Below are 72,089 nucleotides of genomic sequence, written 5' to 3'. Positions count from 1 at the left end.
GGCTGTGGCCCACCAGGCCTGGTGTCCACCAGGTCCGCTGTAGGATTCTTGGGAGAGAGTCAGGTAAATGGCTCCATTCCTTGCCAAAGAAGGTTTGAACAGTAGCAGAAGGGACCTGGATGCTTGAAGTCACAGGCAGGGAAAGGACAAAGTGGCAAACACACAGGGGCGGTGTGCACCCACTGAGACTGTGGACTCTGGCTGGGAAGAGTTGGGAAGTGATGAAGGCTGACCAAGTCAGTCCCTTCCCTCCAGTTGGTGGGAAGAGGAGACCCACCAATGAAGGAACCACCAACAGATAACAATGGAAGAAGGTGAAGGAGGGAATAGAAGCCACACTAACCTCAAACCAGGACCTATCTGGAAATAAAACTAAATGGTGGAGAAATTACTCAGAACAAACAACTAAAGAAGAGTGAGAGAGAAGCCTCAAAACCTTGTACACACAGAAGAATCAGCTTCACCACAACCTGTCCACACCTACATAAAAGAATACAACTCCTGGTAGATGGAGTGACCCTCACTTAACCAGCTGGAGGGAAAGACCCATCAAAGAAAGACCCAACAACCAAAACCCAAAGACATACACAGAGCCAACATAAACCACAGCCCAAGACCAGACAGCTCAGGAGATCAGGGAGACTGCACCACTGAATCTCACAGGCATTCTACCATAGAAGTTCACACCATAAACTCAGGGAGTCAGAACAGATCAATTTGAGAAGCAGAGGCTAACAAGAAGAGTCTCTCAAACAATGGGAAGACAAAGACACGATCCCCAAAGGAAAGGAAAGGAGGAAGCCCCAGAAAGAAAGCTAACTGAAAAAGAGGCAAGTCAACTATCAGATACTGAGTTCAAAGCAATGGATATCAGGAAGGTCAATGGGCTCACACAGAACTACCAGAAACTACAATGAACTCACTGCAAAATATATGAATATGAAAAAGGAAATAGAAACTATCTGCAAGGGCCAAGACTAAATGAAGAATATAATTTCTGAACTGAAGAACACAGTAAAGGAATCAAAAGCAGGCTCAATGAACCAGAGGATCGGATCAGTGAGTTGGAGGACAGGGTAGAAAAAAAAACAACAACCAGAAATGGAAAGGAAAGGAAAAGAGGCTCAATGAGAATGAAGAGAGGTTGAGAGAACTGCAGGACAACATGAAATGTAATAATATCTGTGTAATAGGGATACCAGAAGGAGAAGAAGAAGAGCAAGGGGTAGAAAACCTGTTTGAAAAAGTAATGATGGAAAATGTCCCTATTTGATGAGAGAAAAGGTCACACAAATCCAGGAAACACAGAGAGTCCCAATCAAGAGGAATCCAAAGAGGCCCACTTTAAGACATATCATAATAAAAGTGGCAAAATTCCAAGACAAAGAGAAAATCTTAAAGGCAGCAAGAGAGAAACAGGAAGTAACATACAAGGAAGACAAGCAGCTGACTTCTCAAGGGAAACACTCCAAACCAGAAAATAATCAAGGAATATTCTAAGTAATGAGAACCAAAGGCCTCCAACCAAGACTAGTTTATCCAGCAGGGCTCTCAATTAAAATGGAGGCCAAATAAGGAGCTTCCAGGAAAAAAGAAGCCTCAGAGAATATACCTCCTCCAAACCAGCTCTGCAAGAGATGCTAAAGGGTCTGCTTTAAGAACAGGGAGAAAAACAGTGAGAGAGAGAGAGAGGAACACAAGTATGAAAAAATGGCAATGAATAACTACCTATCAACAATAACATTAAATGTAAATGGATTAAATGCCCCAATCAAAAGACAAGGGATAGCTGAATGGATAAGAAAGCATGACCCACACACAGGCTGCCTACAAGAGACCCACCTCAGAACAAAAGACTTACTCAGACTGAAAGTGAAGGACTGGAAAAAAAACATTCCAAGCAAATAGACAGGAAAAAAACCTCTAGGGTAGCAATACTCATATCAGACAAAATAGACCTCAAAAAAAGATACATAACAAGAGACCCAGAAGGACACTTCATAGTATTCAAGGGAAGAATCCATCAAGAAGACATAAACATTGTAAATATATATGCACCCAACATAGGAGCACCCAAATACATAAAGAAAATCTTGGAAGACTTCAAGAAAGATATTGACAGCAACACAATTATAGTCAGAATTGCAACACCCCACTGTCAAAAATGGAGAAATCTTCCAAACAAAATATCAACAAAGATATTGTGGCATTGAACAAAGCCTTAAATCAAATGGACTTCACTGATATATATATAGAGCCTTTCATCCCAAAGAAGCAAAATAAGAAAAATGCACATTCTTTTCAAATGCACATGGAACACTTTCAAAGATAGACCACATGATAGGACACAAAGCAAGCCTCAACAAATTCAAGAAAATTGAAATCACATCAAGCATTTTCTCTGACCACAAGGGACTGAAACTAGAAACCAAACTCAAGGACATTAAAACTCATTTAGTTTGAATAGTATGCTATTAAACAATGAAAGGGTCAAGAATGAGATTAGGGAAGAAATCAAAAAGTTTCTGGAAACAAATGAAAATGAACTCACAGCAATCCAAAACTTGTGGGACACAGAGAAGGCAGTCCTGACAGGGAAGTTCATAGCGATACAGGCCTATCTTAAAAAGAGAAACATTTCAGATGAACAACCTAACCCTATACCTACATGAACTCGAGTAACAATAACAAAGACAGCCCAGAGCAAGTAGGAGGAAGGAAATAACGAAGATCAGAACAGAATTAAACAACATAGAGTGTAAAAACACAGTTCTATGGATCAACAAACCCAGGAGCTGGTTCTTTGTAAAGATAAAGAAAATTGACAAGGCTTTAAGCAGACTCATCAAGAAAAAAAGAGAGAGAACCCAAATAAACACAATCAGATATGCGATAAGAGAGATTACAACTGATACCACAGAAACACAAAGGATTGTAAGAAATTACTACAAAGAAATATATGCCAAGAAATGTGAAAACCTAGATGAAATGGACAAATTTCTAGAAAAATATAACCTTCCAAAACTGAATGAAGAAGCACAAAGCCTGAGCAGTCCAATAACAGCTGATGAAATTCAAGAAGTAATCAAAAAATTCCTGACACACAAAAGCTCTTGACCAAATGCTTTCACAGGAGAATTTTACAGAGCATTTAAGGAAGAGCTAACCCCCACATTCACAGATTATTCCAAAAAATTCAAGAATATGGAAGACTCCCAAACTCTTTTTAAAAGCTAGCATCATCCTAATCCCACAACCAGATAAGGACATAACAAAGAAAGAAAACTTCAGGCCAATATCACTGATAAACATAGATGCTGAATTCCTCAACAAAATATTGGCAATCCGCATCCAGCAACATGTTAAAAAGATCATACACCATGATCAAGTGGGATTCATCCCACGGATGCAAGAATGGTATGATATTCACAAATCAATAAACATAATACATTAAATAAACAAAATGAAAGACAAAAATCACATGATCATATCAATAGATGGGGAAAAGCATTTGATAAAGTACAGTGCTGTTTTATGATTAAAACACTTAGCAAAATGGGAATGGAGGGAACATTCCTCAAGATAATAAAGAGTGTATATTAGAGTCCTACAGCCAACATCATACTCAATGGGCACAAACTTAGAGCTTTCCCACGAAGATCATGAACAAGACAAGGATGTCTACTTTCAACACTCCTATTCAACATAGTATTGGAAGTCCTAGCTATAGCAATCAAACAAGAAAAAGAAATAAAAGAAATAAAACTGTCATTGTTTGCAGATAACATGATCATATACATAGAAAATCCTATAGACTCCACCAAAAAGCTGCTTGACCAAATAAATGAATTTGGCAAAACAGCAGCATGCAAATTCAATATTCAGAAATCAATGGCATTTTTTTACACCAGCAATGAAATATCAGAAACAGAAATTAGGTGAAAAATCCCATTTGCTATAGCAACAAGAAAAATAAAGTACCTAGGAATAATCCTAACCAAGTAGGTGAAAGACCTATTCTCAGAACACTATACAACACTGAAGAAAGAAATTAAGGAAGACACAAGCAATTGGAAGCACATACTATGGTCATGGATTGGAAGAATTAATGTCATCAAATATGTCCATACCACCCAGAAATTTATAGTTTCAATCCAATACCCATGAAAGTACCAATTACATATTTAACAGATATAGAACAAACATTTCAGAAATTTATATGGAACCATAAATGACCCTGAATAGCTGAAGCAATTTTGAGAAAGTAGAACAAAGTAGGAGGTATCACAACACCTGATATCAAACTGTATGACAAGGCCACTGTAATCAAAACAGCCTGCTACTGGCATAAGAACAGGCACATAGACCAATGGAACAGAAGAGAGAGCCCAGAAATAAACCCAAGTCTCTATGGTCAATTAATATTTGACAAAGGGGGAAGAAGCATAAAAGGGAGTAAAAATAGCCTTTTCCACAAATGGTATTGGGAAATCTGGACAGCTACATGCCAAAAAACAAAACTCAATCACCAACTTACACCATACACAAAAATGAATTCAAGGTGGATAAAAGACTTAAATATAAGTTGTGACACCATGAAAGTCCTAGAGGAAAACATTGGCAGGAAAATCTCAGACAGTTTATGCAGGAACATCTTCACTGACATGTTCCCTAAAGCAAGGGACAGAGAGGAAAGAATAAACAAATGAGACCTAATCGAATTAAAAAGCTTCTGCATGGCTAAAGAAAACAGCATTAAAATGAAAACAGAACCAACTACATGGGAAAGCATATTTGCCAATGATACCTCAGACAAGGGTTTGATATCCAAAATATATAAAGAACTCACATGATTCCACTCCAGGAAGACAAAAAACCAATTAAAAAATAGGCAAAAGACTTGAACATACACTTTTCCAAGGAGGACATACAGAGGGCCCAGAGGCACATGAAGTCATTATCAGCATCACTATCCATCAGAGATATAGAAATTAAAACCACAATGTGATACCACTTCAGAGTGGTCAGAATAGCCATCATAAACAAATCAATAAAAAAGTGTTGGAGAGGATGTAGCGAAAAGGGAACCCTAGTGCACTGTTGGTGGGAATACAGACTGGTGAAGCCACTGTTGCAAACAGTATGGAATTACCTCAGAAAACTAAAAATGGATCTGCCTTTTGACCCAGCAATTCCACTGCTGGGACTATATCCTAATAGCCCTGAAACACCAATTCAAAAGAACCTATGCACCCAATATTAATAGCAGCACAATTTACAAGAGTCAAGTGCTGGAAGCAACCTAAGTGCCTATCAGTAAATGAGTGGATCAAGAAATCATGGTACATTTACTCAAAGGAATACTACACTGCAGAGAGAAAGAAGGAGCTGCTACCCATTCTGACAGCGTGGATGGAACTGGAGAGCATCATGCTACATGTAATAAGCCAGGTGGTGAGGGACAAATACCATATGATCTCACCTTTCCTGGAAACATAATCAACAAAAGAAAAAAGCAAACAAAATTAAACCAGAGACATTGAATTTAAGAACAATCTAACTACAGCCAGAAGACAAGGGAGAAGGGACAATGGGGAGAAGGGTTTTCAGGAACAACTATAAAGGACACATGGACAAAACCCAGGGGGAGGGTGGCAGCAAGGGAGGGAGATGGGTTTGACTGGGCTGGGGGTGAGTGGTAGGGAGAAAATGCAGAGAACTGTAACTGGTCTACAATAAAATAATTTGAAAAAATAATTAAACCAAACAAATTTAATCTTTATGGTATTTCCTTTCCATTACCGTTTAGTCCTCTTATACTCCACTCCTCTAGCAATCACCACACTATTTTCCATATCCATGAGTCCTTTTCTCTTTTTGCTCCATCTCTTCACACCCTTACTTTCCTTCACTCACCTGAGAGCAGACTGTCATCTGCTCTCCATCAATGAGTCAGTCCCCAATTTCATTTTTATTTCAGTTTGTTCATTAGTTTCCACATATGAGTGAAATCATGTGGCATTTGTCTTTCTCTCACTACCTTACTTCAGTTAGTGTAATGTTCTCCAGGTCTATCCATAGCATTGCAAAGGGTCAAATTTTCTTCTTTTTTATAGTCAAGTGTTATTCCATTGCATAAATGTACCATAGTTGTTTTATCCACTCATCTATGAATGGACATCTGGGTTACTTCCATATCTTGATGATTTTAAGTAACACTGCAAGGAACATGGGGTGCTTATGTTCTTCTGAATTAGTGTTTTGTGTTCCTTTGGATATATTGCTAGAAGTGGGATTGCTGGGTCAAAAGGCAGATCCATTTTTAATTTTTTGAGGTATTTCCATACTGCTTTCCACAGTGGCTACACCAATCTGCATTCCCACATACAGTGCAAGAGGTTTCCCCTTTCTCTATATCCTCATCAGCACTTATTGTTTGTTGATTTATTGATGATATACATTTTGATAGGTGTGAGATGGTATCTCATTGTGTTTTTAATTTTCATTTCTCTGATGATTACTGACAATGACCATATTTTCACATGTCTATCAGCCATCTCTATGTCTTCTGTGGAGCAGTGTCTATTCAGGTCTTTTGCCAATTTTTTAAGTGGGTTGTTCATTTTTTGGTGTTGAGTTTTGTACGTACTTTGTAAATATTGGATATTAATCCCTTTTCAGATGTATCAATGGATATGTTCTCCCATTCTCTGGGTTGTATTTATATTTTGTTGATGATTTCCTTTGTTGTGCAAAATCTTTTTTGTTGGATGTAGTCCCATTTGTTTGCTTTTTCTTTTGTTTCCCTTGCCTGGGGAGATATATATGATAAAAAATCGCTATGAGCAATGTCCGAGATTTTGCTGCCTATGTTGTCTTCTAGAATTTTATCGTTTGGGGTCTAACACTTTAGTCTTTGATCCATTTTGAATATATTCTTGTGTGTTGTGTTAAAGGTGGTCTAGTTTCATTTTTATGCACATATCTTTCCAATTTTCCCAACACCATTTATTGAATAAACTATGTTTAGACCATTGTATGTGCTTGCTTCCTCTGTCAAATATTATTTGACTATAAAGGTGTGGGTATACTTCTCAGATCTCTCTTCTTTTCCATTGATCTATGTGTCTGTTTTTATGCTAGTACCATGCTGTTTTGATTACTATGGCTTATAGTATAGTTTTATATTAGGTAGTGTAATACCTCCAACTTTGTTCTTCTTTCTTAGGATTGCTGTTCCTATGCAGGGCCTTTTGTGGTTCCATATAAATTTTTGAAATATTTGTTCTAGTTCTGTGAAATACGTCATTGGAATCTTGATAGGAATTGCATTGAATCTATGGATTGCTTTAGTTAGTATTGACATTTTAATGTTAATTTTCCCTATCCATGAACATGGTATGTGCTTGCACTTAATTATATCTGCTTCAATTTTTTTCTTCAGTGTCTCATAATTTTCTGAGTACAGGTCTTTATATCCTTGGTTAGGTTTCTTCCTAGGTATTTTATTCCTTTTGAAGCAATTGTGACTGGGATTATTTTCTTAATTTCCCTTTCTGACAGTTCATTATTGGTATATAAAATGCAACTGATTTCTGGATATTTATTTTGTATCCCGGTACTTTGCTGAATTTATTTATCCATTACAATTGTTTCTTGGTGGAATCTTTGGGGTTTTCTGTGTACAGTATCATGTCATTTGCAAATAAAGACCATTTTACTTCTTCCTTTCCAATATGAATGCCTTTTATTTTCTTGTCTGATTGCAGTGGCTAGGGCTTCCAGTACAACGTTGAATAAGAGAAGTGAAAGTGGACATCACTTCCTTGTTCCCAATCTTAAGGGGAATGCTTGTAGTTTTTGCCCATTGAGTATGTATGATGCTGGCAGTAGGTTTGTCATCTATGGTCTTTATTATGTTTAGGTATGTTCCCTCTATTCCCACTCTGCTGAGAGATTTTATCATACATGGGTGCTAAATTTTATCAAATGCTTTTTCTGTACCTATTGATATGATCATGTGGTTTTTATCTTTCGTTTTGTTTATGTGGTGAATCACATTTATTGATTTGCTAATATTGTACCAACCTTGCATTCCTGGAATAAATCCCACTAGATCATGGTGTGTGATTGTTTTGATGCATTGCTCTATTCACTTTGATAATATTTTGTCAACGATTTTAGCATCTATGTTCATCAGGGAATTGGCCTATAATTTTCTTTTTTTTGTAGTGTCCTTGGCTGATTTTGGAATTAGGATAATGCTGGCCTTGTAAAATGAGTTTAGGAGTATTCTCTCCTCTTGAATTTTATGAAATAGTTTGACAAAGAGAGATGTTAGTTCTTCTCAGAATATTTGGTAAAATTCACCTGTGAAGACCTCAGGTCCCATGCTTTGGTTTGTTGGGAATATTTTGATTAGTGCCTAAAATTTACTGGGTGTAATCTGTCTATTTAGATTCTGTGATTCTTCCTAATTTGGTTATGGAAGATTGTTTCTAGAAATTTATCCATTTCATCCAGGTTTGTTGGCATATAGTTGTTCATAATATTCACTTATAATCCTTTGTATTTCTTTGGTGCCAGTTGTTATTTCTACTCTTTCATTTCTGATTTTATTTATTTGTGTCCTTTCATTTTTTTTCTTGACAAGTCTGGTTGAAGGTTTGCCAACCCTGTTTATCTTTTCAATGAACCAGCTGTTGGATTCATTGATCTTTTATGTAATTTTTTAGTTTCTATTTTTTTTTTTACTCTGATTTTTATTATTCCCTTCCTTCTACTCACTTTGGGCTTTGTTTGTTGTTCTTCTTTAAGTTCTTTCAAGTGTAAAGTTAAATTGCTTACTTGAGCTTTTTCTTGCTTTTTGAAATAGGCCTGTGATACTATGAATTTCCCTGTTAGGATCGCTTTCCCAGTGTCCCACAGATTTAGGATTGTTGTGTTCTTATTTTCATTTGTTTCAAGGTATCTTTTGATTTCTTCTTGATTTTGCTTTGATCCATTCATTGTTTAATAACATGTTATTTAGCTTCCATGACTTAAAATGTTTTTCAGTGTTCTTCTTGTCATTGATTTCTAGTTTCATAGCATTACAGTAAGAGAAGATGCTTTATATGATTTGAATCTTCTTAAATTAATGAACCTTGTTTTGCATCCTAACATGTGGTCCATACCAGAAAACATTCTATGTGCACTTGAAAAGTATGTATATTCTGCTGCTTTGGGGTGAAATTCTCTGAAGATATCAATTAAATCTATTAGATCTAGTGTGCCATCGAAGGCCATTGTCTCCTTGTTGATTTTCTGCCTGGAAGATCTATCTAATGAAGTCAATTGGGTGTAAAAATTTCCAACTATGACTATATTTCTGTGGATCTTTCTCTTTAAGTCCATTGAGATTTACTGACTCCAATGGCCATTTAAGTGTTCCTATGTGTGTATGTACATGTTTCCTAGGGTTATATTTTCTTTTTGGATTATTCCCTTTATCATTATGTAGTGTCCTTCTTTGTCTCTTCATTTTAAAGTCTATTTTGTTAGATGTAAGTACTACTACCCCAGTTTTCTTTTTGTTTTCCATTTGCATGAAATATCTTTTTCCATCCCTTTACTTTTAGTCTTTGTAGACTTCTGATCTGAGATGGTTCTCTTGGAGGCAACATATATATGGGTCTTGTTTTCTTATTCATTCAGCTACCCTATGTTCTTCTTGTTTGAACATTTAAGCCACTTATATTTAAGGTGATTATTGATTGATATGTAGGTAGTGTCATTTTGTTGTTAGACAATTTCCCCCTGTTTTTATTCTCTGTTTCTTCTTCTTAAAGCAAGTCCTTTAACAATTTTTGCAGTACTTGTTTGGTTTTAACAAACTTCTTTACATTTTTCTTTTCTGGGAAGGTCCCTTTTTCTCCTATTTTAAAGGATAGCCTTGCTGGGTAAATTAGCCTTGATTGTGTGTCCTTGCTTTTCATCGCCTTGAATATTTCCCATCACTCCCTTCTGGCCAGAAGTGTTTCTGTTGAGTAATCAGATGACTGTCTAATTGGTGCATCCATATATGTAACTACCTGCTTTTCTTTTGTGGCTTTTAGGATTCTCTCCTTGTCTTTAAGCCTTGTCATTTTATTTATGATGTGTCTTGGTTGGGTCCAACTTGTATGGGACTCTCTGAGTTCCTCGGACTTGTGTGTCTTTATTTCTTCTTATAGGTCATTATTTCTCCTAATATGTTTTTGATCTCTTGCTTGCTGTCTTCTCCTTCTGGTACTCCCATGATGTAGATGTTGTTATGATTCATGTTGTTTAAAATGTTTCTTGAGCTCTTTTTATTTAAAATTTTTTTTTTCCTACTCTGCCTGGTTGTTTTTTTCCACCTTGTCTTCCAAATCACTGATTCGATCCTCTGCTTCATCTAACCTACTGTTTATTTTTTCCAGTGTATTATTTATTTCAGATATTGCATTGTTAACTTCTGACCGGTCCTTTTTATGGTTTCTATGTCTTTTTTTTCATGCTGTTGAGTATTCTTATAATAATTATTATAAACTCTCTGATAAATTGTTTGCCTCCATTTCATATGGTTCTTTTACTGGAGAATTCTCTTGTTGTTTCATTTGAGATCTGTTTCTTTGTCTTCCCATTGTGACTGCTTTGTATTTTCTGCCTTAGTTGTTAAACTAATCACTTGTCAATCTGATTGGTTTGTTAAACTAATCAATCTGTATTGAGTACCCTGGCTTAAGCCCCATAGGCTGGGGCAGAGTAATTCTTCCGGGTGGGTCTATTGCTTCCCCACAGGGTGATGCCTGTTGGAATGGAGTGGTCTGCCTGAGAAAATGGCTTCTACAATGTGGGGGATGACTCACCACAGGGATCCTGGTGGCTGTTCCTTTAGTTCTCTTCCTGGAGCCACCAATCCCTGACTCTCTTCAAACATCTCTAGTCCACTCTTTCCTTCCTCTGACAGAGCCCAGGGTAAGTGGATGAACACTAAATTTTGTGCATTGACCCTTTAAAAGGCTCTCTGCATCTCTAGCCATCTCTCCTTGGCAGACAGAACTCCTACTGCTTTTCTTTTCTTTTTTTTTTTAATTTTTATTGTTATTCAATTACAGTTGTATGCCTTTTCTCCCCATCCCTCCACCCCACCCCAGCTGAACCCACCTCCCTCCTCCACCTCCACCCTCCCCCTTGATTTTGTCCATGTGTACTCTATACTAGTTCCTGTAATCCCCTCTTCCCACTGTCCCCACCCCACTCCCCCCGGGCTATTGTTAGATTGTTCTTAACTTCAATGTCTCTGGTTATATTTTATTTGCTTTTTTCTTCTATTGATTATGTTCCAGTTAAAGGTGAGATCATATGGTATTTGTCCCTCACCGCCTGGCTTATTTCACTTAGCATAATGCTCTCCAGTTCCATCCATGCTGTTGCAAAGGGTATAAGCTCCTTTCTCTCTGCTGCGTACAATTCCATTGTTTTTCACAGCTGGATGTTATCTGCATTCCTTTCTGGCTCTAGTGCTGTAGGCTGGAAAGCTGAGCTTTGGGTTTAGATCCTACACTTCTCAGGGGTAGCCCCTGCAGCCACTGAAATATCCTTCCATCTCTTTAGTTGCTGCCCATGGGAGCCCAGCCAGCCCTCTTATGCCTTCTCTGCACTCCCTACCAGTCCTGTTGTGGTGAAGTGGTTTCTTCTGCCTGCCCTAGGTTATAAGGCTTCTCTCCAGCTAGTGTTCCATTGGTTATTCAGGATGATTTCTCTACAATTTAGTTGTACTTCTAGATTGATCCTGGGAGGAGGTTAGTGTAGTTTCCACTTACTCCTCCACTATCTTGGATCACCCGTAGATTATCTTTAGATTTACTACTTAGTTGCTACTCTAAATTAGGCCACTATGACATGAGCAATTCAGCATTCAATTTCAGATGTCTGTGTTTTCCTGATTTTTATTTTTATAATAAGGTATAGTGGGTGAAGGAATTTCTGATGTTTAAGAGAGAATTGTCTTGCATTCCACAAATACCAAGTCTCTTTAAAACATACTAGAAAATGTTCAGTGAAGTTGAAAACAATAATGTTTATTGTTAGAATCAAAGCTCATTGTCAAATAGCATTTCTAATATTGTGCAGAGGTTACCTGTGGGCCTGGTCCGCCTCACACTACCTCCTCTCTTCTCTCCTCTATGTTTTTAATTTTTAAATATTTACCCAAGGATTTTTTTCATTGCTTTTAGAGAATGAGGAAAGGTAGGGGAGAGAGAAATTTGAGAGAGGGTCATCAATTGATTGCGTCTTGGAGGATCTCCAACTGGGCATCAAACCTGCAACCCAGGTATATTCCTGACCAGGAATCGAACCAGTGACATTTTGGTGTATGGGATGGTGGTCCAATATACTGAGCCACATTGGCCAGGGCTCTCTGCTACTTCTTGCCAACTTTCTAGTCTACCCTTTAAATATTCCTAACAAGTATTAAATATTGTTGTTTACTTGAGAAAATTTTGAATATATTAAAGGACATGCCTAAGCTATGTAGTAGTTTCAAAACCTGAAAGTATGTATTTCAGAACCCTCTCAAAGAAATATAGAAAAGGAGAAAGAAAAGAAACCTCTCAAAGTTATGTGGAGGGGTAAAGGAATATATGAACTCATTTTGAGAACCAGGGATGTAATAAGCCTAAGACATGAACAAAAGCATTTCTGACCTCTAACTCAGTAATAGAATATTTTCTGAAAACTACCCAAAGGGTGAGTTCCTTGGGGATTCTCTTGTAATGTATTTATTTTTCTTATCTTCAGAATGACTATTTTTTCCAACTTGATTTCTTTGTTTTTTAAAAAAGATTTTATTTATTTATTATTAGAGCGAGGGAAGGCAGGGAGAAAGAGAGGGAGAGAGATAGAGATGTGTGAGAGAAACATTGATTTCACATGCCCCCAGCTGGTGACCTGGCCTGCAACCCAGACATGTGCCTTGACCAGGAATCAAATCAGTGACCTTTTGGCTAGCAGGTTTGTGCTCAGTCCACTGAACCACACCTGCCAGGGCTTTCTTAGTGTTAAAAATTATTTCCAAATGCTTGTCTTTCTTTTAAAAGTTATCTCTCTGATGGTGAGGATAGCATGTAAATATGGCCCAAAGTTTTATGTGTGTTGATCCAACCTCAAAGAAGCAATTCTTTTAAACTGAAGCCCCTGCTCCTGAACAATGCATGGGTTGACATGACTGATGGCTGCTCCTTCATCCACAGCACTGGTGTGCAGGTCCCCTTCCCTCCTGCTTCTCTCTGTGGGACAGTGCCTCTCTACTTTTCTCTGTCTGGCTTCCTCAGCTTTCAGCTTGCACATGGCCCTTCAGTCTCAGCCTTGACTTTTTCTGAGCTCAGTCTCTACATCCCTAAACTCAAAACCTACAGAAAATCCTTATCAGACCAGCTCACCTGTGATGCAGAAAGATGGCAACTGGTCCCTCATAGCCCAAACAACTGTGGCCAGGGACCAAGGCCACAGCAACAGTAGGGACCTGGGATAGGGGTGGGCAAGCAGAAACAGGATTGCTGTATGGGACACACTAACAAGTTCACAGTCTTTTGTATCTTCAAAACTTTCTCCTAGCTCTTTTCCCTAAACATATTTCTATCAGTGGTAACTGTGTTTTAGATGGTAAATGATGGAAACCCTCCTAGAATCTACTTAAGAGGGCAGGGAAATTTTCTCAGCTGTCTCAGAGCTGGTCCTGTCTCATTCACTCTCCTTCCCCTTGTTGCCAATGTGGTTCTTCTAAAACCAACCTTTATCATGTCATTTGCCCAAATCATAACCCCTTTACTGACTGAAGGGTCTAGTCAATTTACCTTAATATTGCATAATATTGCATAAACCTTCAGGAACTAGCCTCTCTCCAGACTCATTTTCATTACCTTCTTCAGATTAAAAAGTTCAGGATTACCAAACTAGTTACAGCTCCCAAGTGAGCCATGCTGTCTCTTTCTTTCACCCTTAGTAGGGGTTGTAAGATTTGAAAATGCACTTTCTATGGGGTGTGCCTCTCTTCCTCTGTTATGTAACAAAATCTCATGTAGCCTCAACACTTTCAGCATGCATCCTCCAGAACTTCTAATAACTCCCTCAATATGCACCAGCCTGAGTTACATCTGTTATGATGCTAAGCACACTACTTCTACATCTGCATATCTGTCTTGAGGGATAAGTTCTCTTTTTATACCTGGAGTTTTATCTTTTCCCTGGCATACTATATGTACTTAATAAAGTGGTAAAATTATTCATTAAGTTAAAAAGATAAAATATAGGGGAATCGATGATCTGTGTACAGCTATATAAGTCTGGAGGCTGAGGACAAGCTCCCCAGAAACAGTACAAGCAAATTGTGGTTGCTTCTTAGTGACTGTGACTCTCTGCCTAGACCCGACTGGACTGCCTTCCCTGTCCCTCTCCACCCCTTATCCTTTGCATTAGCTGATAATCCAAGGGTTTAAATGCTAAATCTGACTGGGCCAATAGGGTATTCCCTCCCCATGTATTTGAAAATGAGTTGAAATATGCAGAAACAGAAGTTCTCAGCTGAGTCAGCTGCCGTAAGTGTCCTGGAGGAGGTTCATAAGCACCAACCCTGTATTCCTGGACCTGCTCTAATTTCTATCCTCTGCACAGTCTGTGTGTCCTACCCTTCCTCTAAATTTATGAGCAGCTTTTCAAACACCCTCTCCTATGGCATTCAGATTTGCTAGTCAATTTCTTTAGCTTGAAAATAAGAGACGCTTAACCAAAGCACCACTTATAAAAGAATAGAAGGATTTCAAACACTGTTGGCAGATTCTCTGTCCTGAGGATTAATGATTAGGCTCTTAGAAACTCACAGAGTGGAACTCTGAACACACAGGTTTTACAGAATGAAGACATTGGATTTATCAGAAACAATGGTGGACAGATATACAGTAATCTTTTTTACAAACCACATCAACACAATTTAAATCAGTTTTTTTCTTTTTAGGTGTTCTATTTTCATAAAAAGGATGTATTTTTACCCCCAAAGAAAATGACTTTTTACTTCAAATTTGAAATGCCATGTCTAGCTAGTAAAGGATTTTGGCTTAAATTGTTTCTAGAGATTAGATCTTTCCCTCTATGAAATTAAAATGATGTGGTGTACACAGTATAGTATATGGCATTTCCATGGCAGTGCCAATGAGCAGCTTCCCTTACTAATAGCCTGACATACACTGTGAACTTCCTCCCACTTGAAGATGAGAGCTTATGAGATATGGCCTTTTAATAAACATCACCTTTTATGACAAGAACCCCAAAGAGCAAAATCTATCCAGACAAAACAGAAGGCAAATGTGCCTGCCGGAGTGCTAAATTCCAGCAGAGGGCTGGCAGAGCCCAGGGGAAACAAGCCCTGCTGCCATGTTCTCACAGGGAACTGTAGGCTCAGTTCACACTATACCTGGGCAGTTGGCATCTCCACTACCTGGGTCCTCAAGGATCATCATAAGACATTAGCATGGGTTTATTCAGCTCCAGCACTTTCTATCAACCAGAATGTTAGTATTATCAAAAGTCTTCACTTCTTCACTAAGGTGATTGAACAAAGTAATCTACACTCTCAGAAAATAGGAAAGAATTAATGGAGCCCAAGGGCACACTGATGATTCAAGTCTGCATCCCATGTCCAGGGTCTTATGCAGGGCTCTGTTACTCTTTCACAGCTACTTTCAACCATAGGAAAGTTTGCTTTTATTGCTTCCAGTGGACGAGCAACAAATCAGACTCAGTAGAAGAAAGCTGTAAAACAGTCATAAAAATAACTTCTATTACACCACAGGTGGCAACACGAGGACCATGGGCCAAATCCAGCCCTCCACCTTGTTTTATTTAGCCCGGCACCTTATTTCTGCCTGGTGGCAGTGCTGAGCTCTTGCTTAACTGTTAAGGAGTAGTTACATTTATATAATCCTAAAATTACATTCAGCCCTTTGAAGGCAACTGTGAGGCTGATGTGAAAATGAGTTTGACACCCCTGTATTACACTGACAATGAGAAAAGGGGCAAGAACATTACAGAAAAAGCAACCACAAAACTACAAACCATGTACTTGGCTGCAATCTTTTCAAAGGAGTACAGGTGGGCTTATTCACTTTATTAGCCCCTGAGACAACACTGTATTATTACTATTTTTGCTTTTATGTGCCTTTTTTAATATTTTGAAATGTAAATGAAAGATACTTTCTAATAATAGTGTGTGTGTGTATACACACACATATATACTATACTATATATACATGTATACTATATATACACACATGTGCATATATGCACATATATACTATATAGTATATATAGTATAGTATACACACATACACTATACATTATACTATATATGTATACTATATATACACATAGGTGTATATATTCTATGTACATAGGTGTATATATAGTATATAGTATATTCTATATAGTATACATGTATAGCATATACAGTACATGCATAGTATATGTGCAGTATTTAGTATATATAGTATATAGTATATTTAATATATTCTATATATGCATACACATACACACATGTGTATGTACACATATACGTATACACATATGTGCATATATGCACATGTGTATGTATGTAGACAAACACATATAGTATACATGTATACTATATATATATATATATATATATATAGTATATATATATAGTATATATATATACATGCGGAGAGAATGGCAGCTATAAATTTAACTCCATAAGTATATATTGTGCACTGAATATCTATGTGTATCTCAGGACAACAAGAAGAGTTTGCATCCAATGTAGTGGCTTTTATTTAAGGAAGCAGGGACATATTTATTTAACTATCTATTGAATTTATTTATTTCTTTTAAAATTTCTATTTTATTTTTTAAAAGATTTTATTTATTTATTTTTAGAGAGATGGGAAGGGAGGGAGAAAGAGAGGGACAGAATCATCAAGGTGTGATAGATACATCAATCAGTTGCCTCTCACATACGTCTAACCAGGGACCTAGCCCACAACCCAGGCATGTGCTCTGACTGGGAATCGAACCTGTGACCCAGTGGTTTGCAGGCTGGCACACAATCCATTGTGCCACACCAGCCAGGGCATCTATTGGAATTTATTATAAGACTGAGTTGAGCATGGGAGGGAAGGAGACTCGATAAAGAGTGATGAGTCACAGGAAACTAAGGAGGAGGTAGGACTGGGCTGAGTTAAGCTGCAGACAGACATTATGATGAGGGACTTGGAGAGGGAGAAGCAGGTGAGTTAGGGGGTGGTAACTGGGATCATAGAAATTGCGGATGTGAGGCCTTGGGTTGGAAACAGAAGAAATGATCATACAAAAGAGACCGGACAGTGTTGTGCAGATTGATATGGAAATGACGGGCCTCATTTATTAGAATTAATTAATCTGTGGCCAACTGTTATCTGGGAATAAAGTAAAATTACTTGAGTCATATGTGTATATATGTTAATATCCAGTAATGTAAGTTTCATTTTTTTTAAAAAGCACATGTGACTTATTTTAAGCAAACATTGTGTTCTGAACTGGAGAAACAAAAGCAATTAAGGGATGGTCTTCACTTCCCAGGTGCTTTCAACCTAGTGACTAAGATTGTCACGTGCACAAGTCAATCTAATGTGTTATCCAAAGGAGGTGTGAATAGAACATTTATTAGGCTCTTACTTTGGGTAGCCTGTGTACTAAGCATTTAAACATATTTCATCTAAATCCTATAGCAATCTTATGAAGTAGACATAATTATCTCATTTTCACAGATGGGGAGACAATTTTAAAAGTTCAGTAACTTGTCTAAGACCACAAAGTTCTGGAAATAGAGAAGATGTCTTCTCTATTTATTTATTTATTAGTTGAATAAATAGTGTGTAGCAGTTTGTCTGGCTTGATAATTCAGTATGATTTTTCTCCTTTAATATACTCCACAAACAAGGGAATTAACCAGCTGTTGATGTACTCTAGATTCCTGTGAATTTCCAGGTAGATGTTAACTGATTGGGCAGCAGGCAAATTGGATAGGGAGTCATTATTTAGGTTTATCTTGTTGTCCAGGGGACACTATGGAACAATTTTGGTGAATTTAACTGTCTTTCAGTTCTCTCATTTGTGGATACCTGTGTTTGTGGACCACAGGAGGTAGGCTCCATTTAATTAAGTGGTTCTTGGTTGACTTATATTCCTGCAGTGGATTTGGCCTACCTCTAACCATTAGTACTGAGCTGCATGACTGCAGGCAGAGAACACAATCTGGCTGTCACCCCTCTCTCAGTGGAAGCTATACTGGGTGTGGCCTTACAGTTCCCCTTTGATTCTGAGGGTCAGGTATGGGTGCTGATGCACTCCTTGCCCCACATCTGGGTTTATTCATTCCACAAACATGTTGGAGGCTCATGATGTGCTGATACTATAGGAATGCTGGAGACTCAAGAGCCACAAGCCAGCAGCATCACTACCTACCAGGTGTTTCTGTGTTTTCACTGAGCAAGGTGGTAGCAACTCTTCAGACTAGTTGCTTTGCCTGGGCACTGAAAATGTCTGTGTCCCAGAGGGAATTGATGGATTCCCTGGACTAGTTATGGTTTGGCTTTTACTTCTGTTAAGTATTAAACTAAACAAGGAGGCTATTTGACTGTGGCAGCTCTAATATTTCAGCAGTCTACATAAAGAAGCCCAAACCTCTGGCCTTGTGAAGGCCTTGGGGTCAGGAAATCAAAACTGAAAAACAGCCCATCACCAACAGTCAACTGGTCTTTTCCAAATAAGACAACCACTTAAGCTACAGCCAATTGAATAATTTCCTTGCTTTGCCTCTGCCTTTTCTCTAGAAACATCTTTCTCCCTGGCTCTTGTCTGTGAGGCATTTCTAACTACTTCTGGTTGGAGCTGCCTATCTGGAATAGTTTTTTGCTCCAACGAACTCTTAAATTTTTAAATATGCCTCCGTTTCGCTTTTAGCAATTCTTCAATTTGAATCATAGAATCTTCCAGGTAGAGGATTTGTTCATTCATTCATTAGACAGACATATATTAAATGCTGCAGAATGCCAGGCTCTGGGCCAATACTGAGTACACAGAAATGATCAGAATAATACATCTTGTACTCTCATAGAACTTAGTTAGATGGGGAAAGTCAATGTTTCCAAGCAAACAGACACATGTATGGTTACAAACTGTGGTAAGAATTATGAGCTAAAGAACAGGGTGGTCTAATAGAGACAAGTATAAGGCACCCCCTTAAGCCTGAAGGACCTCTGTGAGGAAGTAAATATGCAGTATTGCTGTGTTCTGGTGGTTTGCACAATTCCAATGATAGGACGGGTGCCCACTGGAGTGGGGCATTGTGGAAATATGACTACATCAAAACCTAAAGGAACGGAGCCAGCCATGTGAAAATCCAGTCCATGTAGAGAAAAGGGCCTGGATGTGGCCCCAGTGGAGCATGTTCTGGGCATTGGAAATGTGAAAAGGTCTAGTGAGAGCAGGGTAGTGACTGGGGCATGTCAGCAGGAGAGAATGGCAAGGCAGGAAAGGGCAGACCATCCTGAGCCTTGTAGGTCATAGTGAAGTTTTGATTTTATTTCGAATACAATGGGATGCCATGGAATATTTTAACAATAGATGTAAGAATGTCTTAGGTTTTAAAAAACCCTCTCGGCTTCAGTTGGGGTAATGACAACATAAAGGCCAGTTAGAGTTGTATGGTCCTAATCTACATGAAAGATGATGAAGGTTTAGGTGGTGGATTAAAGAAATATGTATCTTTGTTAGTACTAGTGAAAGAATTTATTGACAGGTTGTATTGGGTTGGCCAAAAAATCCATTGAGTTTTTTCTGTAAAATAAAAGACACATTTTTCATTTTCACTAAAAACTTTATTGATTTTGATGTGTTGGGTACATCAGCTATCTCCCTCTTTTGGCTTTTAGTGGGTAGAGGCTATGGGTGCTGCTAAACACCTTCTAAAGCATAAGACAGCCCCACAGCAAAGGTTTTTTTGGCCAAAACGTCAATAGTACCAGAAACTTCGCAAACCACTTTTAACACATTTAATCAGTCTCAGCACCTCCATTCACTGCACAAATCTTGTTTTTATGCATTTCAGTTGCGTTTTTACCTTTCTTGAAATAATAAAGCATAATACACTGAAAATGTTGTATATTTTCTTCCATCTTCAATATTAAATTTATTGCACATAAATTTACCAATTTGATGTCTTATTTATTTATTATTAAATATTTTTGAATTTTATTGTTTTCCAAGTACAGTTTTCTGCCTTTTTCCCCCACCTCTCTCCACAATCCCAGCTATCTCCACCTCCCTCCCCTGTTTCCACTCCCCTTGTTTTTGTTCATGTGTCCTTTATAGTTGTTCCTATAAACCCTTCACCCTTTCCTCCCCATTATCATCTCCCCTCCACCCTCTGGTTACTGTCAGTTTGTCCTTAATTTCAATATCATTGGTTATATTTTGCTTGTTTGTTTGTTTTGTTGATTGGGTTCCAGTTAAAGGTGAGATCATATGGTATTTTTATTTCACTGCCTGGCTTATTTCACTTAGCATAATGCTCTCCAGTTCCATCCATGCTGTCACAATGGGTAGGAGCTCCTTCTTTCTCTATGCAGCATAGTATTCCTTTGTGTAAATGTACCACAATTTTTTGATCCACTCATTTATTGATGGACACTTAGGTTGCCTCCAGCATTTGGCTATTATAAATCGTGCTGCTATGAACATTGGGGTGCATAGGTTCTTTTGGATTGTTGTTTCAGGGTTCTTAGGATATAATCCTAGCAGTAGAATTGCTAGGTCAAAAGGCAGTTCCATTTTTAGTAACAGCAGCATTGAAAAAGAGGCTGATGTTTTTTTAAAATGCACGCTGAAATGATAGCTGTCACAATAAAATTTAGCAAAATTGTTTTGAATGAAGTTAAAGACAACTAAGCACTACTATAGCCATCATACGGAAAAAACTAAAGGACTTTTTTGTCAACAAAATATATCATGGGCATTAAGATGTCATGATAGAACTTGGCTACTACTGTTTTAAATTTAAAACCTTAATGAACTAAAGCTTTGATAACTGACATTCCAAATAATTTTACGTGTTTGGCACTAAGGACTGAACACTGGCAAATGTATTTCCAACTTGAAATTTCAGTTACACTAATCATGATATGCCTGGTATCCAGCAAATGCTCAGGTACATATTAACTCATTAAATAAAGTAGGTAGTGTTTCTACTATTCTAATAACTTATAAAAGTAAATTGTTAGTGGTGGGGGCCAGGGACTAGAGCCAGGGTGACAGAGACTGGTGGGAGGCCAGACAGAATAATGAAGATGTAACTGAGAGGAAAGAGGGAAAGAAATTGCTGAAGGCAGGTGGTTTGGGCTGTATTGTAGTTTCTATGCTCTGTTTTTATTTTATTTTTATTTAAAAAAATTTAAAGATTTTATTTATTTATTTTCAGAGAGAAGGGGAAGGAGAGAGAAAGGGAGGGAGGGAAACATCAATGTGTGGTTGCCCCTCACACGCCCCCTACCGGGGACCTGGCCCACAATCCAGGCATGTGCCCTGACTGGGAATGAAACCAGTGACGCTTTGCTTCACAGTCTGGCACTCAGTCCACTAAGCCAGACCAACCAGGGCAACTATACCCTGTTTTTATATTTATAGTTTGTACACTATATAACCACATAGCCCTCCAAAATGACACCAAAACTCCTAGCCTCTGCTCTCAGGAGATGTCAGGGCTGAAAGCACTAAGATCGATGCCCTCTCCTTATGTCACACACATCTCTCAGCAGCTCTCTAGTTGGTACACAGAAGAGTTAATGCTTCCATTTGCTGAAGTGAAAATAACTCAAAATGAATGAGATGAATCCAACAAAGAGAGGCAGGTCACAAGCATATGTTTGTGATATAGTCTTTCCTATAAGTCAGCCAGGCAACTGGTCAGCTAGCTGCCTGCTGAGCAGCCCAGCACCAAGGAATAGAGAAGAGTCATACACGGTAACTATGCTATCCACTCAGCTTTTATTGAATGCAAGTTCACCCAAAGTAAAACATCAGCACACATTAATACCCTATTCACACTGTAACAATTTAAGAGAAATATACTGTATTTTTGGACTATAAGACGCACCTTTCCCCCCAAATTTGGGAGGAAATGGAGGTGTGTCTTATAATCCGAATGTAGCTTACCTGGCTTGCTGGGGGCAGGGGTGGGAGTGGGGAGGTGTGGGGGGGTGGGGAAGCCAGTCAGACAGGAGTAGGGCAATGCTTCGGGACCTGGGCTGGGAGGAGGGGGTGTCGCGGCAACAGTGTGAAGCAAGGGAGGCAGGAGCGGAGTCCCACTGTGGCATACTATAGTGCTAGGGAGGAGGGTAGAGGCGGTGCAAGCACATTAGGAGAAGAAAGCATGCGGCGCCCCAACGTGCCTCCATCATGTGACTGGTGTGTCCCCCATTAACATTAACAAAGGCAAATTCCACTGCAGGGTCACCTGTCAATGTGGTCCTGAAGCTGTTGCAAAACTACAACTCCCATCATGTTTGGACAGGTTGGGATTATGGGAGCTGTAATTTGGCAACAGCTGCAGAGCCACACATGTTGTGCAAAACTGCTGTCCCCATACAAGAGTGTTGTACAACCTGTGGCCCTCCAGCAGCAAATCTCCCCCATAACAGTGTCAGGAATACCTTAGACAGCTCTGAAGATGACATCCTCTATGAACAGGGTGAAGACAGTGATATTAGTGATTCTGAGGAACTGAGCTTCATAAATGTGGACAGTAGTGATGAGGAGTTCTTGGGGTTTCCTGATGATTAGAGGAGTTTCTGTACTTAAAGCTTAAAGTCAGTAATAATGGTTGTTAATGCTGCTGTTGAGTTCTGTTTACATTTACATTGGTGAAATAGTATGTTATTTATGTTATTAAATATTTTACCACATTTTTTGCTTCAAAAATTTTTTTCCTATATTCCTCCTCTAAAACCTAGGTGCATCTTATGGTCCCGTGCATCTTATAGTCTGAAAAATACAGTAACACACACAGCAATCAGTGGGGCATAATAAACCTGAGTCTCAGAGTCTCCATGTGAGGTTCAGGAGACAGCACAGTGGGCAAGGGAGTTGTCAGCATCTTGCAAGGAAGGATCTCCAGAGCCAGGTGGGCAGCAGGGCAGGCAAAATCCTGAGATCAGCAGGGTAGAGCCTCTGGTGGCCGATGCCCAAGGGAGATCAGTGTGGTGTGGAGCAACACTTTGGTGTGTGGACTTTGGCTATTTCAGCAGTGGTCTGAAGCCTATCTCAGTTATACCTTGACAGTGGTGTACTCCATAGTTCTGGGTCGTTTTGCTAAATGCTTTGGCACCTCTGATGGCAAGTGTGGAATTTGCCCAGGAGATCATCTATGGGTGGTCCCGCTCTGCAGATATGGCTGCTCTGACCACTGGTGCAGATGTTTTAAGTGCGTCTCCTTGCCAGATGTCTCTGCTCTGACCATATGGGCAGATATGTCTCCTTGCCAGATGTGTTTACTGACTTAGGTAATTTTCCTCTTAAACCAAAGTGTCATTGCTGACTGACAGCCATTTTAGTTGACATAAGTGACTCCACTTTGTTTTATATACTTTATCCTATCGCGATCAGACCAATGCCATTTTATTGGTCCTGCTCTCTATAGGACTGTTGTACCAAACATTTCAGTCTTTGTTATGATGTCATCTTCTACTCCACCAGGTCCGGCACATCTGACATTGTTGACAGTATCTTTTAAGTGGTAGACTTGAGAGTTATTACTAATGAAACTCCTTGTGGGGGTTCAGAATGAACCACCCCAAGATGTGCCCCTATGGTATAAGGGTTGTTTCAAGCTAAAGACAATTTTAGCTTCAGGCTCAAGAGAAACTTATGATCCCACCACCCCTTAACTAGTTAGAACTTGAATTAGGAGCCTTGCCCATAATAGATTATCAATGATAATCTCTTTTTGATCTACCTATAATGGCAGGGCAAACTTATATTTACTAAACATCTGTTATTATCATCTTGCAATGACCCTTTGGAGCTCTCAAGGTGACTTACCTCATCCCCAGCTCAGGATGTCTTTTATACCTAGATCCCTCTTTGTCTCTGATTCTCTCATTTATGCAGGGTCCTCATATGCACATATGTATTAAATTTGGTTATTTTCTCTTGCTAATCTATCTCATGTCTATGTAATTATTAAAATAGCCAGCAGAACCTTGAGGTAGAGGAGAGTTTCTTCCTCCCCCACAACAGGAAGAATGAATTTTCTATTTAGGAACCTCTTTTATTTTGAAAGAAAGGACTTGAGCAGTGTGTATTGCTTTTCTTTCTTTGGGCAGCTCTGTGCACCATTTCCACTGAAGTTTTGTAGAGAATCCATGAAGTACAAATTGACCCTCTGATTTATGCTTCTCAGTATATAAAATACAGTTAGTGAGGTTATTTTTTCTTCAGGCAAAGCATGAAAGAACCATAAGAAAGAGCCATATCTTTTGTTTAGAGAAAACTATATAAGTTATTAGTTGTAGCCTTAATAACAAATTTAACATTACTTGCATCCAGGGAATCTGATTCAAAACTGGCAGCTCTTCTGAGCCTACCAGAACAAAGTGTATTAGAAAAAAGGAAATCTTTCCTATCACATGTGGTCCAAGTGGACTACATACAGCTCTGAATTTTTGTGGACTAACACTTAAAAAGTAAAACAAACACTTAGTATTTGGGCCCATCGAGAAGAATGAAGAGCTGGAGTAAAACACTTTTATTAGATTTGATTTTTAACACAACAAAATAAAAGTAGGGGAAGTACCAAAGGGTTAATTAAAATTAATGCCTAAAGCCTGGTGAAGAGTGATACACAAATGTGGAAACAAGATTTAAGGCTGCAGGAGGAAAAATGAGAACTTTGTTTCAGGGCTGGTTTACTGTGTTGCCAGTGGGCCTGCAATTCCTAAAGGGGCCAAGAGGCTTCCTTCTGTGTAACCTAGATTATCTGACACAATTCTTCTCATTTTCCTCAATAGCTTCCTCCTTACATTTATGATTTTTCTGCATCTGAGGCCCTGTGCTGGGTTACAGAGTTGGAATGTAGCTATTAATTTTAGTCTGATGTCTTTGTGAGATGCATTCTGCGATCCACACGATGTTCCTCATTTCTTGTTCCTTCAATTTAATGTAAGCATAAAACACACCACAGTGGAACTGCCTGTTGAATGCCAGCACATTCATTTTCACCTGAGTGAGGAAAAAAATAATGCAGACCATTAGCTCATTTAAAGCTTACATTGTTTGTGAAGCAATAAAGTACAGACTGGCTTGTGCTTGAGCCTATTAAATGCAGACAATAGCAGTTTAAAAAGTAAGCTTGTAGAACCACAAGGCAATCTCCAAATCTTAGCAGTGTTGTGAGCACAAATTCTTAGGACCTTGGTTGTGTGTGCGTGTGCATGTGTGTGTGTGTGACTTTGGTGTTACATTTACTTGGCTTCTAGTGAGTGGGCTTATTTCATTTAGGGAAAGTAATTTTCTTTGGTCACATCTTTTAAAAATTTAAAAAGGTTTTTAGGCCATCTAACTACTCTCTAGGGCAAGATCCCAGACCCCTGGATTTTAGTCTCAGAGATATTATGAGATTTTCTAGTATGCTCTGCAGCAACCTGACTTACAGTTCAGTTGTTTTGACAGACACAGAGAGCAGTGGAAAAGGTTCAGAGTAGGACTGACAGGAACCCCATTCCTCTTTCTGTTTGCTAGGGCTCGTGTGGCCTCATGGCTCGTGTTAATGTCTGGGTTCTCTTTCGGTTCCAATCAATTGAATTAGAAGGGCCAGTGGTCTGGAGAAATGAATAGAATATACTAGAAAAATTTTCTAGTTTGGGGGGACCTTACTTGGTACAAAAAAATATAAGACAATGCAATAAAAAAAGTCCTTTTGTTGACCAGCTTACTACCCAGAAGTTGACTGTAGATGAATTAAATACCTTTCTTCCTTTTTAGGAAAAGAATGATTTGGACTCTATGGATTTCCTTAAGAACAATTCCTAACTGTTATAACTGTGCCTTGAATTGTATCATAACCTTAGTTAAATCCATGAAGGGATAGACTAGGCTCCTGCCAGGTTGTACACCATGAGGACAATCTCCGATCACAACTATGCCTGGTACTGTTTCTCTTGATCATTACGGAAGCACCACATTCTTCCCAGAGTGTCACTCTGCATATTTGTCTGGACCAGACAATTCCACAAGAAGCTACCATATATGAACCACAGGGCCTATCAAAGCAGAGATCTGACACTCAAAGTAAGAAGATATTTAAAACACAGAGCAAGAAAAAAGTATGTATAAGCTGATAGCATTTCCATGACTAGCATACCTCATGCTCATAAAACACATCTTCCAAAGACTTTCCCCCACTGCTGTCACCCATAGTCTCAAACAAAGGCTTGTATACCTTAAAAAGAAAATTTTAAATATTTAAAAATAAATTTTGACTATTTTAAATGTTTTCATTTCTTATAAATGTATATGATGATAGTTTCCTACCAATACAGATATTGTGCATCTATTTTAAAAACCTATCCAGAACACTATAAAATCAAGGATTCTGAATGAAAGTGGCGGTATTGCAGCCCATTGCGGGATGTAGACTTCAAGGCTGGAGGGCAAAACATCCTCCTCAGTGTGCAGCATGTGATCTCAGCTCCACAGTCAGGCTCAGGGTTCGTTAGCCACATTCCAGGGCTAAATGAATACTCCATCAGTATGAGTTCATGGGCTCTTTGGGAGGACAACTAATAAAATTCACATGATAGTTCAAGTGTAGAAGAGGTGAAAATTGGGGAGAAGCTCACATTTTAATATTATGCTATAAAGCCTCTCACAGTGACATAAGATGTTATAGAGATCTGAATGCTGACTTTAATATTCCCCAGAGGGCTTTGGGAATCCATAGGGAAAGATGAGAGGAGGGTCCTTCCAGCTCTGGAAAGTTACCTGCTGGATCTGCGTGTTGCATGGGTAACTTAGAAGGAATGGGGTGGGAGAAGGAGTGTAACTTGAGTAGAGAAGGTTCAGGCTCCATATCTCTTTCCATTCCCTGTTCCTGGCCACTGAGCCCAGGGTGTACACAGACTGACATACCCATACCCTCCCTCATATTTTAAGTAGAAATTTGCTACCTGACCCTGTTTACCCAGTGGGTGCTTCCAAGAACTGCTGGGCCAGGCTATCTTACATAACACTGATGTGCACTCACATTTCCGGAACACCAGTCTCTTGGGGAATTTGCTTTATCAAGCACATCAAAAGAAGTACTCCAAGGACTGCTCCTTGGAGAATTAAACAGTACTTGCATGGCAGGAACCTTAAAGAGCACCCACTTGGGTTAGAATCACAAGTATTTCTCTGGGAGAGACATCACAGCAAGAGATATGGCTTTCTACCTTACAAATATTACAAGTGCTGTAGATGAGAAGTGTCAATGTGACATATGCCTTCTAAGGCACATGTGATGAAGTCACACAGATGTCTGGGGAACCCTGGAATCACATACTCCATAGTGGTCTGCTACCCTCTTCATCTGTTCGAAGTCATCTGCTTGGGCCAGCAGACGCAGCCCCTCGGGGTAGAGCTTGCCACAGGTCGGGTAGAGGGCCTGCCGGTCATCTTTGCTTAATTCCGTGCCAAAGGAGTTAAGAGTGATGATAAAAGCACGTCTGTCGGCCTCAAACTGAATTAGCGAGAGAGAAAATCAGTGAGATCAAACCATCCATCTACCCAATGCCATAAACAGAGCCCTAAAGAGATAAAACCATTTTCAAAGTGATTTGCTTTCCTTTTGGATCTATGTCTAATTATAATACAGACATGTTATTAACATTCCCTTGGTCTCTTCTCATAATGGAGTAATCTGTTAGAGAAGGATCACACAGCAATGCTAATGGCCTGTATTGCTCTTGAAACCCTAATCTTTAGTTCCCAGGCACTCAATTACTCACCACCAGTCTCAAATGTCTCTTCCATAAAAATGGGAGTAATACTGACTTGTTGGGGTCCATTTAGGGACAGAACAAGATAGTGTAAGTGGAAGTCCCTAGAGGGATGTTTGGAAGAAAAAGTGTATGCCATACATGTTCGTATTCTTTCCTGACCATTGGCGCCAGTAGGAATTTTTTTACATGATGAAAATTTGTGCTACTACCATTTGGATTCACATGGCTTTGGTTTTTTTTTTCTTTTTTTAAGTCCTCAGTTAAATATCAATAACTCTAACTCTTATAAGTAACACAAGAATTATGTGGCTTGGGGCAACTTATCTTCCTTTCAGGGTCTCTGTTTCCTTGTTTGTAAGGTGATAGGGTTTGGCACTTCAGCAAAGAGCCCCATGTCAGGCCTTTCCAGTTCATCTAACCAGTTTTTCTTGAAATTTCTTTCTATTGCTTTGATCTCCATGTTTCTTTGATCTCCATGTTTCTTCGGTCTCCTGGTTCTACTCTGACCATCCCATCTCAGCCTGGCCTTTGTGGGCTCTTCCACTTACTTGGCTGTTTGTTGTGGTGCCCTTGGGCTATGAAACTCTTTTCTATACCTGAGGCACCCTGCACTTAATATATTTTTTAAAAATCTGCATGGATTTTTCTCCCTACTATACTCTAAAATCTTTGTGGGATCATTTGTTCATTGTTGAATTTTAAATATCCAGTGCCTGACATGAAGGAAGATCTTAAGTGTTTACTGAATGCAACAAAATGGTCTATGATTCTGCTACTTTAGATGTCCTTTGATTAGCTTCCTTTTGACTAATTGATAACAGAGGCAGACTTGCCACAGATTTTACTGGAATTCTTACATGAGAACAGGTGTTTCCTTTTCCAAGTGAATTAGTTCCTTCTGATCCTTCTGAGTACTATCATGGAAATTAGGAGTAAACTAGAGGCAGGGGTTGCCTTATTTGGAAGCAAAGGCAGCTGCCCCTGGCCCCTGAATAGAACTAGTCCTGTTGGTAATTTTAGACCTTGCACGGGTAAGAGAAGATGGGCAAGAGGGAGATTCATGACAAAAGAAACCTTGAAGTAAAAATCAGGGCAGGGGAGAAATCATGGAGTTAATTGTTCCAGAGTTCTTCAGTGTGCTTTCTCATGGTCAGATGTTATAATTTTCTGGAGAGAATCAGTGTGGGTTGGGGGTAGGGAGTGGGGGTGGAAGCTTTCTTCAGGTCCATGAAGCACAGTCACAGCTCCCGACTGGGGAAGTAGGGAGTCAAGGGAGGGACAAGGAAGTAGGCATTGAGTATGATGGGCTTCACAGGCCATTGCCAAGAGGACAGGACCATGACTTAGGCAGTGGGCTACTGAATAGCCTATGAACTAAGTTCTAGCTTTGAGAACATGTTTTCCCTTTGTCTAAAATGCACGTACTCCATTTCATAACAACTTGTTGAAATCCTACCTGCTTTTGAGGGTCCCATAAAAAACCACCTTTTTCATAAAAAGCCCTTCTATTTCCTCCCTAACTGATTATGACTTCCTTTGACCTTTATTATACTGCAATTTCCCTTTTCTTCTGTTGTATATTGACCTTACTGAATTCCTCTAGTTTAGAGGCTCCACCTGTGTGTTTATATCTGTACTCTTAATGAAAAGAACTATAATTTGGAATTATAAAAAGGCTGCACTGTTCTTGCCATCCCTAAGCAGACATTTGACACACATTATGGATCTGATTATGCAGGAGATGAAATGGGGCAGGATTCATTTCTCTGAAGCCCTGTATCTTCTACAAAGGGTTGGCATCTGTGAGAACAGGGTATGTCAGATGTCCTGTCTTCTCCTTCATGCTTGCCTACAAATGCTCATTCATTATGAGTATACCACTTTTTTGTTGTTCAAGGAGACAACAGTGTACAGTTGACTTACTCAAAATTACTGTCAGTTGTACCCAACGGAGCTGGGCTGTCTGGTCACCTATTATTGCCATTTCACACCTCGAAGGAGAAGTGGGTGGGAGGGTGGGTGGCCATGGAGGTGGAGGACAGTGACATGAGACATATATTCTGACCCATTTTAATACTATGCTGTCCATTTTACAGAGACATCATTCTTATTGAGTTCTGATGTTTTATAGCACATGCAGTGTGATCTTGCTTATAACTTAGCACTTACTTTTATGTAAGAATTGTGAATTTAATGTAGAGATAATATAATATAGTGGGTAAACATGTAGGAATGGGAGCCAGGGGCCAGGATGCTTGAGTTCAAATTTTGAGACTACCACTAACTGTGTGACATCAAGAAAGTTATAGCCTTCTCTGTGCCTCAGTTGCTCCTTTTGAAAAATAGATACTAAGCTACTCATCTCTTTGTGCTAGTTTGAAGTCCAAGTGAATTCAGGCATAGATAGCACTTAGGACAGTATCTGGCACATAATAAGTGTTAACTAGTTAGTAATAGTGCCACTGTATACCTTTTGTTAGTTTTAACATAATTCCTATTTCACTTATTTTGTTGGTATGAAGTATATGAAGCATTTCTAAACCACAGGAATTATGTCATGTGGAGACTATATTTTGATCCATGAATAATGTGGCTTCTTCTAGTGTGACTAGTACTTAAATTTATGAAAACAAAAGGACGGACCTCCATGGGGTCACCAGGTTATTCATGTGACCAGAACATCTAAAAGAGACTTACGTACTTTCTGAGATTGAGTATACCATGAAAAAAGTGTTATTTATCAATGTCTACATTCTCTGTGATATAAATAAGAACAAAAAATATCTTTTGGAGTTCTCCACTGATAAACTTTTTACTTTAAGAACTACTTTGGCTTTAAGAGTTTCAACAGGTGGCAGCAAAGTGTATTTAACTAAAATTTAAATGATTAGCTGTTTTGAGGGGAACTAATTTTCCCATATGCATTTTCAGAACATTAGTTTATAATACATGTAGATGAAGTTATTCAGGTTCCCCCCCCCTCTTTTTTCCCCTAAAGGGTAGCTCTTGTCAGGCTTTTCTTGAAATCAGAAGTCATTGAAATATTTAAGGATCTACCCACCAATGAAGTTACTGTAACAGGTAATCTAATGATTAAAGATATTCTTTGGACAAAACTTGGTTTCACAGGGCTTTTGTAAGCCTAGAAATAATGTATGTATGTATGTATGTATGTATATACATATATATTATTCAATATTATTTTAAACTATACATTATTTTTTAAATCTAAACAGCTGAGGAAATCAGCGAGAGATCTACAGATACAGACACTGTGGAATGCCAGCTATGCCCGGATGCCCAAGATCCTTCTGATGCCTGAATTTCCTGTGCATTTGCAGATAACAACAGAGACAAGAGACCTCTGGGCACAGATAAAATCTATAATGATAAAAAGGATTTAAGTGTATAACAACATCAGTTCAAGGGATAGCAGCCAGTGGTGAACTCCTAACCATAGACTTTCTACCCAGTGTTGGGGTGCTTGATGGCTGATTGGGGCGGACTCTATGTTAGGATTTCCATAGGGGACAATGCCCATTATAGACTTTGATGGCAGCTTGTGAGGTCTCAGCGGGCCCATGTTCTCTCCCTGGAGGGAAGCTGGGTGATCTTATGAGTTCTGACCATGCAGTAATTACCACAGTTTATTAATTTTTATTGTATTTTTTTCCATTAAGATTTAGTCCCCTTACAACACCCTTCACATCATCACCAGCATTTGTTGTTTGTAGATTTATTGATGATAGCCTTTCTGATAGGTGTGAGACGATTTCTTATTGTGGTTTTAATCTGTATTTGTCTGATAATTGGTGATGTTGATCATCTTTTAATATGCCTATTGGACATCTGTATGTTCCCTTTGAATAAGTGTCTATTCAGGTCCTTTGCCCATTTTTTTAACTGGGTTGTTTGTTTTTTTTGGTGTTGAGTTTTGTAAGTTCTTTATAAATGTTGAATACTAACCCCTTATCAGATGTATTGGTGAATATGTCCTCCAATTCCATGGGTTGTCTTTTTATTTTATTGATTATTTCCTTTGCTGTGCAAAAACTTTTTAGTTTAATGTAGTCCCATTTGTTTATTGTTTTTCTTTTGTTTACCTTGTCTGGGGAGGTATATCTGATAAAATATTGCTATGAACTATGTTCAAGATTTTGCTATGTTTTCTTCTAGGATTATTATGGTTTCTGGTCCAACATTTAAGTCTTTAATCCATTTTGAATTTATTCTTGTTTGTGGTATAAGAAGGTGGTCTAGTTTCATTTTTCTGCACATATCTATTTTTCCAACACCATTTATTGAATAAACTATGTTTAGCCCATTGTATGTGCTTGCTTCCTCTCTCAAACACAAGGAAACATTTGTTTCAAGGTATCTTTTGATTTCTTCTTGATTTTGTTGTTGACCCATTCACTGTTTAATAACATGTTATTTAGCTTTCATGTCTTTGTGTATTTTTCAATGTTCTTCTTGTGACTGATTTCTAGTTTCATAGCATTGTGGTTAGAGAAGGTGCTTTACATATTTGAATCTTCTTAAATTTATTGAGACTTGTTTTGTGTCCTGACATGTGTTCTATCCTAGAAAATGTTCCATGTGTATATTCTGCTCCTTTGGGGTGAAATGCTCTGAAGATACCAATTAAATCCATTTAATATAGTGTGTCACTTAAGGCCACTGTCTGCCTGAAAAATCTACCCATTGAAGTCAAAGGGGTGTTCAAAACCTCAGCTGTGACTGTATTTCTGTGGATCTCTCCCTTCATGTCCATCGAGATTTGCTTTACATATTTAGGTGCTCCTATGTTAGGTATGTAAATGTTTGCTAGGGTTATGTCCTCTTTGATCATTCCCTTTATCATTATGTAGTATCTTTCTTTGTCTCTTATTATAACCTTGGTTTTAAAATCTACTTTGTTAGATATAAGTATTGTTACCCCAGCTTCTATTTCCTCTCCATTTGCATGAAATATCTTTTTCCATCCCTTTACTTTTAGTCTGTGTCGATCTTTTGATCTGAGACGGTTCTCTTGGAAGCAGCATATATATGGGTCTTGTTTTCTCATTCATTCAGCTACCCTCTTTCTTTTGGTTGGAGCATTCAAGCCATTAAAATTTAAGGTGATTATTGATAGATACATATGTAGTGCCATTTTATTGTTAGACTGTTTTCCTCTCTTTTTTTTCTTTCTGGTTTTCTTCTTCATCCTCTTAAAGCAAGCCCTTTAACGTTTGTTACAGTACTACTGATTTGTTGTTAACAATCTCCTTTACCTTTTTCTTTTCTGGGAAGCTCCTTATTTCACCTTTGATTTTAAATTATTGCCTTGATGGGTAAAGTAGCCTTGGTTGTAGGCCCTTTCTTTTCATTACCTTGAATATTTCACGCCACTCCCTTCTGGCCTGAAATGCTTCTGTTGAGTAATCCGATGACTGTCTAATTGGTGCTCCTTGTATGTAATGTCTGCTTTTCTCTTGCAGCTTTTAGGATTTTCTCCTTGTCTTTAAGCCCTGTCAATTTAATTATGATGTGTCTTGGTGTAAGCTTCATTGGGTCCAACTTGTTTTGGACTCTCTGAGATTCCTGGAATTTTGTGTCTTGTCCCTTCATCAGATTAGGGAATTTTTCCATCAATATATCTTCTAACAGGTTTTCAACCTCTGCTCGCTCACTTCTCTGTCTGGTATACCCATGATGCAGATATTGTTATACTTCATGTTGTCCAAAATGTTTCTTAAGCTCTCCTCATTTTTATTTAAATTATTTTTTCTTTTTATACTTGCTCTGCCTGATTTTTTTTTCTATCTTGCCTTCCAAATCACTGATTTGATCCTCTGCTTCATCTTACCTACTCTTTATTCCTTCCAGTGTATTATTTATTTCAGATATTGCATTCTTTATTTCTGACTGGTCTTTTTTTATGTTTTCTATGTCTTTTTTCATGCTGTTGAGTATCCTTATAATCATTACTCCAAACTATCTGATAAATTGCTTGCCTCTATGTCATCTAGTTCTTCTGGAGATATCTCTTTTCCTTTCTTGGGGCCTGTTTCTTCATTTACCCATTTTGGCTGCCTCTTTGTGTCTTTTTCTATGCAAGACTGTGTTGCAGGACAAAGTCAACCCCTGCCTGTGACTGGCCCTGAGCACCCTGTTTGGAGCTATCAGTGATCCACAATGTGTGGCTCTCTCTGCTGGGCATATTTGTGTACAGAAAGTACCAGGCTGCATATCAAGCTAGGTTTTATCAGCACCATGCCCAGGGAAGGGTCAGCTGAAGTCCCAGAGGTTCCAGAAATCTGCCTCTGCCTGCAGGCTTTCTGTAGGATTAATCAGTGAATGTCTTCCAGCTACACTCCTCAGCAGCAGGACTTTAGCACCAGAAGGTGGAGCAGAGAAATTCCTGTGGGCAGGGCTATTGCTTCCCCTCAGGCTGATGCCATCTGGAGAAGAGTGCTCTGCCTTATCAAGATGGCCTATGCAGTATGGGCGATGACTCAAGACATGGATTCTGGTGGCTGTTCCTTCAGTTCTTTCCCCACAGCCACCAGTCCCAGACTCTCCTCACACATCTCTAGTCCACTCTGCCCTCCTTCTGCCATAGCCCAGGGTAAGAGACTGCAAGTGGAATTTTGTATACTGGCCCTTTAAAAGACTCTCCGCATCTCCATCCATCTCTTCCTGGCAGACAGAAACCCCACTGCTTTTCACAGCCTTATGTTATTTGGGTTCTTTTTACAGTTCTGTTGCTGTAGGCTGGGCAGCTCAGTTTGAGGTCTAGACCCCACCCTTTTCAGGGGGTCCCCCCTGGCTGCCGAAATATATCTCCAGCACTTCAGCTTCTCTCTTGCCCACGGGAGCCCAGCCAATCTTCTCATGCCTCCTCTGTACTCCCTACCAGTCTCATTGTGTTGATATGTCTTCTCTCATCTGTCCATGATTATAAGGCTTCTCTCCAGCTAGTGTTCAGTTGGTTATTTAGGATGATTTTTCTGTAATTTAGTTGTAATTCCAGTTTGGGCCTGGTAGGAGGTTAGTGTAGCTTCCACTTACTCCTCAGCCAACTTGGATATCTCAGCACAGTTTACTAAACTTTTAACTAATTATGATTTTTCTTCATACTATACAGCAAAATGAATCATGTTCAAACTTTCATAAGCATTATTCTTTTCTAATTCCAAATAACTCTCTTATGTAGTAAACTTGGAAAATATTACTCATAACTGAAGGCATCAAATGACATACACATTATAAAATATATAGCTTATTTTATTTTAGCTAAAGGAGCTTCTAAGATAAAGAAATATTAGTAGGATTATATAAATGAAACATGTGTAAACACATTATTTGACATAAAAACTTCAAGGACTCTTTCTTACCTCAAGAATGGGACACATAATTTCTGCTGTGACATCACCATAATTCTTACAGAATTTATAGAATGCCTCCAGGTAAGACTTAAAAAGAAGAAAGATCATAAAACAATAAGATGAATATATGCTCCTTTTGGAAATTTCCAGGTCAGTTTTTCATGGCTTATTAAATGCTTTTAAGGAAGTTGAATCACTTCTCCCATCGACCCACATTTTAGAATAAATTTGGAAGAAATTTTCTTATTAAAGTACATTGCACAATATGAAAAAAGAACTCCATGAAAGAACAAAATTGTATTTATCATATCTTATAATTACTTACGAGCACTTTTTTGAATGGATCATGAAATCTCATAGGGTTAGTTGTTGCTATTCTAGCAAGAGTGCCAAATTCTTTTACGAGCTCAATAAATAACACTCTATTTGGCCCAGTATATACATTTCATCTTTCAGGAGATGCATTTGAGGTCACTTTGAGCATGGAGGATATGATGGGAAGGCAGTATCTGGGCTGCTATCAGCCTCTCTGTGCTTGAGTCCCAATACTACTACTCACTAGTGAACTGACTTCAACCAAGTCTCTTCACCTTCATGCTTCCATTTTCTCATCTGAGGAATGGAGATAGCACAGTTTTGCTGGATGGATAGAGTGAGTTAATGCATACAAATTACTTTGAATGGTGCCTTCTGTTAGCTATATTTGGGATGCTTCTTGTAAGTCCATACATCTCTTTAACATTCAGTGCTTTTAAGAGGACCATGTTTCAGCATACCGTGCTATATTTATGGCATGGCTGTCTATATATATTCAGCTACTCTGTGAGAATGAGCAAAGACTATGGTGTACAAGTGAAAAGACAGAGTTCACTCAGCCTTTATTATAGAGATCCTCAGATAATGGCAGTACAGTTCAGACAGACAGTTGGCCAGTCCATGAAAAGCGGTACAGATGATGTCATGTGCAGTTTGTCATCTTGATATGCTGTCCACTCTCAGTAGATTACCATTGTATGGACAGGGACTCTTTCACAGTGTGAAAGAGAGTGTGAACTCTATACAACAGGAGGTTTACTATAAATGCTGGTTGTTCTCAAATTCATCAATTGACACCTTTTATGTTCTAGGCAAAGAGGTGGGAACACAGAGAAAAATAAGGTGTTACTTCCTCTCAACAATCTTCTGGTTGGGAAAGCTGACATGTATGTACACTCCAAATATGCCTCACTTCATATTTGCAGGACTTGGCTAATGGGTAAAGTCACTTCTAATAAAAAACTCTGGTTATAAAATGTTATGTAATAAAGAAAAACATACTATATAGGAAACAGTTACCTTGTACAGTTTATTGCGCAGTATTTCAATATTCAGTTCATCTAATGTATTTTCAGACATGCAGTCTTGAAAGAATGGAGCTGAGAAGAGAAGTCATTGTATAAAATAAGTTAATCAGAAGCATGATTACAAACAGTAGGAAATGTCTCCTGAATGCACTGCCTCATGCTCACTAGTGAACATTGGACAGTGGAGTTTCAATCCATAGATGCAAGCAACCTAATAGTACTAATGGCAATAGGAGTGACTGTTTATGAAGCATTTACTATGTGTGAGCCTTACACTACACACAAGATACACTTTAACTGAGTTAATCTCCACAATGCTTGGAATTGTTCACTTCAAGGCTCACTTTCTGAAGTCTCCTCATTATCAAATAGAAATACTTAACATTTGTGACGTTACTATGTGCCAAACTTTGAGTTGTACTTATTTAGTGTCTTCTTTTCTTTTCAAAACTCTAAAATGGGGGAAATAAGGGAAACTGAACTGCCCCATGTCATTTTGTTGGGACGAGGCAGAGCCCAGCTTCATGCTTACAGATATCTGATTCCAGACCCATCTTCCTTCCTCTGTGACCTGCACCCTTAGCATTTGACACTTGATGACACTTTTTTCTATTTTTATTGTCCAAAATGGCAAGTATTTTGACAAATGATCAACAGTGTGTTGCTACTATCCAAAATTTCCTAATGATAATGCTTACAATATTGTCCCATTAGCATTTTGAATGCTACTTCAGGTCATTTGACAGACGTTCCTGAGCATCTCAGAAAAATGGCATTCCTACACTTTCCAAAACAAAATGTTTCCTATAATTTAAAATAAAAGGAGAAGGCATTAATCCTAAAAAACAGGTACAAAATTAATGTTTTGAAAAATTACAAGTTCTATCATTTATTTGCTGTGGTGTAGTACAAAGTACAAAGGTTTGGAGTTTGGGAGATGAGTCTCAGCTCCTTCTTAGCTACAAATGGTTTGTAGAAGACCCTTGCAGATATTGGCTTGACCAAAAAGTTTATTTGTCTTTTTCATAAGGAGGCTCTGGTAGTGCATAGCTGTCTTCAACTTCATTAGAAAACAATTTTGTTAGACTCTATTGTGACAGCTGTCATAACAGCATGGATTTAAAAAAAATCAAAATTTGTGAATTTTTGTGTACTATTTTAATATTGAAGATGGAAGAAAATACATGTTTTATCCATATTATGCTTTATTATTTCAAGAAAGGTAAAAATAGAACTGAAATGCAAACAACAACAACAACAAAGATTTGTGCACTGTAGGGAGGAGGTGCTGTGACTGACTGAATGTGTCAAAAGTGGTTTGTGAAGTTTTGTGCTGGACATTTTTTGCTGTATGATGCTCCACAGTTGAGTCGACCAGTTGAAGTTGATAATGATTAATTCAGACGTTAATTGAGAACAACCAGTGTTATACCATGTGGGAGATAGCCGACATAGTCAAAATATCCAAATCAATAAAGTTATTGGTGAAAGTGAAAAACGTGTCTTTTATTTTATGGAAAAAACACCAAAGGACTTTTTGGCTAACCCAATAACTTCATTTGTCTTGATCTGAGAAATTAGGGGGCTGGCCTAGATGTTTCCTTTATGTTCCTTCCACTTTTGGCAATCCCTATAGAATGACACTTGAGTACATGGGAAAAACTGTGATTTGGGTATATACTTCTTAATGACAGTGACAGCACTCAAAGGAAGCTATAGCATCACGTCCACATTCATACCTAAGGGCGTTTCCACCAGGACTGCATTGAAGAGATCAGAAGGTGTCTCTGCGATGTTGACTGCTTCCATTTCTGTGAACTGGCCCAGCGGGTGGCACTTCCTTAGAATTTCCTTCACAGACTTTTTCTGCAAGGTGCCATTCATCAGTAGAATCACATTGTCGATCATGTAACTGCACCTGGTGTAGAAGAAGGTTTGGTCGTTAGGAAAATAACTGCATCCTGAAAACCCTTCTCCATTTTCCCCACCATTATCGTCTCACACCTCCCCTCTGGTTACTGTCAGTTTGTTCTTAATTTCAATGTCTCTGGTTATATTTTGCTTACCTGTTTGTTTTGTTGATTAGGTATAAAGGATACCTAATCAACAATGGACAAAACCAAAGGGGGGTAGGATCAAGGGTGAGAAGTGGGGATGGCTTGGGTAGGGGGTAGTGGTGGGGGGAAAATGGAGACAACTGTACTTGAACAACAATTAAAAAATGTGAAAAAAAAGCCATAACAGGAAACTCTGAAAAAAAAAACTGCATCCAAGTAAGATGCACCTCACTCACTGGTAAAACCAACCATCAGGCCTTATTGCTTTGGTTAGGGAAATATGTGAGTCTCTTCATTTTGAACTCTGGGATGTGAGAGATGTGGGTGAGTAAATATCTGACTGCCTAGGGTGCCAGAGTTACAAAAACCATATCCAGTGTTATAATAACTGATTAACAGTATAAGAAGATGACCCCTGCAGGTAACTGTCACATGGGTGGTGTGGGGGTGAGGGTATAAGGTGTCTGCTTTGTCAAGATGGGTGGAAAATGGGCTAAATAAGTTGAGAAATACAGATCCAGGGTGTTTTATTTGACTTTGAAAACTGAACATTTAAATCTGTGATGAAGCCCAGCGTTAAGGATTCAAAGTTTAAAATATTTAAAAATAATTTTAAAAAGTTAAATATATTTTATTAAATACTTAATATTTATTTATTGAAAAGATTCTGTATTATTCTCTTCCTGTGAGACCAGATGGTGAACTTTGTAACTGTGTCACCCCACCCACCCCGCCCTTTCCCTAGGACTTCTGATTCATATTTTATTGATTCCTTACTCATGTGAGCCCTGCTGGGATCCCAATGCTTGCTCACTCATGGGCTTAGCACCACCCTTTCCCTAGGACTTCTGATTCATATTTTATTGATTCCTTACTCATGTGAGCCCTGCTGGGATCCCAATGCTTGTTCACTCATGGGCTTAGCACCTGGGACAGTCTAAGCACTGAGGTCGAGAAATGACAGAGACACAGACCTTTCTTCACAGAGGGTCCAGTTTGAGGGAGGTATTTGGTACAGAATCCACTAGAATAAATTGCAATGATGTTCACACACTCTGCCAAAGAAATGACAGGGTAGTTTGGGGGTGCAGAGCCAGCTGTCAACTTGTCTGGGACCAAACTTCCCAAGGAAGCATGGTCAAGCTGAAACCTGTAGGATGAGTAGCCACCCAGGCAGACAACTGGGCAGTGGGAAGTGTTTCCAGGCAGGAGGACATTTGTCTAGGCCTGCGTACAGGTGTCAGGCCAAGGTTGGGCACACAGTCCTGACAATGAAGACGTTGGAGTATGGCAGTTAGGGTTGACAGGAGATGCAAATGCCTGTAAACAGAAGGGGCATTGTGGTCTATGTGGAATATGGATTACACAGAAGGAGAGGTAAATGCTTACATAGTAAGGTGCTTTACACAAGTTATTTTATTTAATCATGACAACACCACCATGGTGACAATAGGTAATATCTTCCCCATGACATGGCTACCAAATGAGGGACCTGAGAAGCAAACTCTGGATTTTCCCTCTGAGCCCTAACCTGTGCTGCTTAGTGGTTGAGGGTGACAGAAGTCTCAGGCTGTGGAACCGTTAGCTGGGAGAGAGCATTGGTGGGGGAGCAGTGCTGTCGGGGCAGGTTTGAGATAGGATGAGTTCAGCGTGTCTGGGAGCTATCCAGAGGTGATGCCTAGTAGCCCACCAAGCCCCAGTCCTGAGCCAACAGTGGACACAGACACCAGTAGGGGTGTCAGGAGGTGTGGTTTCAGGTGAAGGCATCATCATTGGAAATTATAGCCTAGTGTGAGTAGAGTTCTTTCCTGAGAACTCTGGGGAATCCCAACATTTAAGGACCTTGATGGAACCTGAGAAGGGCTGATAGTAATAGGAGAAAAGCCAGAGCAGAGAATTCTGGGAAGTTCTAGAGTTCTAGGAAGAAGGCACCGGAGCATCAGAGGCCAAGGGGAAGTACAGGCAGACAATGAAGTGTCCACAGGATACAGCCACTAAAACGTCACCTGAGAATGCAGGAAGGACACCTTCTCTGGACTTTGTGGAATGGGGAGGAAAGAGACAGAAACCTGGTGCCTGTGTGTTTAAAATGAGTGAGAAGTAGAGTTGAAACAAACAGAGTTCAAACTACAAGCCAGCCTTAAAGGAAGGGGAAGATAATGGTATGAACACTCAGCAGTCAAGGGGATGGTTCACTTTCAGTTTAGGTATTTGTTTTTTTAAGATGAGAGAGAAATGAAGATGTTTAAGTGAAAGGTTGAGGTGTTGGTCTGAAGAGCAAAAGGACAGCCAGTGGGTGAGTCGAGGTCCTCTAGTGAAGTGACAGTGATGGGACTCAATCACTACCATAATCCGGACTTGGAAATAATACCTTTTACTGGCATGTCTTGGAGTCAGGCTGCATGGCTGACTGACTTCCTGTGCAAGGATGTACTCCCTGCTGGGAAAGAGTCTCCTTCATGGTGGGGCTTTGCAGTTTGCCCCAGTGAAAAGTCTAGCTAAGGAAGTTTTGAAGCAGGAATTACCTCTTTACAAGACTATAAAGTTTCTTCACCTCCCGAACAATAGAGCCAAATGTAGACATTATGGAATTTTAGAATCCTTCTCTCTTGAAAATGATATTCCAATGGAAGTGCTTATCTTTAACTGCCTCTGTAGGGCCCAAAAGCTATTACCTTAGAGGGCAGCTGCCAGTACTTAATAATCCTTAGCAGACATTTCATTGTTGTGACATCATCCCTGCAATGTAGACATGAGCTGCCAACATTCCCAATCTGCAGATGACTATTGAGCCAATGTCGATGGCCAACCAATGTCACTCGTGTGTGCGGATGTGCACAAGGGTATACTGAGTATTGTTATCTTATATAGCAAAGAGCTATGGAGATCATATTCTGGTTTATTTCAACTTATTATTTAAGTGGCCTTGTTTCTAAGATGGGACAGTAACACCAGTTCTCATAGTGTTATTCAGGAAATGAAATGAGAACACAGCCTATATCAGGGACAGGAGAGGGTGGTGTTTCTCCTATCCTCCCCCTCATCTCCTTGACACATATGCACCAGGTATTTAATAATCATTGGCTCTCTGGGGTGACAGGAGATATGGCCCAGAAGACAGTTTACTTTCTCCAGACTAATCTTTACAGATCCTCAGGGCCATTCATATGATGGTTAGCAATGAAATCAATGCTAATAGTGCCTGAGTAATTTTTGAGCTTAAAACCAGCTGGGAATTCACCTAGTTCGAAGCACTGATGTTTTGGGTACCTGTGCTCCTAAGTGGTGTCAGACCCAGGATTAGTGCCTCTTCAACCAGATGAATTTCTTTCCTACTCATGCTGCAGAGTCTACAATATAGACAAGCATCCTCATTTATAGCCTCTCCTAAATATTATATTCTATAACTGATATGGTACCTGAAGGAATCATGAAGTCACCTAAAATTATGATGGAGAAGGTGACTCAATTTCAAAAATATCAGGTTGTAAAATAATTTTTTTAAATGGCAACTCTTGAGGTTTTTACTATGTGACAGGCATATGTACATGTTCTCACCCAACTTCACAATTCAGTGCTGTACATACCATGATAATCACCACTTCACAGGTGGGAACCTGAGGCTGAGAGGTGTTTACAACTTGTTCCAGGTTCCTGTGTGAAAGAGGCAATGTCGGACCTTAAAGCCAAACCCTGGCTCCCTGTTAGGTTCAGATAAAACAGCTCAGGCCAGAAAACACTTTGACATTTCCTTTTTGGTCTTAGAGCTACTCTTTCTCCTTTGCACCCAATATTGTTTGAAGATCTTGAGAGGAGCTATAATACCTTTCCTGTTGATAAACTTTCAAATTGTGGGCTAATGGAACAGTTGTGAAAAGGCCAGATGATGGAGAGCCATAGACTTGGAGTGTTAAAAGAACTGTTCTATGGTTAAAACATTGAGTACTTAAGTGTCATTAAGTAGCTTGGAGAAATGCCTGTCTTGCATGAGACAGAATAGAAATGTCTTCTAAGAGCACAGTTTGGTAAAGCTCAAATAAGTCCAGAAGAAATGTGTCAGGTTCTTTATGAAGACACAGTTACCAAGGGCAGGAGTCAAAGCTGGAGGGTTTTGCACATCCTTTCAGGCTTCTGTAGTCAGACCTTGGGCTGAGTTTGACCCTGCAATACCTGCCCTCCCCAAACCATAGAGATATTCAAGGTATACAAAAAGGAAGACATTCATCCATGGAAGGTCACAAGGGAAACGGAGATTTCAATACATTTGTAGAACATTTGAAACAGATAGAATCTTATTGGTGGGTGAGAACAAAGAACAGCCATGGATCAGAATGTACATATGACAAAGCAGCTGCAGTGTTGGGAAATTTCCAGGGAAGTGTCAAGCTTGGCAGGCAGGGTTGGGTTGTAAGGCAAGGGGTTGGGGTAGTTAAGTGGAAAGGGCTGACTATCACTGTCTTTTCATGGTCACATTCAAATGAAACCATGCACATAACAATGGTGTGTAAATCCTAGTTGTCAATGTAGAAGAAACCCAGGCTTTGAAGCAGATACACCTAACTCTGAACCCAGCAATGACTTACAAATGAGAGCTCCATCTCCGCAATCTTAAAATGGAAATATTTCTTCACCTGCAAGTGGTGGCATCAGGTTTGCAATACGTATGAGTGCCTTGGTAGAGTGACTTGATCAAGGAGGCTCATACACTCTCAGAGGAGGATGTTTTCCTATAAACTGGACTTTGGAGGAACACGAGCAGAAAACTATAAGCCATATAACCTCTCATGTAAAACTTTGCCATATTTATACCCTTATTAAGCCCAAGATTTCTATATCTCTGCAGATTTACACTTAGTTCTACGCAACAGAATCCTTTCTAAATTTACCTGTTGCTCTTAGAAGATAAGGGGTTATTATTAATTCCGGTGTGGTATGGAAGACTGGACTGTCCACGAGAGCATAAATCATGTTACCTGTTGCAATATTAGTCCAAAGTCTCACTTATATGTATTTTATAAAACTTGTTACCATCCTGTTTTACATATTGTAGCCTTAGAGTTACCCTTGTGTGGTGGTGGTTGTTGTTGTTGCTGTTATTTTTATTATTATTATTATTATTATTTTAATCCTTATCTTAGGATATGTTTATTGATTTTTAGAAAGAGAAGAAGAGAGAGAAACATTGGTGTGAGAGAAATATTGATTGGCTACCTCCCACACACATCCTGACCAAAGATTGAACCCACAATTTAGGCATGTGCTATATGATGTTTCCTTTAAGATTTCTGAGCATTAAAAGTTTTAATGTTATCATTTTGGGAATGTAATTATTAATCTCAGAACAACGCTTGTTAATTAGTCATAATTCATGTTAATTGCTTTCAGATATAAAAAAGCCTGACCCCTGTGTCAGATGGAGGTTTTTCAAGACATAGCCTGAACATCTCCCTTTGGGTGTGACTGTTTAGCAAGTAATTTGGTAAACTTAGTGATTATAACAGATTCATTTCTAAAAGCATTGTGACTTGCCCTGGCTGGTATGGCTCAGTTGGCTGGAGCATCGTCCTGTTACTGAAAGGTCGCCCATTTCAATTCTCAGTCAGGCCATATGCTCAAGTTTCAGGCTTGATTCTGACTTGATCCCAGTTGGGGCAGCCTATTAGTATTACTCTCTCGAATAGATGTTTCACTTTTTCCCCTCCCATTTCTCTTGAATTATAATAAAATAAACCTTCAAAAAAAATAAAAGGATTGTGACTACATCACAGGGGCCATCAGGTTTCTTTCCACCTGAGAGGCTGGGTCTGTAACACATTATGCAGTGTTCTCAGTGCTGACTCTGTGCCAGGTGACCAGAATGATGTGCTGTTTGCCACGCCATACTTGTCCATGTGGAAAATGCAGTTATAGGGACAGGGACATAAAATGCATAATCCGGAGTCATTGTTCATGGAAAGGATTGGGGTGTGTGTGAAGTATATCTGGTGCATGTTAAATAATTTCATTCCTCAGTGAAATTCCATAAAATGTGCTGATCTAGTCCTGACTGGTGTGGCTTAGTTGGTTGAGCATTGTCCCACAAGGTGAAGGTGGTTGGTTTGATTCCTGGTTTGGGCACATGCCTAGGCTGTGAGTTTGGTCTCCAGTGGGGGTGCATGTGAGAGGCAGCTGATGGATGCTTCTTTCTCACATCAGTGTTTCCCTCTCTGTCTTAATCCCTCCCTTCCCTTCTTTCTAAAAAAATAAATAAATAAAATCTTTAACAAAATTAAAAAAATAAAATGTGCTAATCTACCCATAACAACCCCTACAGTTCCTCCTTGTGACCTGGACAGTAGGGTTGGAAGTCTTTTCCAATGTGTTCATTTTCAAATGAAAGCTTTCCTTGATTACATTGGTGAACGTGTGTTGTATTCCAGGTTCTTTCAATCTAACACTAACTCCATGGGCTCACCTGGGACAGCCCAACCATTTGGTCTGATTTGCTAAATAGGTTATTGAGATTTAGAGAATATCCCCATAAACCTTCTGCTTCCTCCTGAAATTTGACATTTCGAGTAACATTTCTTACTTATCTGAAATTTTCCTTTTTTAGATAGAGAAAAGTGAAAAACAAAATAATTGTAAAAAGTAACTAATTTTGTTCTCAGACTCATTTTTTCTTCTCACAAAATAAAATACTGAAAAATTACTTGGAAGTCAGCACTCCTTATAACAGCATGTTTTAGAACAAGAATGCCAACCACTAGGCACTTCCCAGACTCTTGGAACCTTTAGAAAATTTTCTTCTAGTACTTCAGATTCTCTACAATCTTGCTCTAACCTGAAAGGTCACATTAAACATTCCTCCAATTTATTCATCCTTTTCTACATCAGTTTCTTTGTTTCTACTTTCTCTAAATATAGGAGCTTCTCTTCCCTGTTGATTACTAAAAGTTGAGATCTTTCCCATCCTTTAAGACTATAATCAAATGCCACATTTTTATTAAACTTTTAAAATGTCTCCAGCTAGAAGTGATTTATTCCCTGTAAATTTTTGTGTTTATATTTATCCTGGGTTGGAATCAATTCTCAATATATCATGATGAACATGAAGTATAGTTAGCTTTCATTCATTCACCAACGTTTGTTACATACCTAAGGAGATAAGACCTGGATTCTAAAACTAATTCTGCTACTGTTCAGTCATGTGCTTTTGGGTAAGTCATTTCACATGTTCATCTCAAATACAGATTTAGAGATAAATCCTACCCATCTTTACTAGCTATAATATCCTTAAAGACAAGGACTTTGTTCAGTACATTTTTATGTTCTCCAAGAGGTCTGAACCATGTGTGCACATTACTCAAACATAATGGTGATATTTTTCAATCAATAGATTTTCTTCTCTGTTTGTACAATCATGTTAACTCTGATGTTCCCCAGGGTAAATGGAAGTGAAGCTCGGGGAATTTTACCCCTTTTTAGAGTCATAGATGCCTAGTCCTTGCTTTTTCTGTCCTTTTCTATTGAGGAGAATTATAAATTTAGAGAGATTGCTCCAATGTTGTGCCTCCTCTAGCCATGTTTGTGAATATTACGTAACTCATAGGAAAACACCAATGAGGGATTCTTCTTGTCAGTTCCATGAGCAAACATGTTGAGTGTTTATCGTTACATGTTTTACACCCTGTTGAGAAAAGTGGTGAGCAGATCTCACCTTTATCATACACAAAATACTAGTCATAACAGGTTTGAGAAAATCTTATTTCTTATGGCAAGGAAAGAAAAAAAACACAGTTGAAAGGATAGGAGATAAATAAGTATGAGAGCAATCTGCTAATATCTATCAAATCTAAAATCTGCGTATCTGTTGACAAAGCAGTTTCATTCCTGGGAATCCATCCTAAAGAAGTTCAGGCATGAGAAAGCCCAGATCCATGTACAGTGAAGTCTGTGGCAGCATTAAATGAAATAGCAAAGAAATGAAACCACCTAAGTGGACAAAGTGGGAATGGTTAAATAAATTATGGCATGTGGAAAATAATGGAATATAATACTTGCTTTAAATAAGGTAGATGTATATGTACTATGTAGAAAATTCTTAATAGATTGGGTGAAAAAAGACAAATTGTATGTGATACATATAATATGATCTCCGTGTTCTAAAACAAACAATAAAATCAAATATGTATGTATAATTGTACACATATACAAATATATATTTTTTGTTTACACACATATATAACTTTTCTTACAGGAAAAATTTGGAAAGATAATGCAACAAACTTATGAGTGGTTACCTCTGGTCTTTGGGGAACAGGTACTGAAGTACAGTCTTTATCTGTTTCCTTATTTCTAAAATACCAATAATATTAATGCCATCTGGTAGGATCATTGTACATATTAAATAAATTTAATACACATAATGTGATTATAAGAGTGCTGGCTTATAGTGAATACTACATAAATTAAGGTATTAAGCAAAACCCCCATCCCCACCAATACCCCAAAACAAACAATCTCAGACACAGACAACAGGCGATTACAAGAGGGAAAGGGGTAGGGGTGGCATGGAAAAAGGTAAAGAGGGATAAATGGTGATGGAAGGAGACTTGACTTGGGATGGTGAACACACAATACAATATACACATGATGTATTATAGAATTGTACACCTGAAACCTATATAATTTTATTAACCAATGTCACCCCAATAAAAACAATAAAGAAAAAACAAACCTCTTGCAAATACAGACGGGATCACACACAAGAATAGGTGGAAGCTGAAAACATCAGTATACCTGCTGGAGGAGAAAAACCACCAACAAAGGAACCACCAAAACATAAAAACCCAAGTATAACAAGAGACCCCACACAAACAGAACAAAGGGCAAACATAGAGCATCCAGGCAAGGAGATCAGAGACCACCCACTGAACCTCATAGAATTCCTACAATAGAAGATCACCCTACAAAAACAGCTAGCAAGGTGAAACATCAGGAAGCACAGAAATGAACAAAAAGAGTCACCTAAAATGGGAGACAAAAAAAAGAACATGTAATCAAAAGGAATGGATAAGAGTACCCACTAAAAGAGCTAAATGAAATGGGGAAACCAAACTATCAGATATAGAATTCGAATTAATGGTTATAAAGATGTTCAAGGAACTCACAGATAACTACAAGGAACTGAGTAAGAACTACATCAGCATGAAAAAGGAAATAGAAACTATAAACAAAAACCAGGAAGAAATGAACAATAAAATCTCAGAAATAAAAAACACATTAGAAGGAATGACAAGCAGGGTGGATGAAGCAGAGGGTCAAATCAGCGACTGGAGGACAAGGTAGAAAAAAACACCCAGATAGAGCAAGAAAAAGAAAAGAGGTGCAGAAAGAATGAACAGATGGTAAGGGAGCTGCAAGACAACATGAGACAGAATAATATCCGTATAATAGAGATACAAGAAGGAGAAGAAGAAGAGCAAGGGATAGAAAACCTGTTTGAAAGTAATGATGGAAAACTTCCCTAATTTGATGAGAGAAAAAGTCACACAAATCCAGGAAATACAGAGAGTCCCAATCAAGAAGAACCCAAAGAGGCCCACTTCAAGACACACCATAACTAAAATGGCAAAATTCCAAGACAAAGAGAGAATCTTAAAGGCCGCAAGGGAGAAACAAGAAGAAACGATAAGACTAGCAGCTTAATTCTCAATGGAAATACTCTAAGCCAGAAGAGAATCAAGAAATATTCCAAGTAATGAAAGCCAGAGGCCTGCAACCAAGATTACTCTACCCAGCAAGGCTCTCAATTAAAATAGAAGGCCAAATAAAGAGCTTCCCAGACAAAAGAAGTCTAAAAGCACACAGCTCCACCAAACCAGCTCTGCAAGAGATGCTAAAGGGACTGCTTTAAGAAAAGGAAGGAAAAGAATGAGGGAGAGAAAGGAACACAGGTACTCTGCTGAAAAATGGCAATGAATAAGTACCTATCAATAATAACCTTAAACATAAATGGATTAAATGCCCCAATCAAAAGACACAGAATAGGCAAATGGATAAGAAAACATGACCCACACATATGCTGCCTCCAAGAGACTCACCTCAGAACAAAACACCTATACAGACTGAAAGTGAAGGGCTGGAAACAAATATTCTAAGCAAACAGAAAGGAAAAAAAGCTGGGTAGCAATACTGATATCAGACAAAATAGACTTCAAAAAAAGAGCCATAAAAATAGACCCAGAAGATCACTTCATAATACTCAAGGGAAGAATCCATCCAGGAGACATAAACATTGTAAATATATATGCACTCAACATAAGAGAACCAAATACATAAAGAAAATGGAGGACTTAAAGAAAGATATTGAGAGCAAAATAATTATAATAGGGGATTTCAACACCCCACTTTCTTTTTTAATTTTTTTTTTATTGTTATTCAATTACAGTTGTCTGCATTTTCTCCCCATCCTTCCACCCCACCCCATCCAAACCCACCTCCCTCCCTTGCTTCCACCCTCCCCCTTGATTTTGTCCATGTGTCCTTTATAGTAGCTCCTGTAAACCCCTTTCCCCATTGTCCCCTCCCCACTCCCCTCCGGCTATTGTTAGATTGTTCTTAACTTCAATGTCTCTGGTTATATTTTGTTTGCTTTTTTCTTTTGTTGATTATGTTCCAGTTAAAGGTGAGATCATATGGTATTTGTCCCTCACCACCTGGCTTATTTCACTTAGCAAAATGCTCTCTAGTTCCATCCATGCTGTTGCAAAGGGTATAAGCTCCTTCTTTCTCTCTGCTGCATAGAATTCCATTGTGTAAATGTACCATAGTTTTTGGATCCACTCATTTGCTGGTGGGCACTTAGGTTGCTTTCAGTACTTGGCTATTGTAAATTGTGCTGCTATGAACATTGGGGTGCATAGGTTTTTTGGATTGGTGTTTCAGTGTTCTTAGGGAATAATCCCATCAGCAGAATTGCTGGGTCAAAGGGCAGTTCCATTTTTAGTTTTCTGAGGAAATTCCATAGTGGTTTCCACAGTGGCCTCACCAGTCTGCACTCCCACCAACAGTGCACTAGGGTCCCCTTTTCTCCACATCCTCTCCAACATTTGTTTTCAACACCCCACTTTCAAAAATGGATAGGTCTTCCAAACAAAATATCAACAAGGATATTGTGGCATTGAACCATGTCCTAGATCAAATGGACTTAATTGATATAGAGCCTTTCATCCCAAAGAAGCAAAATACACATTCCGTTCAAATGCACATGGAACATGTGCAAAGAAAACTACAGGCCAATAATGCTGATGAACATAGATACTAAAATGCTCAACAAAATATTGGCAAACCACATCCAGCAATATATTAAAAAGATCATATACCATCACCTAGTGGGATTCTTCCCACGGATGCAAGGATGGTACCATATATTCAAATCAATAAACTTAATACATCACACAAATGAAAGCAAAGACAAAACTCACATGATCATATCAGTACATGCAGAAAAAGCATTTGATAAGGTACAGCACCCATTTATGAAAACACTTAGTGAAGTGGGAATAGAAGGAGCGTTCCTAAACATAATAAAGGCCATATATGAGTGACCTAGAGCCAATATCATACTCAATGGGCAAAAAGTAAAAACTTTCTCACTAAGATCAGGAACAAGACAAGGTTGTTCACTTTCACCACTTCTATTCAACATAGTATTGGAAGTCCTAGCCACAGCAATCAGACAAGAAGAAGAAATAAAAGCCATCCAAATTGGAAAAGAGGAAATAAAACTGTTATTGTTTGCAGATTACATGGTCATAGACATAGAAAATCCTATAGTCTCCATTGAAAAACTGCTTGACCTAGTAAATGAATTGGCAAAACAGTGGGATAAAAAGTCAATATCCAGAAATCAAAGGCATTTTTGTATACCAGCAATGAAACATAGGAAACAGAAATCAGGAAAAAAAGATCCCATTTGATATAGCAACAACAACAAAAAAAACCTAGGAATAAACCTAATCAAGGAGGGAAAAGATTGAATAATAAGTCGTAACACCATGAAAGTCAGAGAGGAGAATATAGGCAGGAAAATCTCAGAATTCCATGCAGCAATATTTCCACTGATATGTCCCCCAGAGCAAGGGACATAAAGGAAAGAATAAACAAATGGGACATCGTCAAAATAAAAAGCTTCTGCATGGCTAAAGAAAACAGCATTAAAATGAAAAGGGAACCAATGGTATGGGAAAACATATTTGCCAATCATACCTCAGACAAGGGTTTGATCTCCAAAATATATAAGGAACTCACATGAATCCACTCTAAGAAGACAAGCAACGCAATTAAAAAATGGGCATAGGACTTGAACAGAGACTTCTCCAAGGAGGACATACAGAGGGTCCAGAGACATCGGAAAAGATGCTCAGTATTACTAGCCATCAGAGAGATGCAAATTAAAACCACAATTAGTTACCACTTCACACCGATCAGAATGGCCATCATAAACAAAGTAACAAACAACAAATGTTGGAGAGGTTATGGAGAAAAGAGAATCCTAGTTCACTGTTGGTGGGATTGCAGATTGGCGTATCCACTGTGGATAACAGTGTGGAATTTTCACAAAAAATTAAAAATGGAACTGCCTTTTGACCTGGCAATTCCACTGCTAGGATTATATTCTAAGAGCTCTGAAACACCAATGCAAAAGAACCTATGCACCCCAATGTTCATAGCAGAATTATTTACAATAGCCAAGTGCTGGAAGCACCTTAAGTGCCCATCAGTAAATGACTGGATCAAAAAACTATTCTACATTTACACAATGGAATTCTACACAGCAGAAAGAAAAAAGGAAGTCCTACCCTTTGAGACAGCATGGATGGAACTGGAGAGCATTATGCTAAATGAATAAGCCCGGCGGTGAAAGAGAAATACCATATGATCTCACCACTAACAGGAACCTAATCAACAAAAGGAACAAGAAAGCAAAGCATAGCCAAAGACGTTGAAATTGAGAACAGGCTGACAGTGATCAGAGGAGAGAAGGGAGGGGATAATGGGGGAAAAGGTTGAAGGGTTACAGGAACAATTATAAAGGACATATGGACAGTAACAATCGGGGGTGGAAACAGGTAAGGGAGGTGGGGATAGCTTGGGTGGTGGGGAGGGTTGGAGGGAAAGGCAGAAAACTGCACTTGAACAACAATAAAAAAAAATACACACGTTCTTCTTTTCCATTAAAAAAAAAATAAAGCAGGACTTCCGGCCAAGATGCGGGTGTAGGCAGACACACTGTGCCTCTTTCCACACCAGAAGAAGGACAACAACAATTTAAAAACAAAACAACCAGAACTGACAGAAAATCGAACTGTATGAAAGTCCGACAACCAAGGAGTTAAAGAAGAAACATTCATCCAGACTTGTAGAAGGGGTGAAGATGCACAGCTAGGTGGAGAGGACATGTGGCAAGGAAGTGGCTGGAGGATCCAGCAAGGCAGTGGATTGTGGAATGGGTGGGCAAGGCTGCAGCTGGCCCTCAGGGAGCAGCTGGTGGATCCTGAGAGGTGATGGCTTGTGCACTGGGCTGTCCCACATTCTCGGGCAGATAAACTGGGAGGAAAAAAGGGAGCGCAAAATAGTCCACACAACTCCCAGGGCTCTAGCTCAGGGAAATAAAGCCTCAAACCACTGATTGAAAACCCCTTGTGGATTGAGGTGGCAGTGGGAGAAACTACCAGCCTCACAGGAGAGTTTGTTGGAGAGAACCACAGGGTCTCAGAACGTACACAAACCCATCCACATGGTAATCAGCACCAGAAGGGCTCACTTTGCTCGTGGGTAGCAGGGGAAGTGACTGAAATCTGGCAGAGAGCGGATCAAGGGCCATTGTTCCCTTTCGTACCCCTTCCCCACATACAATGTCATAGCATTACTTTGTGGGTTGCCCCGTCCAGGTGAATACCTAAGGCTCTGCCCCTTATATGTAACAGGCATGCAAAGACAAAAAAAAAAAAAAAGGCCCAAATGAAAGAACAGATCAAAGCTCCAGAATTAATACCACTAAGTGATGAAGAGACAGCCAACCTATCAGATGCACAGTTCAAGACACTGGCAATCAGGAAGCTCACAGAATTGGTTGAATTTGGTTGCAAATTAGATGAAAAAAATGAAGGCTATGCTAAGTGAAATAAAGGAAAATGTACAGGGAACCAACCAGTAGTGATGGGAAGGAAACTGGGACTCAAATCAATGGTGTGGACCAGAAGGAAGAAACAAACATCCAACCAGAAAAGAATGAAGCAACAAGAATTCAAAAAAAAACGAGGAGAGGCTTAGGAACCTCCAGGACATCTTGAAACGTTCCAACATCCGAATTATAGGGGTGCCAGAAGGAGAAGAGGAAGAACAAAAAATTGAAAACTTATTTGAACAAATAATGAGGAGAACTTCCTCAGTCTGGCAAAGGAAATAGACTTCCGTGAAGTCCAGGAAGCTCAGAGAGTCCCAAAGAAGCTGGACCCAAGGAGGAACACACCAAGGCACACCATAATTAAATTTTCCAAGATTAAGCAGAAGGACAGAATCTTAGAAGCAGCAAGAGAAAAGGACACAGTTACCTACAAAGGACTTCCCATAAGACTGTCAGCTGATTTCTCAAAAAAGACCTTACAGGCAAGAAGGGGCTGGCAAGAAGTATTCCAAGTCATGAAAGGCAAGGGCCTACATCCAAAATTACTGTATCCAGCAAAGCTATCATTTAGAATGAAAGGGCAGATAAAGTGCTTCTCAGATAAGGTCAAGTTAAAGGAGTTCATCATCACCAAGCCATTATTATATGAAATGTTAAAGGGACTTATCTAAGAAAAAGAAGATCAAAAATATGAACAGTAAAAATGACAGCAAACTCACAGTTAACAACCACACCTAAAACCAAAACAAAAGCAAACTAAGCAAGCAACTAGAACAAGAACAGAATCACAGAAATGGAGATCACATGGAGGGTTATCAACAGGGGAGTGGGAGGGGGAGAGAGGGGGAAAAGGTACAGAGAATAAGTAGCATAAATGGTAGGTAGAAAATAGGCAGGGGGAGGGTAAGAATAGTATAGGTAATGTAGAAACCAAAGAACTTAAATGTATGACCCACAGACATGAACTAAAAGGGGGGAATGTGGGTGGGAGTGGGGTTACAGGGCGGAGGGGAGTGAGGGGGCAAAATGTGACAACTGAAATAGCATAATCAATAAAATATATTTAAAAAAATAAAAAAATAAAGCAAACAAGATAAGATAAAACGAGGGCCATGGCTATCTACCTCAGCAGTAGGATGGATTTTTGTCTCTGCAGACTAGGACGGCCTCAAATCTCTTTCCAGGAACAATTGACAGTGGAGGTGCAGTACTTTGAACTGATTACTTTGATCAGTCATTGCCCCCTGGTGGATGATTGATACCTAACCAGAAAGTTCACAAAGAACAAAGGAAAAGATCTTGTAACTCACTCAGGGGAACTGTTGTAGAGATGGCAACCTAAACACTTCCACATCCATGATCTTGATCTTAAATTAACATCTTTAATCCTCTGACACACATTTTGCTGATGTCATGTGGCATTGGCCACCCAACAGCAGTGCTCGCTGACGGATTTGCCTCTGGTTTTACCCCTAACAAATTGGCTAATAAATCACCAATACTCAAGTGCTATATAAAATATAAAGTTCTGAGTTGTCTGGGAAGATTTTCCTAGCCCTGTGTAAAGTGCTGCTGATTACAGGATCACATATTGATTCAACAAATATTCAGTTGCCATTCTGTACTATTGATTCTAGATAGAGATACGAAAAAAAATAATTCAAAGAGTTTACAACAGTGGAAACTGCTTTCTCATACATATTTCTCTCTTATCCTCTTGGCTGTCAGAAGAAATAAGATTTTTTAAATTAACAACATTAACAACATTAGCATTACACTATTACTACCCAAACTACTTCTCCACTTTAGATTTTCTATTAACATTCTACCCAGGGCTCTGTAACCACCTGTATTATGTACAGTTTTAAAATATAACTATTGACTAGAAATATTTGGGATCTTAAGTACTTTTTTTTTTAGAAACAGTGTATTTTAACTATGCTTGCTTAATTAACACTAAGGCTCCTTCCATGTTTCAGATTCTAAAATTAGGAAACAATAAATCATGGAATCATCACCTAAGAGGAACCATTGACAGAATGAGTCAGAGTCATTCTAAAGACAGCATTTTCCCATACATTTGGAGCAAATTTCCATCTTGTGACACCTGACCTTCAACCCCAAACATAAAATCTGGCAACTTCCTGGCTTAGTTAAAATTAGACTGTCCTTTGTCATTATTATGGTCAGATTTTCTTAATTCATCTAAAATCTGAGCAAATTAATTTTACAAAACCTACTGTTAAGGATTATTTCAAACCATGACACCTCCTCTCATTAGATCTGTGGCCCTGGAAAGTTACTGCATTTAGGATTTAGTTTTTCATCCTTAAAATGGTGATAAGACTCCTTAGGAGGGTTAAATGAGACACTGTGTATAGAGTACAGGGCAGGGCTCGGGCATACTGTAATATTCTGCAAATATTGTTGAGTACTTTGTCATTTCTACTTCCATATAACTAGGGCCACCTGGTCTTGCAGTTCAAGGATCTTCAAGGTCCCTGACATTGACTTCTAATGAGCCATGATAGACATGTATACAGGATGTGTTAGAGGCAACACTGATGACTATATGAGGAGTTGGATGTGACTCAGTCATAAACCCAAACATTATCCACTTTATCCAACCATAATGGGAAGGAAGAATCCTGTGAGCAAATGTGGCCTTTTCTTTTGTCTCTTTATGTTGTGGGTTTCTGCTTAAGATTTTTATATTTAAGGAAGGGTCTTGCAGATAACAATACACACACACTCATGAAAATGCTCTGGGGTGATAAAACCCAACTTCCTTAGCCTGTCATTAGAGACTGTCCATAATCTGGCCTTAATTTACTTCTCTAACTTCCCTTCCCCATATCTCCCCTCCTTTTTGCACCCCTACTCCAGGAAGACTGACTTGTTACTCATCACTCACAAGGCTTCAGTCCAGACACTCAACCTTCTCTGGTCCCCAAACTCTGCCTACCTCTAGGCACGACAGCAAAGTCATCCTGCTAGAAAAGCTTTCCACAATTGTCTCAAAGAAACTGAGTAAAACCCAAGTTCATATCTAGTTTTTCTCCCTGAATAACTGTATATTTGTGGATTCTTGAAAAATGTTGGCAGCTATGTCTTGCCTGTGAGTAAAGTCCTGACCCACAGCACTGACAGCACATACAAGGAACCTGGCACTGAATATGTCTCTGACAACCCAATGCTATTGCCTCCTCAGACTATGGTCATGTCTTCTTGCTTATTTACAGAAATAGCAGAGGAACAACTGGATAGCTTTTGGGGAAAAACCACTTCACCTGCATCCCTAGTCTCATTCCTTACACCAAAATACATTCTAGATGAACCAAAGTTTTAAAGGTAAAAAATGAAACATCAACAATAAGTGAATAGAAGAAGAGACACATGAATTTATGATTTTGGAGTGAAGAAAGCCTTTCTACAAAAGATAAAATAATCAAAAGTGAGCAAATGAAAAGATTGAATATTATAGATAATTAAAAAATTTCAATATTTCTACAACCAAGAAGCATAAACATTAAATTATAACAAACTGAGAAAATAACTTTGCAATATATATTATGAAGGGCTAACTTTCCTAATTTACAAGAAGCTTCCCTTATGTATCAACCAAAAAATGCTGAATACTCCAACAAAAAGAAGGTAAGTTATCTATAATATAGCACATACAAATGACTAATAAATCGAAATGATGTTCAATTTTCTAAATTAAAAGATATAAATTAAAGCAAAGACAACTTTTTAACCTATTGGATGGGCAGTTAAAAGATAATGTCTAATGTTCTTAGTGGTGTACGAACACAGGCTTTCTCATGCAGTGTTGTGAGAGTACAACTCCAAGAGAGCACATTTTCTTTTTTACCAAAAAAAGAAAAATTCTTTTGATTCATTACTTCCACTGCTAGAAATTTAGCTTGGAAATAAATTCAAGCCCTAAACAGTAATAAGCTAAGTGCAAAACTTTCTGTAATGAAAAAAAGTGAAAATAATTTAGTTATTTGTTAATAGATGATGGGTCAATTGAGTCATGATACATACCAAATGCAGAATTCTATGCAGTTATTAAAAAAAATAATAATTTTGACAAGGAACGTTGTTAGAAGTATTAAGTTGGAAAAAACTTCAGAAGGAATATGATTGCATTTGTATAAATTTGAAACTTGAGGGTGGGTTGAGTATGTATCAATATAAATACACAAATGTAAATATTTTTCTGGAAAAGTACATAAGAAACTAAGAAGTGGTTACTTTTGGGGAGGGAACTCAGTGGGAAAGCAGGGAATATGTGGAGTAGAGGTATATTTTCATTTTATGCCTTTCTAAACCAGTCTAAGACCTGGGCCTGGTATTCACAACTTTGTATAATGATTTAAATTGTATGCACATGACACATAGCTCATCTACTGAGGATCTTTGTTCTCAACTTGAGAGCTAGAGGGTCCCAAAATTTCAAGCACTGGGAATAATTCATGAATTGGATTAATAAAAGTACCATTTACTATTGTGTGCAAGTTCAACACTTTTAGAATAAGGGCCTTCACATTGAAAGACTGTAACCACTGGTGATAAAGAAGGATAAACACAGAACATATGTAACCATAACAGGATCTCCCTATCCTGTCCCAAGGGGAACTAGGAAAGGGCAGATATAGCCTGAAGAGCATTTTGTGGAATTTCAGCCCCACACTGACAAGTGATTCCAAAATAATACCTATTGTCAGTCTTAACAGCCCAAACACTTTAACCATAAACACCACTTGTTTTAAAAATGACAACTTGCCCTGATTGGTGCGACTCAGTTGGTTGGGCATCATCCCACAAAGTGAAAAGTCACCTGGTGAAGGCATACTTCTGGGTTGTGCATTTGGTCCCTGGTTGAAGCCCATACGAGAAGCAACTGATTGATGTTTTTCTCTCACATCAATGTCTCGCTTTCTCCCTCTTTCTCCCTCCCTCCTCCTCTCTCTAAAAATAAATAAATCAAACCTTTAAAAAACTTTTTATTATTGTTCAATTATAGTTGTCCTCATTTTCCCCAGATTACTCTCCCCAGTCCTACCTACCCCCCACCTTCCACTTTTAATCCTCCCCCCTGTACTTTTGTTTTTGTCCATGGGTTCTTTATATACATGTCCCTTTCTGACCCTTCCCCTTCTTTGCCCTGCTATCCTCTTCTCCCCTCCCTTCTGTCCACTGTCAGTTTGTTCTTTATTTCTATGTCTCTGGTTCTATATTGCTTGCTTGTTTGTTTTGATTAGATTCCACTTATAGGTGAAATCACATGGTATTTGTCTTTCACTCCCTGGTTTATTTCACTTAGCATAATGCTCTCCAGTTCCATCCATGCTGTCTCAAAGGGTAGGACTTCCTTTTTTCTTTCTGCTGTGTAGAATTCCATTGTGTAAATGTAGAATAGTTTTTTGATCCAGTCATTTACTGATGGGCACTTAAGGTGCTTCCAGCACTTGGCTATTGTAAATAATGCTGCTATGAACATTGGGGTGCATAGGTTCTTTTGAATTGGTGTTTCACTATTCTTAGGGTATAATCCCAGCAGTGGAATTGCCATGTCAAAAGGCAGTTCCATTTTTGGTTTTTTGAGAAAATTCCATACTGTTTTCCACAGTGGCTGCACCAGTCTGCATTCCCACCACCAGTGTACTAGGGTTCTATTTTTCTCCACAACCTGCCCCGCACTTACTGTTTATTGATTTTTTTTATGATGGCCTTTCTGACCAGTGTGAAGTGGAATCTCATGGTTGTTTTAATTTGCATCTTTTTTATGGCTAGTGAGGCCGAACATCCTCTCATATATCCCTGGGCCCTCTGTATGTCCTCCTTGGAGAAGTGTCCATTCAGGTCCTTTGCCCATTTTTAAATTGGATTGTTTTCCTTCCTGGTGTGGAGTCATGTGAATTCTTTATGTATTTTGGAGATCAAACCCTTGTCCGAGGTGTCATTGACAAATATATTTTCCATTATGGTTGGTTCCCTTTACATTTTGATGATGTTTTCTTTAGGCATGGAGAAGCTTTTTAATTTGATGTAATCTCACTTGCTTATTCTTTCCTTTATATTCCTTGCTCTAGCGCACAGGTGGCAAACGCTAGGCTCGTGGGCCGAATCTGGTCCTCCACCTTGTTTTATCTGGCCTGGCACCTTGTTTTATCTGGCCTGGCACCTTGTTTCTACCCATTGGCAGTGCCAAGCTCTCGCTTGACAGTTAAGGAGTAGTTATATTTATACAGTCCTAAAATTACATTTGGCCCTTTGAAGGCAACCATGAGGCTGATGTGGTCCCCGGTGAAAATGAGTTTGATACCCCTGCTCTAGGGGACATATCAGTGAAAACATTAGTGTGTGAAATGTCTGAGATTTTCCTGCCTATATTCTCCTCTAGGACTTCCATGGTGTCGCAACTTATATTTAAGTCTTTTATCCATCTTGAGATTTTTTGTGTGTGTGGTGTAAATTGGTGGTTGAGTTTCATTTTTTTGCATGTAGCTATCCAGATCTCCCAACACCATTTGTTGAAGAGGCTATTTTTACTCCATTTTATGCTTTTGCGCCCTTTGTCAAATATTAATTAACCATAGAGACTTGGGTTTATTTCTGGGCTCTCTATTTTTTTCCATTGATCTATGTGTCTGTTCTTATGCCAGTACCAGACTGTTTTGATTACAGTGGCCTTGTAATATAGTTTGATATTAAATATCAAACTATCCCTCCTACTTTGTTCTTCTTTCTCAAAATTGCTGAGTTTATTTGGGATCATTTATGGTTCCATATAAATTTTTGAAATGTTTGTTCTATATTTGTGAAATATGTCATTGGCATTTTAATAGAATTGCATTGAATCTATAAATTAAAATCTTATTTTTTAAGAAAAAGAACACTGAATTAATGGAAAGAACAGCACTTTATCCAGAGGCCACCACCACCACCTACATTATCTTGTCAATAAATAAGCAAAATGTGTTTTCTAACAGTGGAAACACAGCTCCTAGGCTTATCAGTTGCTGGGGTTTGAGTGTATTTAAACCTACAAACACTAGAAAAGATCTTAAGGCAAAAACCTCACCCAAGATCCCACCTGTAACTGTTGATAGGATCTCACACCAGGAGTTCCTAACACCACTTACGTCATGTAGGTGAAAAATGTGCTCAGGGGCTCCAGGGAATGATTCCGGAAATGCTCAAATTCTGTGCACAACTTTTTCTTCATCTCAGTGTCAATTTTGGAAACAGTGAGAGGGTTCATTTGATTGGCCAAGAAGTTGCCATAATCAGTGGTCTGGAGATGAACTTTCAGATCTGAAATCGAATGAAATCCAAAGTAGATTAAATTTTGAACATGCATGAATAGACTTTACAACATTAATGGAATTTATATTAACTTTATGATAAATGCATATTTAATTATTTTAACTTTATTAGACCTTAACATGAGATCTGTATATCCTTTAGATGAGTGTATTATTTCTCCTAAGCAAGAAATAATTCAATATTAATTCAGTACAATATACACATTTTCATTATCTAAAAAGTCTAGACTTATTTAGCACAGCTGGAAAGAATATTAACAACCACCCAGTGCAGAGATAGCAAGTAGGTTTTACTGGAGCCAGTTTTAGTTGTTGGAAATAGCTACTCAGAAAACTGTTGAAAAGGAAACTAAGGCCCAGCTCAATGGGAAACAGACATTTATCAGTAATGTTTGCCAGCAGTGCAAGAGGTGGCATGGGTAGCTGTCAGTCCCCTTCTATTATAGATGAAGAAACTGAGTCTCAGGGGCTAAAAGGTGGAGTTAGTAGCAGAGCTTGAACTAGGAGATGGGTCTCCTTACTCTTGAAATCTAACACCATTTCCACAGGGCCATGCCAACATCCTTTAAACAACAATGTTTTTGGCTACCAGATAATTGAATTAAATTCCAACTTCATTTACTGTGGCTTTACTCCTGAGCAAACCATGTGTTTTCTAGCATCCATACTTTTGTTAATACTGACCCTACCATACTCTCCAGGAGTCCCTCCGCCTTTTTCTAAAGGTGCCCACTATAATGAGTCAACATTAGAACAATAGTTACCAGTGACTAAGTGCTTATTATGTACCAGGCATTGTAGTAAGCATGTATTATTTCATCTAATACTCACCGCAGTTCTATGAGGTGGGAATGATGTTTATCCCTTTTTACAGATAAGAGCTCTGATGCTCAGAAAGGTAAATAACTTGCTCAACATCACAATGATAAACAAATTCAAAGCCAGATTTATCTCATTCTGAAGCCACTTAAAATCTACATTTTCTTGCCAATCAATTAAATTAGGTTATTAATTGCTCTGTATGTGGTAGCTTGAATTCTGTCAGCAGAATTATTCCCTCTCACACATTTGAATTTCAAAGTTCTTTGATGATACTTCTAGCATAGCACCTGTCACAAGACTTTATATAGTCTTAAGTATGTTAACTCCAAATAGGCTGTTACACTAGCTTAGTTATCTCCTTTTCTGTGGTTTCTCATGAAGCACCCAACATTTAAGTGTTATTAAGTATCTGAATATCAAAAATGTCTTTGGCACCATCTAGCACACAACTGAGAGCCAATATAGCATCTTGGAGCTAATTGGATTCTTCATTCAAATGTTGATTAAGCATCTACTATATGCTGTTACCACAGGAGACCCAAAGACGGACCAGATGTATTCCTCATCTCCAAGAAAATGCAATCTGATTGGGAAGGAAGCACCACAAACAGATAGGTTCAACCACCAGCTAAGTTCAGTGATTGAGATCAAGACCTTGACTGATGGGAATGCAGACAGTGAGAGCCAGGTCCACAGAGATAGGAGCAACAGAGCTGAGGAAAGTTTCTTGGAGGATGCTAAATCAGAGATGAGCCTTAGGTGCCAGGTAGGAGCCAGAGGAAGGCATCTCATGAATTAGTGCAGGTACAGCAGGTGCCACAACTCACAGCAGCTCCATGTTGTTGAAGCTGCAAGGGAGAAAGGGAGGTAAGAAATAAATCCAGAGAAGTAAGCAGGGGCATCCCAAAGAGGTCTAGGTAGGACATCCTTTACCCTGAAGGCAACAGGGAGCTGCTGTGGGCTGTAGGCTGTGTGTGTGTGTGTCAGGGGGCAAGGTGGTTGCAAGGAGACATCTGTGATTCTTCAACATCTGAGATTCAGTGGTAGGTCTTCCTCGTCAGGATCTGGAGTAGATTATACATCAGAAAAGCCATTTGTCTGCAGCATGTTCTTACTCAATTACCTACTTAATTAACTGATTAAAAAATTACACCTTTTTTGTCAGGTGGGTCTTTTGGCAGTTCAGATTTTTATGTTATTCAATAGTTATGTTCTCCATATTGAAGACTGTTTCTCAAAAGAAGGGATACAAATGGCATTTTTTTCAAAACCATGATATGTTGCTCATATGACATATATTTTTTTAAGCAGAAAACTTCCAAACCTTTCAACTGGCCAGGACATCCTGCATTAGATGTGTCCAGTGGCTCTGAACTCATGGGAACACTGGACTGCTGTATGTGATGGGCAGGCAGATGCATTGGAAGGGACCTTCTGGTCCAGCACCAAAAGACCCAAGGAACACTTACATTCAGAGTCTAAGAAAATCTTAGAATTTGGAAATGTTTGTTCTCAGACAACAGTAGACCACCAATAATAACAGCAATGCTTATATGTATAGACTTATAATTTTCAAAATGGATTTCAGTCATTTTCCCCTGCATTTTCTCAAGTGCTTTTCTAAATAAGTATCTCCATGGTCAAATGCATTTGGAATAAACAGGCTCTTAAATGCAAGAATTGAAAGCTTATGTGGTGTTCATTTGAGTGATATTTGGCACAGAACCTCCCCAGCCACTAGAAAACAATGGAGCCACCCACACAGCACACTTCAGAAAATTATGGTGCTTTTTCACCTAGAAGTTTTGTGGCAAGTGGCATTTTTTTCCTTCTTTATTCAAATGGGGAAATGAAATGTTTTCCAAACTATGGGATCACTACCAAATAAATCAGTTTATTCAGTCCAAAACAGCAATAGAAGAGAACAAAAGGCCTTGATTGGGATCATACAACAAATATCAGAGCATATCACACAGAAGACTGTGTGTATGTGCAGGTGTGCACCCAGGGTTGTAGTGACAAATGGGTCTCTGGTGGGCTTGGTCACTGGGTTCAGGGAATTACCAGGATCACTTGGCTAGTGAGACAGGAGAAGGATTTCTAGTGATTTGTTGGGCAGTTTTATAAAATGAAGAGAGTTGGTATTTGTTTTCTGGCAGTTTCCTGTGTGGGGCTCTCTATAAAAGGGAACATGCATGCCTCCCACTTTCTAGGTCGGTTAGGCAAGGAAGTCCCTCCAGAGGTACCTGTGAAGGGTGCTATCCTTGCTCAGGCCCTGCCTTTCCCCACACTCTGCAGTTTCCTCATCTACAAAATGGGTATAGAATCTATGCTTTTGGGTTGTTGTGGGGATTAAGGGAGATGAAAGTGAGGAGCCAGCAGGTAGGAGCCACCACTTAATATTAATTTATTTTCTTCTCACTTGTACCCATCTACATCCAAAATAATTAGATTCAGTTGGTTAAGGACTGTGCTTTTTACTCTCTAACCAGAGATTTTTCAACCTACATGTTGAAATTGACCACCATATTTTATAATTACTCCTATTTTAATATATCAATATTTATAAAACCAAACAGATTACTCCATGTTTGCTAATTTACCACCATCTTACAGTGATAAACCTTCAAGTCCTCTTTGGTGCTTTATCACCCTACATTGACTGCATTTTCTGCAGTGGCCTCTGAGTCTCATTCCTTACAGCTTCAGTTTAGAACCATGGGCTGCTACCCAGGTCGCTGTGGCCATCTCCTAACTGACTCTTCACAGGTAGAATAGTTTTAACATACATTGTGTCTTAATCTTAACAATAACCCCTGTTTCATAGACAAAGAAACAAAGGCTCAGAGAAATAACCTGTTCATGTTTTGCAAGCGTGCAAGTATTGTCTAAAGACCAGGAATGTCTCTTGTCCTCATTCAGTATTTCAAAGCTCCATAATCAGATCTTCAAATTCCTTCAACATTTTTCCCAGCTGAAATTCCAGCCTTATCTCCAGGCATTCTAGTTTTGCAGCCAAACTGGCTTACTCCCCACCCAAATGCTTTTATTTCTAACCATAACCTTGAAATGGAAATTATTTTAGGAATTCAAGAGCATAGCAAAAAGGAAACTAGTTCTTGTTGTAGACACACTACTGCTTAGGGGTACTTAGGAGTTCCCAGAAATTTTACAATTTACAGTTTACAAAACATCTTCAGGAATCTCTGATCGCCCTGGAAACAGGGAGGTAGGACAGGGAAACATTAACTAAGGGGTCTTATTTTTATTCTCTAGTATGGAAGTCCTTTTAGGTCAGGGACTATACTTTTTCTTTTTTTTATCTATACCTTCCTTGCCTGTAGCTAGTGCTTATTATATATATGGTTGTTGAATTATCTCCCACTTGAAGGCACAGTTGGAAAGAAATGAAGGTTGTATCCATTCATGGGGATGTCATTGTTAGTGAGATATAATCTGCTCCTCTTCCTCTCTTCCAAAGAAAGATGACTGACAGGGCAGAGTAAAGCAGGGTGGGGGATGGTCCCTAGTCCTGTCACCACACCTGAGAGCCAAGGACACTTCCACCATATATTTTAGAAAAGACCATTACTAAATTCTGGAGTTCTGAAGTATTCATTTTACCACCTTGTCCTTTTTTTTGAAAAGGAATTAATATTTACAACAGTTTATTTATAATTTAAAAACTCTGATGAAAACAGCAATGTTGGCCTGACAAAATCCAGGAACGTCACATGCTCCTTAGTCAGTGGAGCAACCACTCAGAAAAGGCTGCAGATTGTGATTCCAGCTCTGACCTTCTGCCAAAGGCCACACTATGGAGACAATAGAGAGATCAGTGGTCTCAAGGGTGGGGATTGAGGAAGGTTTTCAGGGCAGTGAACCTAAAACTGCTCTAAAAAATAACATCTTAATATAAATATGATGGTGTTAATTCTTTTACAGACTACTTTCTGCCCCTTTACCATTATTATTTTGGTTCAAGTCTCTATTAAAGAACTTAAAGGTTTCTGTGTGGATACCGCCTCCAGGCAGCACCCATTGCACAATCCTTGAGACTAGCTTCCCTCTCTGGTCCATGGGAGGACTGAGTCAAAATGTCCTCACGATGGACTCTGTGCACTGTCAGTAAGGGGCAGGCCTAGGAATAGATGGATACTTCTGACCACACTCGTACAATTTTGCACAAATATGAATACTGGGACTTTTCAAAGTTTGTATGGACAATCTTCATTTTCTCTCTTCCAAATCCTCCTGAAACCTTATATGTTCCTTGCAAATAGCTCTAGAACAATTTGCTGATAACAGGACACCTTTCTTTTAAATACTAGAGGATTTATCTTTGCTAAGTTAGCTTTCCTTTTATAGAAAGTGTCTGCTTTAGTACACAGTATCCTTGTGACACTGTTACACGCACTCTTGTTTATCGATCATTTTATGGTGTATATTGTATGCACAATTAAACAAAATCCCAAAGTTCTTAACTTCTGTTCTAACAGGACAGCTGAGAAGGTGGTTGGGTTTCTCTCAGCACATTCTTGGATGCAACAGGAACACTGCCATTCACAAGTTTCTTACCAACACACTGTGAAACAATCAGGCAAGGCAGACATTATTTTCTATGTCACAATGGAGCTGTCAAGCAAATAGGACCTATTCATGGAGCTTCAACTCACGCTCAGAGATAGACATTTCAGTGAACAACAGACACAGATATATCCTTGTCTTCCATCCTCAACAAGAGTGTTAGATTAATCACAGCCTCTGTGTCCTCAGCTCTTAACCAAGGACATGTAATCCTTATTTTATTTAGACTGATTTTCTCAGCAGTCATTATAGTCTATAGTTTTATGATTCACAGTGATATTCCTAAGAGTCCTCAAACCATAGATTGGCATGGATTCAAACACAGTTGTGCAAAAATGATTGAAAAAATATATTTTGGGGAGGAAAGAAAGAGATATGAGATGCAAAGACAACAAAGCCACAGTTTGTGTTGAGGGTCTTCCACCAGGGTGCATGGATGACTTTGGTGGTCCTCCACTCCTGACATCATAAAAATTCTGTGTGTGTGTACATGTGTGTATTTCACTAAGAAGATTCATTCTTCAAGTCTTCAAGTGTCTGAAAGCTTTCTTTCCCTCCTACTTTCAAGCTGAGGATGGTTACTCCTTGAATTTTTAATGAGCAGGCTAAAACATTGTTGTGTATCCTGAAGACATTTTATGTATTGTTTGTGTTTAAATTTGCATATCTTAGCCCATTTAAAAGCTTGACTGAAAACTAATCAGAATTTATTCAAATGAGTTCTCTCAGAAGCACTCATTCTGCCCTGAATTCATTAATTTTTTCTACCTAAACTTATGCAGATTTTCTATATGTGATTGAGACTCTGCAGTCTCCAGACTCCTATATAATATGTTGAAGTGAGTTAGGAGCTGGGATTATGTTGTGATTATTTGTAGCCAACAGAGTTAGTTAGCATCTGGAAGCTTTTTCTGGCTGTTTCCATCATTAATGGAATGAGATGGTCCATCTCAGCCTGGGCAGCTTGGCCTTAACTCTGGCTGTAACTGGTCAGAGCCATAAACAAATGACCTCAGGACCCCCAGCCCCACTTGAGAAGCCTGCAAAGTCACCCTTATGTTTTTTTCCGCTTTGTCTTTGTGTTCTGTTATTCTTCCTGGCATTCTTGACCCTTACTAGTTTCTTGATTTTTCTAGAATAATCTGGAAGTTTTAAAACACCTTCTTATCAACATACACAGTACTGATTTTATTATGTTTCAAAATGAGTGAGTATAGCTGTTTTTAAGAATAAAAATACTGTATATCATAGATGTGACGTCTTTGGCAAGGTTTTGAAAATATTGTAGCTTAAAGACAATTTCCAGAGAGGGGGATATTGGGAGGTGTCAAAGGATAGAAAGTTTCAGTTTTACAAGATGAATAAGCCCGAGGGTCTACAGTACAGCACAGAGCCTAGAGTTTACTTACATACCACCCCTCCAGCAAATAATAATAATGAGGTGGGAGGAGATATTTGGAGATTAAGGATAAGTTTAAAACATACTGTAGTGATGGTTTCTCATATACTTATCTCTAAACTCATCAAGTTGTATACATTCAATATGTACAACTTTTTGCATATCAATCATACCTCAATAAAGTGGTTTCAAAAAACAGATAATTTCCATTTACAGAGTGCTTCATAGTTCTGACAACATTCACCCATATATATCCTCACTTACTTCTCCAAACAATGCAACAAAGCAGGTGTCACCATTGAATTTTACAAATGAGAGCTCTGAGCTGAGGCTGGAGCCTCAGGTCATCTATCTGCACCTGGCAGTGGTCAAAGACCTTTGCAAAAGGGCTGGCTTCACCACAGACCCCACTGTGGGTTTTTAAAGCTTCAGTTAAAGACAAGCCTCGAGTAAACTCAAATAAGCCTGCAAAGTCACTCATATGCATTGATACTGAGAAACTGGGGATAGAATGAAATTCTCTGGACTAAGATTCTAAGCATTTTTTGGGCCATAGATCCCTGGGCAATTTAGTGACATCTTTCCCCAAATAATATTTATAAATATGTAGAATGAAAATAGATAGGATTTCAAAGGAAACCAAATATATTACAATATAGTTATCAAGATATTTTATTTATTTATTTACTTACTTACTTAATATTTTTTCTCGGGGAGGCATAAGCAACTGAAATTTATTGTATTACAATTTTGAAGGCTAGACACCCAGGTTTAAGAAATAGGCAGGGTTGATTCCTTCTGAAAGCTATGGAGAATGACCATTTTCATTTCTCTCCCATGTGTCTTTTGACATTCCTTGGTTTATACAATAGAACTGTCATCTGAATTTCTGCCTTCATCTTCACATGGCTATCTCCCTTTGTGCATGTCTGTGTCTAAATTTCCCTCTTTTATTAGGATACCTTTTAAATTAGGGTAGTGATCCATCCTAATCTGGTGTGGTCATATCTTAACTCATTACATCTTCATGATACTATTTCCAAATAAGGTCATATTTTGAGGGACTAAGCATTAGGCCTTCAACTATGAATTTTGGGAAAACATAATTCAACCCACAGCACTACCCTTGGATTTCTTGTTACTTGGGGATGTTGCAGTCTTTTTAAGCCAGCAGTAGACTCTTTTCTTAAAAAGTGTAGAACACTAATCTCAAGGGACATCCCTGTACAATGACAGAAATCATGTGAGCTAACAAATCTTTGTGACGATTATAAAAATAGGCATGATGCAGGGTGCTTAACTGGGGAATATTAGTGGAGTTTATAACTAACTCAGATACTTAGGATGAGAAAGCTAGAGTGGTGTTTGAAGAAGGTGACATTTTTTTCACAGACCTACAATCCAGATTTATTAGATATTCTATCTTGACATAATTTCTCCAGATTTTTCCAATTGCTGGCCATGTAAGGGGTGAGGAGGAGGGTGTCCACAGAGTCTGGAGAGATGGAGAAGGATTATAATTCTCTCTCCAAATCTCACAGAGATAGGGTTAGGGGGTTAGCTGGGTAGAGCTTCCACTGCCCACTGCTCGCCTAGTTGTAACTCTCAGGAGGCAGAGAAGAGGGAGAAATAGAGAATATCCCTGTATGGACCACCAAAATGTTAGGGTGGTCAGTGACAAGGACTGTGAAAGAATTCACAAAGAGAAAAAAATACAGAGAGAAAAGTTTTTATTTTATTTCCCCAAGAGAGGGAAAAGGGCTAGGTATGGAGATATGCACCAGCCAGTTACCAAGATGTTTTAAAATATATAATACTGTGCTCCTGTATTAAGGCATTAAATATCATGATTAAAAGGTTAGAGCAGTCTTTTCCATAATTTTGATAGTGAAAACATAACTGATATTTCAAAACATCTACCAGAACTGTATAAGGATCTAAAAATATTGACTTTCTATTGATAAGATTTCACCTAGAGAACACTGAACACAGAGATATAATTGTTTTTCTGATCCAAATTCATGGACCCCTGAGTTCCTGGCCCTGGGATTAAGAACCTCCTCTGGGCTCTCATGCCCTGGGAACAGCCTCTCCCTCAAGTCCCCAAGGGCCAGAGGCATTATTTCCTGTCTAACCTGTGAGAAGATTAGCTTACCCTCCAGGGTCTCACACTGGACCAGGTTGATGTAGTCTTGCTGGGTCAGGAGGCCGGCCTTACACCCTCGCACCAGGCCCTCCAGGTAGCCATGGTCCACATTGAAGCACAGCTCAGCGATTTCCAGCATGGGGCCGTGTCAGGTAGGTCGGGGTGGGACAGTGGTGTCCTGGGAGCCCCAAAGATCTGTACTGGTGTGGAGAGTGCTGGCTGGCACAGGAGTTATCAGGAAGCTGTCCAGCAGCTGATAGTCAGGCTTTTGGTGACTAGTTTCCTCCAGTTTCAGTGGCTTCGAACACAGAATGCTCAGCCTTGTTTACAGCAACAGTGAATAAGCTCGATGACCCGTCAACTGGGGAAGCCACAGATACAAGGAGGAGGAGGGAGAGGGATGGGGTCAGGGCTGGTTCTGTCTTACCCAGAGACACAGGATCCTTACCAGCTTTGCTACTAGAAGGGGAAAACACCTGAATGTTTTGTAAACATCCCCTTCTCCCCAGTTGAGTTTTCAAATCCAAATTACATTTGTCCTCATTTTCTTCAAGAATATTAATGTAAAGAAAGAAAAGGCCCTTTTTGAAACAATTAAGTTATGCAAATACATCAGTTACGAGCATGCAGATTGAAGAATTCTGAGAAGCTTATCCAGCAATTTTTGTTTGTTTTTGTTTTAAACTTTAAAACTTTTTGTTATGGGACATTTCAAACATACCATAATTAACCATAAAAAATACCATAATTAACCACCACATATCCATCACCCAGCTTCAGTCATGCACTCATGGAGAATATCAGTTCAGCTTTGCAGCAGTTTTTCTCTGTATAGGGCCAGATAATAAATACTTTTGGCTTTGTGGGTTCATAGACTCTCTGTTGCAACCACTCAACATGGTCATAGTTCAGAAAGCAGCCACAGACCACAGAGAAATGAATGGGCATGACTGAGTTCCAATAAAACTTTCTTTACAAAAACAAGTGATGGGCCAGACTTGGCCTCTGAGTCATAGTTTTCCAATCCCTGATCTCTGATCTGGCCCCCTTCCTTCCTATCCTGAATCTTTGTCAAGTAAATCCAAGATATCCTATTATTTTATCCATACATACTTCAGTAAGTATCTCTAAAAGATAAAGATCCTTTCACAATATAATAATAGTTAATACTTAACATAAAATATATTTTCAACGTTCAAATTGTCTCAACATAAATTTTATTTTTTTACACTTGAAAGAATTCACAAAGAGAAAAAAATACAGAGAGAAAAGTTACACTTGGTTTATTTGAATGAGTAGACATGACATTTGGTTTATATTCCCTTAACTTTCTTGTAGGTACACCTGCCCTTCCATTACCTTGCTTTTTGTTTAAGAAACTGGGAATTCTACAGTTTTGGAATTTGCTAATTCCATCTTGGGGTGTGATTTAACTTATTCCTATAAGTTGGTAGTTAGATCTGGAAGCTAGATCACTTTATGTTACATATTTTTTTTTAAGAACACTTCACATCTGTTTTGAATACTTCCATCAGGATGTAGGTAATGTCCTGTCTTTCCTTTTTTAGTTTTTAATGTCAGCAGCCACTTATGATCATCATCTAGAGAGTTTCATTGAAGTAACAAAATGATTAAGTTAAAATTTTCATTCTTTCTTTACTAGCTGGAATATTTCTATAAAAAGAAATTTTGTAACATCAACTCTTGGTTACCCCAGTTTACAGTTCATATAAGTAAGGCAAGATAAATGCTTCCTTAGTTCTGTTTTCAGATAATGAGGTGGTGCCCTTGCATCCTCTAAAGTGGCCAATGTTTTTCAATAAAAATTATTATGAAATTGTGCATTTAATTTATTTTTATTTTTATTTATTTTATTTTATTTTTTAATATATTTATTGATTATGCTATTACAGTTGTCCCATCTCCCCCCTCACTCCACTCCATCCAGCCCACCCCTTCCCTCCCACACTCCCCCCCTACAGTTCATGTCCATGGGTCATACTTACAAGTTCTTTGGCTTCTACATTTCCTACACTATTCTTACCCTCCCCCTGTCTATTTTCAACCTTTCATCTATGCTACTTATTCTCTGTACCTTTCCCCCACGCTCCCCCTCCCGCTCCCCTATTGACAACCCTCCATGTGATCTCCATCTCTATGGTTCTGTTCCTGTTCTAGTTGTTTGCCTAGTTTGCTCTTGTTTTTGTTTTAGGTGTGGTCATTAAAAACTGTGAGTTTGCTGTCATTTTTACTGTTCATATTTTTGATCTTCTTTTTCTTAGATAACTCCCTTTAACATTTCATATAATAAGGGCTTGGTGATGATGAACTTCCTTAACTTGACCTTATCTGAGAAGCACTTTATCTTCCCTTCCATTCTAAATGATAGCTTTGCTGGATACAGTAATCTTGGATGTAGGTCCTTGCCTTTCATGACTTGGAATACTTCTTGCCAGCCCCTTCTTGCCTGTAAGGTCTCTTTGGAGAAATCAGCTGACAGTCTTATGGGAAGTCCTTTGTAGGTAACTGTCTCCTTTTCTCTTGCTGCTTCTAAGATTCTCTCCTGTTTAATCTTAGGTAATGTAATTGTGTGCCTTGGTGTGTTCCTCCTTGGGTCCAGCTTCTTTGGGACTCTCTGAGCTTCCTGGACTTCCTGGAAGTCTATTTCCTTTGCCAGACTGGGGAAGTTCTCCTCATTATTTGTTCAAATAAGTTTTCAAGTTTTTGTTCTTCCTCTTCTCCTTCTGGCACCCCTATAATTCGG

At 38.8% G+C, this 72,089-nt stretch overlaps 1 protein-coding gene across 2 annotated transcripts; it reads right to left on the bottom strand.

The window, feature by feature from the left end:
- Positions 1-24,833: 24,833 nt before the first annotated feature.
- ATP6V0D2 (ATPase H+ transporting V0 subunit d2) lies at positions 24,834-69,639 on the bottom strand. Of its 2 annotated transcripts, XM_024578337.3 has the most exons (8): positions 69,335-69,639; positions 60,189-60,360; positions 38,544-38,722; positions 36,797-36,876; positions 35,471-35,548; positions 27,650-27,826; positions 26,471-26,548; positions 24,834-25,329 (listed from the first exon to the last, which is right to left on the bottom strand). In XM_024578337.3, exons 1-8 carry the CDS (start codon positions 69,462-69,464, stop codon positions 25,168-25,170), a joined length of 1,056 nt encoding a protein of 351 aa, XP_024434105.2. In that variant the 5' UTR covers positions 69,465-69,639; the 3' UTR covers positions 24,834-25,167. The 2 variants fall into 2 exon arrangements, with proteins under 2 accessions (XP_024434105.2, XP_053786325.1); XM_053930350.1 differs by lacking the exon at positions 26,471-26,548.
- Positions 69,640-72,089: the final 2,450 nt, after the last annotated feature.

The sequence above is a fragment of the Desmodus rotundus genome, chromosome 8 (genome assembly GCF_022682495.2).
Source record: "Desmodus rotundus isolate HL8 chromosome 8, HLdesRot8A.1, whole genome shotgun sequence".
In the NCBI taxonomy this organism is placed as follows: domain Eukaryota; kingdom Metazoa; phylum Chordata; class Mammalia; order Chiroptera; family Phyllostomidae; genus Desmodus; species Desmodus rotundus.
The sequence above is the reverse complement of the archived record's forward strand: the minus strand, read 5'-3'. Positions and strand labels throughout refer to the sequence as shown.

Coding starts and splice junctions, on each gene's coding strand:
- ATP6V0D2 (XM_024578337.3), bottom strand. CDS start 69,464: ATGCTGGAAATCGCTGAGCTGTGCTTCAATGTGGACCATGGCTACCTG. Junction 38,723..60,188: donor ACATTTTTCACCTACATGAC/GTAAGTGGTGTT, acceptor CTTCTACACCAG/GTGCAGTTACATGATCGACA. Junction 26,549..27,649: donor GGGTAGCAGACCACTATGGA/GTATGTGATTCC, acceptor TTTCTTTTTAAG/GTATACAAGCCTTTGTTTGA.